This window comes from Zingiber officinale, chromosome 11B (genome assembly GCF_018446385.1).
Source record: "Zingiber officinale cultivar Zhangliang chromosome 11B, Zo_v1.1, whole genome shotgun sequence".
NCBI classification, from domain to species: Eukaryota; Viridiplantae; Streptophyta; class Magnoliopsida; order Zingiberales; family Zingiberaceae; genus Zingiber; species Zingiber officinale.
Window position 1 is genome coordinate 41,917,918 of NC_056007.1, and position 72,089 is coordinate 41,990,006.

Here is a 72,089-nt window from a genome sequence, read left to right on the forward strand (position 1 = left end):
TTGGAGGATCTTAAGAAAAAGCGAAGTGAGACTTCCACTACAGGTATATATGTTTTAGAAGTTAATCTATCTATTTCTACATCATGAGTATTAGATACTGGATGTGCTTCTCACATTTGTACTGATGTGCAGGCGCTGAGAAAGAGCAGGGCATTGACGAAGGGCGAGGTGGACCTACGAGTAGGCAATGGAGCATGGGTTGCTACTATTGCTGTAGGGACTTACTTACTATCTCTGCCCTCTGGGCTTGTAATAGAGTTAGTTGATTGTTGTTATGTGCCTGCATTAACTAAGAACATTATATCAGTTTCTTGTTTGGACAAGAAAGGTTTCTCGTTTACAATAAAGAATAAATGTTGTTCCGTCTATTTAAACGATATGTTCTATTATAGTGCACCTATGATAAACGAACTCTATATTCTAGACCTTGACAACCCTATCTATAACATAAATACCAAGAGGTTAAAGTCAAATGACACGAACCAAACCTATCTCTGGCACTGTCGCTTAGGTCATATAAATGACAAGCGCTTATCCCAGCTCTATAAGGATGGTTTGCTGGACTCATTTGATTTTGAATCTTATGAGACGTGCGAGTCATGCCTACTAGGCAAGATGACCAAGACTCCCTTTAGTGGGCACAGCGAGAGAGCGACCGATTTGCTAGGACTTATACATAGTGATGTATGTGGCCCTTTCAATGTCGCAGCTAGAGGCGGTTATAGGTACTTCATCATATTTACTGATGACTTTAGTAGATATGGTTATGTGTACTTGATGACACATAAGTCTGAATCCTTTGAAAAGTTCAAAGAATTCAAGAATGAAGTACAGAACTAGCTTGGCAAGAGTATTAAAATACTTCGATCAGATCGAGGTGGAGAATACCTTAGCCATGAGTTTTGTGACTACCAAGCTAGGTGTGGGATTCTATCCCAACTCACTCCTCCTGGAACACTACAGTGGAATGTTGTATCCAAAAGGAGGAATCGTACCCTATTAGATATGGTACAGTCTATGATGAGTCACACAGAACTTCCGACATTCCTTTGGGGCTATGCTCTAGACACGACAGCTTTTATACTCAACCGAGTTTCATCCAAGGCCGTGATAAAGACCCCATATAGGATATGGACTAGGAGAGATACCCAGGTGTCTTTCATGAGGATTAGGTGTTGTGAGGCTTACGTTCGACGTCAAGTCTCAGACAAGTTAGGACCCAAATCCGACAAGTGCTACTTTATTGGATATCCCAAGGAAACTAAGGGATATTACTTCTACATTCCCAGTCAGCACAAGATAGTTGTGGCAAAGACTGGAGTCTTTCTAGAAAGGGACTTTGTTTCTAGAAAGACTAGTGGGAGTACATTCGATCTTGAAGAAGTTCAAGATGCGGATCCTAGCACTGAAGCCTCGATGGAAGTTGAACTAGAACCACAAAGTGTTGTGGATGAGGTTGTTCCACAAGGAGTTGAGGAACAACAACCAGTTCAAGTAGACATACCTCTTCGCAGGTCTGATAGGGTACATCGTCATCTCATAGAGGATGAGCCTACCACCTACACCTATCAAGAAGCTGTGATGAGACCAGATTCCGAGAAATGGCTAGAAGCCATGAGATCCGAAATGGATTCCATGTACACCAACCAATTATGGACTTTGGTTGATCCACCTGAAGGGGTAAAACCCATAGGGTGTAAGTGGGTCTTTAAGCGAAAGACTGACATGGCTGGACTTATCTATAAGGGTCGCTTGGTAGCTAAAGGTTTCAAGCAGATTCATGGTATTGACTATGATGAAACCTTTTCTCCAGTAGCGATGTTTAAGTCCATTCGGATCATGCTTGCTATTGCAGCTTACCACGATTACGAGATCTAGCAGATGGACATCAAAACCACGTTTCTGAATGGAAACCTACTCGAGGATGTGTACATGACACAACCTGAGGATTTTGTAGATCCACATCATACTAGCAGAGTATGCAAGCTGCATAGGTCCATTTATGGACTAAAGCAAGCTTCTCGGAGCTGGAATCTTCGATTCGATGATGCAATCAAATAGTTTGGTTTCATCAAGATTGAAGATGAACCTTGTGTCTACAAGAAGGTTGTAGAGAACACAGTTGTCTTCCTCATATTGTATGTGGATGACATACTGCTCATTGGGAAAGACATCCCTTTGCTACAGTCTGTCAAGACTTGGCTAGGGACTTGTTTCTCAATGAAGGACTTAGGTGAGGCATCCCGCATTTTAGGGATACAGATCTATAGAGATAGATCTAAGAGATTGCTTGGCCTAAGTCAGAGTACATACATTGACAAGGTACTCCTTCGGTTTGCCATGCATAACTCCAAGAAGGGATTTCTGCCGATGTCACATGGCGTGAGTCTTTCGAAGACTCAGGGTCCCTCTTCTAGAGAGGAGAGAGACCGCATGGATCAGAGCCCTTATGCTTCAGCCATAGGATCGATCATGTATGCCATGCTATGTACTCGACTTGATGTGTCGTATGCTTTGAGCATGACGAGCAGATACCAGTCAGATCCAGGTGAAAGTCACTGGATAGCGGTCAAAATATTCTTAAGTACTTAAGCAGGACTAAAGAATATTTCTTGATATATGGAGGTGATGATGAGCTAGCTGTAAAGGGCTACAGTTATTCTAGCTTCCAGACCGACCAGGATGATTATCGATCGCAGTCAGGGTTCGTGTTTAGCATAAATGGTGGTGCTGTGAGCTGGAAGAGTTCGAAGCAGGATACAGTAGTTGATTCTACGACAGAGGCCGAGTATATTGCTGCATCAGAGGCAGCAAAGGAGGCAGTTTGGATTCGCAAGTTCCTAGCATTGCTGACCCTATTGAGCTCTATTGTGACAACAATGGAGCTATAGCACAGGCGAATGAACCTCGTTCACACCAACGGACCAAACACATACTACGGCGCTTCCATCTCATTCGAGAGATCATCGAGAGAGGAGATGTGAAGATTTGCAGAGTACCTATAGAGGCTAACATCGCAGATCCCTTGACCAAGGCTTTGGCACAGAGGAAGCATGATGGTCACACTAGGTCATTGGGGCTTAGAGCCTACACTGATTGACACTAGTGCTAGTGGGAGATTGTTAGCTAGAGTCCTAGAGTCAATCATTTGATGATTGTATTTTGGACTTATTGTATCATATTCTATATAAAAAAAGGCATTTGGTTTTTGGTTATTATACTTACTTGTATTGGTGCCAAATAAACTAAGTATAATAACGTCCTTGAGTAGAAGGTTCTTACCTATATCAATCGATTGGTTGAATCGATAGTGAGATGATATAGGGAACACTACTCTTAATCATTCCTAATCGAGTATTAACATTCAGGGATAATGTTAATGCAATAAGACTAGCATGTAGGTCAACTCGATGACTTGATCTCACAAGTCATGGATATAGAGATATCAAGTTGACACATGGGTATGCATTAGAGAATGTATACTGAATGACCCACCGTGAGAAAGTATCATGGATCGTTATATGAGTGTCATATACTTTCTCATGTGGCTATTAGTATGACTACTAGTCCTTAGACCTAAAGTCATCATGGTTCCCTACATAAGGAGTTATGTACTTTGGTTTCGTCAAACGTCACCCGTAACTGGGTGGACTATAAAGACGATTACTGGGTATGTAAGAAATTATGCGGAGGGATGTGAGTAATGTAGATGGGATCTATCCCTCCTATATGATGGGAGAGACATCGGTATTCTTGATAGAGTGAGACCACGAAGTGCATGGCATGCCCAAATGAGTCAATATAAGATATTGAGCTCATTTGATTTAGTGAGTCTACTTGGAGTTCAAGATTTAGATTGATTTGAGGATGACACGGTCTATGCCTCACATTGATCAATCTAGATGTCTAGGATAGAAGGACACTTATCATATATTGTGAGGAGTCACAATTAATAGTCACAAGGTGATGTTGGATCTCAACATTCTTGTAACTTGGGTAGCAATGATGTATTGCTAGATGCTGCTCATTGCTTATGTTTCTAAAGGAGTTTAGAAACATTGCCAACGTTAGAAGAACCTATTGGGTCACACACTAAGAACAAGTGGATTGAGATTAGGTTCATATGATGAACCAATTGGATTAGGTTCATATGATGCACCAAAGATTGGATTCAGATTAATTCAAATTAGACTTATTGAGTTAGGCTCAATTAGATTCAATTGTTGAATGAGTCAAATTTAAATTTGATTCATTGAGTCAATTTATATTAATGAATTAAGATTCATTAAATTAAAATTGACTTGAATCAAAGGTTGGATTTAACTCAACAAGGAAGAAAATTGGTCAATTTTGACTTAACCAAATGGAAGTTGAAACATCAAGTTTGACTTGATGTATTGCCACATCATGAAGGTTGACTCATCCCACATGGCATGACTAATCTTGCCACATCATCTCCACCTCATTATGGTGTGCCACCTCATGGAGGTTACACATCCCATTCACTTAATGTGGCCGGCCACATTAAATGAGGGGGTTACAAGATGTGGCCGGCCACACTAATGTGTGGAGAGGTTTTGTTTTGTGGTATTGATGTGTGTTTATTGTTGTATCTTCTTCCTTGGGTTCTTCCTCCTCCTTTGCTACTATTTCCATGGGTTTCAAGCAAGGAAGAAGAAAGGTGAGTGAATCTAATATTAGAAGAAAGGTTAGTGAAAGTCACATAGAATTTTTAGAGGAGTGTGTTCTCTTCTTTTCCTTTCTTCATCTTCCAATCCTATCCGAGAGCATCAAGAAGTGCTAGCACACTTGTGGTGTTCTCTTCTCCATCCTTGAGTGTTAGAGAACACTTCTTGTTCGTGTGGATACTACTAGAGGTGTGTACGTTTGAACACACTCGAGATCCGGTGCACCTTGGACGAGCGGGATTCGCAAAAGGCACGCACAAGGGTAACCTTCTAAACATGTAGATCTAAGTGTAGATCTAGTTAGTAAATTCGTACATGTAAATTTTTGTTCTATACTCTTCGCACGGATCCGTTGGCTAGGGAGTTTCGGGGTTTCCATGACGCGAAAAAGCGGTTTTCGCGGCCCGAAAAACCCAACAGAAAGTCCTAAGGTATCTTAGGCAAAAGTACTAGCTGTGGTTAGGTAGGCAGGAAAACCTTAGGGGGTGGTAACCCTAGGTCCTAGGGGGTGGTAACCTTAGGCTGAAAGCCTTGGCGGGTCGAGGTCTTCGGGAAAAAGTCCTAGAGTCGAATACTCTAGGTGGAAAGTCCTGGTGTCACGAACCAAGTGGAAAGTCTGGACGGGTCATGGAGAGGGCGTCCAACGGAATGACCTGAAGACTCGGACACTAAGAAAATGTCCAGTCGGTCTGGAGGACCGGACTGACAACAGGTATACTCTCCTGAGTGGAGTACATGAGGACAAGTTCCTTGCTGAGGGAACAGTAGACTTCGGTTCGACCTAGGGTTTTCGGTCGAAAATCCGAAGTCAGAACCTGACAGTTCGGTGACTATCAAATATCTTTGTTTATCTGATTATTATGTGCTAACTTTGTATTACAGGGTATTTTGGGACTAACATATCTTGCAGGAAGCAAAAGAGGCACTTAAATCCCGGATGAACAGTGTCCGGAGTGCCTCCATGGAACTTGGAGGTGCCGCAAATGCTTTGGCAGAAGTTGCGCAGGAAGCCAAGCGGGAGGCTCCCTCAAGGAGTGCTGAGGCGCCTTGGATGGCATTAGATGCCACCTCAAGGGAGATCGAGGGGCCTTCAAGAGGATAGGTTGTGACCTGTTCGGCCCTTATCTTCGCTGCGGAATCGGCGGAGTTGAGGGCACCCTCAAGGAGATTGAAGGTGCCCTCAATGGGCTTTATAAGAAGGTCTCGAGCAGCAGCATGGATCAACACATTCTGAGCCATCTTTCAGCTGTGCACTACCAACGAGAAGATCCGGCTGAGCTACAACAAGACCCTAATGACCAAAGTTGCGAAATTTTATTTCTTTGTCGTTGGTATAGTTTTCCCATTACTATTATTGTAATAACTTTTGTAATACTTGCGCGATTATAGTGAATGCCCAAAGTAAATGCTCAACGAGCATAGGCCTTGGAGTAGGAGTCACCCTAGGCTCCGAACCATGTAAAAAAACTTGTCTCCTTCTGTGTTGTGTTTTAATTTCTGCCGCATTTACTCGATAGTTTTTTTAATACAAAAAGTGAAAGCCACGAGCGCTATTCACCCCCCCCCCCCCTCTAGAGCGTCTCGATTCAGCAGTATACACTACAAGTCTTTCTTATAAATACCTTATGCGCATCTATGATAGATGCTTACAAGGTTTCCAAGGATCTTTCAATTATTAGATTAGATGAAGTATTTTTCAATTTTGAGTTACACGAATTGACTAATGCATGCCCGGTTGAGAAAGATACTGCCTTGCTTACAAGAATATTCAAGATTCAGAAGTTAAAAACCAAATTTAGACCTGAAATTGAATTCAAAGTGGACTTAGAAGATGACAAAGAGATCACCTATGAACTAGTTAGCTGAGTTCAAAAATTGATAAAGAAGCAAAGAAAAAGGAAAGCCCTGAAAGCAACGTGGTCTGAGGTAGTAGAAGACTCTGATGAAAAACGTGAGCAACAGAGCTTCCTTGCTCCACTAGTACAAGCTCACATTGTCAAAACTAAGTCCGAGTTTAATACTGGAGCTGAATTTGAAGTTGAGTCTAAGAGAAGCCAAGGATCTATATTCATTTCCGAAGATTCTAACTCCACTGTAAGTCCGTCAATAGTTAGATTAGAAAATTTAATTTCTTATTTATCTAGGAAATTAGCCAAATTCAATATCCGAGTCAAGTCACTTTAAAATGAGGTCAATGTTAGTTAGAGCCCTAGAGCCAATAATTTGATGATTGTTGTATGGACTTGTTGTATCATATTCTTGTATATAAATAAAGGTATTTGTTTATGGCTATTATACTTACTTGTATTGGTGCCAAATAACTAAGTATAATAGCGTCCTTGAGTAGAAGGTTCTTACCTATATCAATCGATTGGTTGAATCGATAGTGAGATGATATAGGGAACACTACTCTTAATCATTCCTAGTCAAGTATTAACATTCAGGGACAATGTTAATGCGACGAGACTAGCATGTAGGTCAACTCGATGACTTGATCTCACAAGTCATGGATATGGAGATATCAAGTTGACACATGGGTATGCATTGGAGAATGTATACTGAATGACCCACCATGAGAAAGTATCATGGATCGTTATATAAGTGTCATATACTTTCTCATGTGACTATTAGTATGACTACTAGTCCTTGGACCTGAAGTCACCATGGTTCCCTACATAAGGAGTTATGTACTTTGGCTTCGTTAAACGTCACCCGTAACTGGGTGGACTATAAAGGTGATTACTGGGTATGTAACAAATTATGCGGAGGGATGTAAGTGATGTAGATGGGATCTATCCCTCCTATATGACAGAAGTGACATCGATATTCTTGATAGAGTGAGACCACTAAGTGCATGACCATGCCCAAATGAGTCAATATGAGATATTGAGCTCATTTGATTGTGTGAGTCTATTTGGGATTCAAGATTTAGATTGATTAGAGGATGACACGGTCTATGCCTCATATTGATCAATCTAGATGTCAAGAATAGAAGGACACTTGTCATATATTGTGAAGAGTCACAATTAGTAGTCACAAGGTGATGTTGGATCTCAACATTCTTATAACTTGGGTAGTAATGATGTGTTGCTAGATACCGCTCATTACTTATGCTTCTAAATGGATTTAGGAGCATTGCCAACGTTATAAGAACCTATAGGGTCACACACAAAGGACAATTAGATGGAGATTAGGTTCATTTGATGAACCTAAAGGATTAGGTCCATGTGATGAACCAAATTATATTAAGAGTAATACAAATTAGGCTAATTGAGTTGGACTCAATTTGGTTCATGTGTAAGATGAGTCTAATTTGTACTTAGACTCATTGAATCAATTTAATTCAATGAATAGAGATTCATTAAATTAAATTTAACTTGAACCAATGGTTAGATTAGATCAACCATGGGAGAGAAGTGGTCAAGTTTGACTTGACTTGAGAGGAAGATGAAGAGTCAAGTTTGACTTGACCATTTGCCACCTCATTTGTGAGTTGGCATTAAGTGGGTCAATTATGATGTGCCACATCATCAAGGCCAGCACATGTGTGTGCCACCTCATGAGGGAGATCAAGAGTTGTGACTCTTGATATCCCATGAAGGTTTAAAAGCCTTCTTGAAAAGTGGCCGGCCACTTATGTCATTGTGTGTGAGTTTCATTTTTGGTGTAACTCCCATCTTCTTCCTCCTCTAATCTTCTTCTCCCTCTCTTCCTCCGTGCCGTACCCATCAAAGTGCATTTGATGATTGTATTTTGGACTTGTTGTATCATATTCTATATAAATAAAGGTATTTGGTTTTTGGTTATTATATTTACTTGTATTGGTGCCAAATAAACTAAGTATAATAACGTCCTTGAGTAGACGGTTCTCACCTATATCAATCAGTTAGTTGAACCGATAGTGAGATGATATAGGGAACACTACTCTTAATCATTCCTAGTCGAGTATTAACATTCAGGGACAATGTTAATGCAATAAGACTAGCATGTAGGTCAACTCGATGACTTGATCTCACAAGTCATGGATATAGAGATATCAAGTTGACACATGGGTATGCGTTGGAGGATGTATACTGAATGAACCGCTATGAGAAAGTATCATGGATCGTTATATGAGTGTCATATACTTTCTCATGTGGCTATTAGTATGACTACTAGTCCTTAGACCTGAAGTCACCATGGATCTCTACATAAGGAGCTATGTACTTTGGTTTCGTCAAATGTCACCCGTAACTGGGTGGACTATAAAGGCGATTACTGGGTATGTAACGAATTATGCAGAGGGATGTGAGTGATGTAGATGGGATCTATCCCTCCTATATGACGGGAGCGACATCGATATTCTTGATAGAGTGAGACCACGAAGTGCATGGCCATGCCCAAATGAGTCAATATAGGATATTGAGCTCATTTGATTGAGTGAGTCTACTTGGAGTTCAAGATTTAGATTAATTAGAGGATGACACGGTCTATGCCTCACATTGATCAATCTAGATGTCTAGGATAGAAGGACACTTGTCATATTTTGTGAGGAGTCACAATTAGTAGTCACAAGGTGATGTTGGATCTCAACATTCTTGTAACTTGGGTAGTAATGATGTGTTGCTAGATACCGCTCATTACTTATGCTCCTAAACGGGTTTAGGGACATTGCCAACGTTACAAGAACCTATAGGGTCACACACTAAGGGCAATTAGATGGAGATTAGGTTCATTAGATGAACCTAAATGATTACGTTCATATGATGAGCCAAATCGGATTAAGAGTAATCCAAAGTAGGCTAATTGAGTTGGACTCAATTTGGTTCATGTGTTAAGTGAGTCTAATTTGGACTTAGACTCATTTAATTAATTTAATTCAATGAATAGAGATTCATTAAATTAAAATTGACTTGAACCAATGGTTAGGTTAGATCAACCAAGGGAGAGAAGTGGTCAAGTTTGACTTGACTTAAGTAGGAAGATGAAGAGTCAAGTTTTGACTTGACTTTGACTTGACAAATGCCACATCATCAAGGCTTCTTCATTTGGTCAAGTTTGACTTGACCAAATGCCATCTCATGGAGGAGATCAAGAGACTTGACTCTTGATATTCCATGGGGGTTACATGCCTTGAAGTGGCCGGCCACTTTTAGGGGGAATGAAAAAATTGATTTTTCATTCAAGTGGTTGTAACTCCATCTTCTTCTTCCTCTTGAGTTTTCTTCTTGCTCTCCCTCTCCTCCCTACTGATCTCTAAGGTTGCTATCACATCCTTAGAGATTTTTTCTCCATCTCTTGCTTGTGTGGATACACATAGAGAAGTTTCTACTTTGACACTTTCGAGATCCGGCGAACCGAGGACAAGCGGGATTGCGAAGGGCTTCGCATCAAAGGTATAAATCTTTCTTCATGTAGGTCTAGGAGTAGATCTAAGTTGTAAACTCGTACTCATATTTAAATTTTGAAATCTATCCTTCGCACGAGATCCAGTGGCATGGGTGATTCAGGGTTTCTGCGACGCGAAAACGCGGTTTTCGCGGTCCGATAACTCAACAGTGGTATCAGAGCCACGTGCGAAGCGAGTACGAGTTTAGATTCTTATTTTTATGAAAAATATAGATCTGTAAACTTTCTGTAAATTCATGTTTTTATAGTTTTAATGGGTATTTTTCTCGTAGAAGCGAAGCACAAGTGTTTAGACACTTGTAGGCTTCGACTACCGAGAAGAATTTTTCGAAACGACAATGTTTCGCCCCAAAATTTTTTTGGGACAGCGGTCTTAGGTGCTGTTAGATCGCAAAGGAACCCTCGCGATGGTTAGATCGCGGGTACGGGCGCTGACCCTGGCCCCGCAAGGGGATTCGTTCCGCGATTGCGCCCGAAAACGCTAAACGGGACCGCCGGGAAAAATTTACTCATAAAATTGTAAAAAATATGAAAATTACATAAAATTATGAAAAATAAATATATAATTTAGAATTATATATTAATTTTGTGATAGTCATGGCCCAAAAAGACCCAATAAGATTGGAATTGTGTTGTAATTCATATTACGGCCTGCACGCCGTTATTTGTGATGCATGTGCTGTATTTATTTTTATTTTTATTTTCACGACCTGCGCGTCGTGCCTTTCTCTTATATTTTGGTTGTAAATTAGATTTAGACTCGAATGTAACTCAAGTTTCAAAAATTGTAATGTAAATTTTGAAGCGGTGGAAGGTCCACACGAGACGGAGTTACGAGGAGGGCACGAGCAACACGAGGTGGTCAACGGAAGGAGCTTGAGAAGCTGTTGACATTTGGTTGACCATCCGATCTTCTCATTGACTTGAGAAGATCGTAGTAGGGCCATGACTAAATCACAAATTAATTTAATTAATTGCTTTTGTGTGTATGTGATGCATGCTAGTTAATTAAGTAATTAATTAGTGTCTAACGATTAGATTAGATCTAAGTCGTGCACATGATGCACCCTTCGATTAGATTAGATCTATCGAGTATATGATACGCATATACCTACCACTACCTCAATCGCATGTAGTTGTTGAGTCTGCCAAAGTAGAGCAACACATACTATCTTGGTAGGGTACGGAGGGACAATCTTGGTCCCGCCTATCAATGCATGGGTGAGTACAACTCAATTAGATTGAGTATTCCTAGTTATATCGGTTGGATCGAGTATAACTATAGACATTCTTCCAACGGTTGGAAAGTTAGGTCAAAATCACATATATATTAACTCTCGGGCGTATTAGCCAAAGCTAACTCGAGTTTTAATATAAATGCGGATTTTGATTCTATAAACAAGAGTTGCATAGAGATGTAATTGGTAACTACCGATCATATTAAGTCTTGGGCGTATTAGCCAAAGCTAACTCAAGGGTTAGTATGATGTGGATCTTGTCCCACATGAATTATAGAATTCAGTGGGAGCATCATTTAGTTAAAGGCCTAATTAAATGATTAAGAATATGATATTTATTTCTGCTTTTATTTCTGTTGTAGATTACCTTGACGTCGAATACGAACACCTTCTCTCTGCGATCTGTCCTCGAGAAGGACAAGCTCAACGGAGTAAACTTCCTGGACTGGTACAGGAACCTGAGAATAGTTCTCACCCAAGAACGTAAATTGTACGTTCTGGAGCAGCCCATTCCGGAGGCTCCTCCTGCCAATGCCTAGATGACGCATTAGATGTGTCTTGTCTAATGCTCGCGACCATGAACTCTGAGCTTCAGAAGCAACACGAGTTAATGGGCGCTTATGATATGGTTGAACATCTTCGTCAACTGTATCAAGGTCAAGCGAGGCATGAGAGATTTGAGATCTCAAGGGCACTGTTTCAGTGCAAGATGTCAGACGGGGCTCCAGTAGGCCCATATGTACTCAAAATGATTGGGTACATAGAGAACCTACAAAGGTTGGGGTTCCCGCTTGGCCAAGAGCAAGCTCTTGACCTAATCTTGTAATCCTTGCCGGATAGCTATTGACAAGCCACTGCCTGAGCTGCTTAGCATGTTAAGAACCGCTGAGCTAAACCTTAAGAAGGCTAAGCCCATTCTGATGGTTCAAAACATAAGGGCAAGGGCAAGCCCAAAGGCAAAGGAAAGTCCCAAGCCAAGGGTAAAGGCAAGGCACTGAAGCCTAAAGGAGGGGTCGCTACACTGCGGTCAGACCGGGCACTGGAAGAGGAACTGCAAGGTATACTTGGAGGATCTTAAGAAGAAGCGAAGTGAGACTTCCACTTTAGGTATATATATTATAGAAGTCAATCTATCTATTTCTACATCATGGGCATTAGATACTGGATGTGCTTCTCACATTTGTACTGATGTGCAGGCGCTGAGAAATAGAAGGGCATTGACAAAGGGCGAGGTGGACCTACGAGTAGGCAATAGAGCACGGGTCGCTGCTGTTGCTATAGAGACTTACTTTCTATCTCTGCCCTCTGGTCTTGTACTAGAGTTAGTCGATTGTTGTTATGTGCCTGCATTAACTAAGAACATTATATCAGTTTCTTGTTTGGACCATAAATACGAAGAGGTTCAAGTCAAATGACATGAACCAAACCTACCTCTGGCACTGTCGCTTAGGTCATATAAATGACAAGCGCTTATCCCAGCTCCATAAGGATGGTTTGCTGGACTCATTTGATTTTGAATCATATGAGATATGCGAGTCCTGCCTACGAGGCAAGATGACCAAGACTCCCTTTAGTGGGCATAGCGAGAGAGCAACTGATTTGTTAGGACTAATACATAGTGATGTATGTGGCCCTTTCAATGTTGCTACTAGAGGCGGTTATAGATACTTCATCACATTTACTGATGACTTCAGTAGATATGGTTATGTGTACTTGATGACACATAAGTCTGAATCCTTTGAAAAGTTCAAAGAATTCAAAAATGCAGTACAGAACCAGCTTGACAAGAGTATTAAGATACTTCGATCCGATCGAGGTGGAGAATACCTTAGCCATGAGTTCCGTGACTATCTAGCCGAGTGTGGATCACTCCTCCTGGAACACCACAGTGGAATGGTGTATCCGAAAGGAGGAATCGTACCCTATTAGATATGGTGCGATCTATGATGAGTCACACAGATTTTCCGACATACCTTTGGGGTTATGCTCTAGACACGACAGCTTTTATACTCAACCGAGTTCCATCCAAGGCCATGATAAAGACACCATATAAGATATGGACTGGGAGAGATGCCCAGGCGTCTTTCATAAGGATTTGGGGTTGTGAGGCTTACGTTCGATGTCAAGTCTCAGACAAATTAGGATCCAAATCCGACAAGTGCTTTTTCATTGGATATCCCAAGGAAACTAAGGGATATTACTTCTACATTCCCAGTCAGCACAAGGTAGTTATGGCAAAGACTGGGGTCTTTCTAGAAAGGGACTTTGTTTCTAGAAAAACTAGTGGGAGCGCGTTCGATCTTGAAGAAGTTCAAGATGGGAACAATAGCACTGATGCCTCAATGGAAATTGAACTAGAACCACAAAGTGTTGTGGATGATGTTGTTCCACAAGGAGTTGAGGAACAACAACCAGTTCAAGTAGACATACCTCGTCGCAGGTCTGATAGGGTACGTCGTCAGCCTGAGAGATACTCATTTCTCTTGTCTGACCATGATGATGTTATGCTCATAAAGGATGAGCCTACCACCTATCAGGAAGCTGTGATGAGACCAGATTCCGAGAAATGGCTAGAAGCCATGAGATCCGAAATAGAATCCATGTACACCAACCAAGTATGGACTTTGGTTGATCCACTTGAAGGGGTAAGACCCATTGGGTGTAAGTGGGTGTTTAAGAGAAAGACTGACATGGATGGACTTATCTATAAGGGTCGCTTGGTAGCTAAAGGTTTCAAGCAGATTCATGGTATTGACTATGATGAAACCTTTTCTCCAGTAGTGATGTTTAAGTTCATTCGGATCATGCTTGCTATTGCAGCCTACCATGACTATGAGATATGGAAGATGGATGTCAAAACTACATTTCTGAATGGAAACCTGCTCGAGGATGTGTACATGATACAACCTGAGGGTTTTGTAGATCCATAGCATACTAGCAGAGTATGCAAGCTGCATAGGTCCATTTATGGACTAAAGCAAGCTTCTCGGAGCTAGAATCTTCGATTCGATGATGCAATCAAACAGTTTGGTTTCATCAAGAATGAAAATGAGCCTTGTGTCTACAAGAAGGTTGTAGGGGATATAGTTGTCTTCCTCATATTGTATGTGGATGACATACTACTCATTGGGAAGGACATCCCTATGCTTCAGTCTGTCAAGACCTGGCTAGGGAGTTGCTTCTCAATGAAGGACTTAGGTGAGACATCTCGCATTCTAGGGATACAGATCTATAGAGATAGATCTAAGAGATTGCTTGGCCTAAGTCAGAGTACATACATTTACAATGTACTCCTACGGTTTGCCATGCAGAACTCCAAAAAGGGATTTCTGCCGATGTCACATGGCGTGAGTCTTTCGAAAACTCAAGGTCCCTCTTCTAGAGAGGAGAGAGACCGCATGGATCTAATCCCTTATGCCTCAGCCATAGGATCGATCATGTACGCCATGCTATGTACTCGACCTGATGTCTCGTATGCTTTGAGCATGACGAGCAGATACTAGTCAGATCCAGGTGAAAGTCACTGGATAGCGGTCAAGAATATTCTTAAGTACTTAAGAAGGACTAAGGAATATTTCTTGATATATGGAGGTGATAATGAGCTAGTTGTAAAGGGTTATAGTGATGCTAGCTTCCAGACCGACCAGGATAACTATACATCGCAGTCGGGGTTCGTATTTTGCATTAATGGTGGTTCTGTCAGCTGGAAGAGTTCGAAGCAGGATACAGTAGCTGATTCTACAACAGAAGCCGAGTACATTGCTGCATAGCAGTTTGGATTCGCAAGTTCATCACTGAACTTGGGGTGGTTCCTAGCATTGCTGACCCCATTGAGCTCTATTGTGACAACAATGGAGCTATAGCGCAGGCGAAGGAACCTCGCTCACACTAGCGGACCAAACACATACTACGGCGCTTCCATCTCATTCGAGAGATCATCGAGAGAGGAGATGTGAAGATTTGCAGAGTACCTACAGAGGCTAACATCGCAGATCCCTTGACCAAGGCTTTGGCACAGAGGAAACATGATGGTCACACTAGGTCATTGGGGATTCGAGTCTACACTGATTGGCACTAGTGCTAGTGGGAGATTGTTAGCTAGAGCCCTAGAGCCAATCATTTGATGATTATATTTTGGACTTGTTGTATCATATTCTATATAAATAAAGGCATTTGGTTTTTGGTTATTATACTTACTTGTATTTGTGCCAAATAAACTAAGTATAATAATGCCCTTGAGTAGACGGTTCTCACCTATATCAATCGGTTAGTTGAACCGATAGTGAGATGATATAGGGAACACTACTCTTAATCATTCCTAGTCGAGTATTAACATTCAGGGACAATGTTAATGCAATAAGACTAGCATGTAGGTCAACTCGATGACTTGATCTCACAAGTCATGGTTTAGAGATATCAAGTTGACACATGGGTATGCATTGGAGAATGTTTACTGAATGACCCGCCATGAGAAAGTATCATGGATCGTTATATGAGTGTCATATACTTTCTCATGTGGCTATTAGTATGACTACTAGTCCTTAGACCTGAAGTCACCATGGATCCCTACATAAGTAGTTATGTACTTTGGTTTCGTCAAACGTCACCCGTAACTGGGTGGACTATAAAGGCAATTACTGGGTATATATAACGAATTATGCAGAGGGATGCGAGTGATGTAGATGGGATCTATCCCTCCTATATGACGGGAGAGACATCGATATTCTTGATAAAGTGAGACCACGAAGTGCATGACCATGCCCAAATGAGTCAATATAGGATATTGAGCTCATTTGATTGAGTGAGTCTACTTGGAGTTCAAGATTTAGATTGATTAGAGGATGACACGGTCTATGCCTCACATTGATCAATCTAGATATCTAGGATAGAAGGACACTTGTTATATTTTGTGAGGAGTCACAATTAGTAGTCACAAGGTGATGTTGGATCTCAACATTCTTGTAACTTGGGTAGTAATGATGTGTTACTAGATACCGCTCATTACTTATGCTCCTAAATGGGTTTAGGGGCATTGCCAACGTTACAAGAACCTATAGGGTCACACACTAAGGGCAATTAGATGGAGATTAGGTTCATTAGATGAACCCAAATGATTACGTTCATATGATGAACCAAATCGGATTAAGAGTAATCCAAAGTAGGCTAATTGAGTTGGACTCAATTTGGTTCATGTGTTAAGTGAGTCTAATTTGGACTTAGACTCATTTAATTAATTTAATTCAATGAATAGAGATTCATTAAATTAAAATTGACTTGAACCAATGGTTAGATTAGATCAACCAAGGGAGAGAAGTGGTCAAGTTTGACTTGACTTAAGTAGGAAGATGAAGAGTCAAGTTTTGACTTGACTTTGTCTTGACCAATGCCACATCATCAAGGCTTCTTCATTTGGTCAAGTTTGACTTGACCAAATTCCACCTCATGGAGGAGATCAAGAGACTTGACTCTTGATATTCCATGGGGGTTACATGCCTTGAAGTGGCCGGCCACTTTTAGGGGGAATGAAAAAATTGATTTTTCATTCAAGTGGTTGTAACTCCATCTTCTTCTTCCTCTTGAGTTTTCTTCTTTCTCTCCCTCTCCTCTCTACTGATCTCTAAGGTTGCTAGCACATCCTTAGAGATTTTTTCTCCATCTCTTGCTTGTGTGGATACATATAGAGAAGTGTCTACTTTGACACTTTCGAGATCCGGCGAACCGAGGACAAGCGGGATTGCTAAGGGCTTCACATCGAAGGTATAAATCTTTCTTCATGTAGGTCTAGGAGTAGATCTAAGTTGTAAACTCGTACTCGTATTCAAATTTTGAAATCTATCCTTCGCACGAGATCCAGTGGCATGGGTGATTCAGGGTTTCCGCGACGCGAAAACGCAGTTTTCGCGGCCCGATAACCCAACACAAAGGTGCTAGCACACCTTTTGTGTGATTTTCTCCATCTCTTTCTTGTGTGGATACACATAGAGGAGTATCTACTTTGATACTCTCGAGATCCGGCGAACCTTGGACGAGCGGGATTACGTGAAGGGCTTCGCAGCAAAAGTAACCTCTTTATCTTGTAGATCTAAAGTAGATCTAGGCTTAGAAAATATGTATATGAAATTTTATTTCTTCGCACGGATCCATGGCATGGGAATTTCGGGGAAAGTGATTTTTGCGGATCGGAAAACCCAACAGTGTTATCAGAGCCACGTGCAAAGCGTATACATGTTTTAATTTGTACTTTTATGAAAATTACAGATCTGTGAATTTTTGTAAGTTTGTCATTTTTATAGATTTTATGGGTAATTTTCTCGTAGAAGAGAAACACAAGTGTTTAGACACTTGTAGGCTTTGACTACCGAGAAAATATTTCCGAAACGGCAAGGTTTCGCCCCAAATCGTTTTGGGACAGCAGGCTAAGGTGCTGTAGGATCGCTTAGGAACACTCGTGATGGCTATATTGCAGGTAGATGTGCTGCCCCTGACCTCGCAAGGGGCTTCGTTCCGCGATTGCGCATGAAAATCGCTAAACGGGACCGCCGGGAATTTTTACTCATAAAAATTATAAAAATTGTAAGAAAAATTATAGAAATTTATAGAAATTACTTAATTTAGAATTATGTATTATTTTGTGATGGTCATATCCCAAAAGACCCAATTAGATTAAAAATTTGTGTTGTAATTCATATTATGGCCTACGTGCCATTTTCATGTGATTGTGCATGTTGTATATTTGATACGCGACCTGCGCGTCGTGTCTTTTTATTTATTTATTCCTGTTGTAAATAGTTTAGACTCGAATGTAACTGGAGTTTCACTTTTGTAATGTACAAAATGGAGCGGTGGAAGGTCCACTCGAGACGGAGTTACGAGGAGGGCGCGAGCAACACGAGGTGGTCAAAGGAAGGAGCTTGAGAAGCTGTTGACTTTAGGTTGACCATCTGGTCTTTTCATTGGCTTGAGAAGATCGTAGTAGGGCAATGACTAATCACAAAAATATTTAATTAATTGCTTGTGTGTGTATATGTGATGCATGCTAGAATAGTAATTAATTAGCGCCTTAACGATTAGATTAGATCTAAATCGCGTATATGATACACCTCGATGATTAGATTAGATCTAAATCACGTACATGATGTGCCCTAACGATTATATTAGATCTAAATCGCGTATATGATACACCTCATCGATTAGATTAGATATCAATCGCGTCAACTCGTAATGCCTACCATGCTGTGATACCTATCACTACCTCAATCACATGTTGTTGTTGAATCTGCCAAAGCAGAGCAACACATATTATCATGGTAGGGTATAGAGGGACAATTTTGGTCCCGCCTATCAACGCATGGGTGAGTACAACTCAATTAGATTGAGTAACTACTTAACTTAATTAGATCGAGTTTAACTATAGGCATTTTTCAATGGTTGGTAGATAGGTCAAAATCACGTTTATATTAACTCTTGGGCGTATTAGCCAAAGTTAACTCAAGTTTTAATATAAATGTGGATCTTAATCCTATAAACAAGAGTTGCATAGAGATGTAATTGGTAATTAGTTACCTACCAATTATACTAAGTCTTGGGTGATTTAGCCAAAGCTAACTCAGGGCATAGTATGATGTGGATCTTGTCCCACAAGAATTATAGAATTTAGTAGGAGCATCATTTAATTTAAGGCCTAATTAGATGATTAATAGAATATGATATTTATTTATTTTTCTACATTTTTCTGTTGTAGATAACCATGACATCAAATACGAACTCTTTCTCCCTCCGTTCCGTCCTTGAGAAGGACAAGCTCAACGGAGCAAATTTCCTGGATTGGTACAGGAATCTGAGAATCGTTCTCACACAAGAACGTAAACTCTATGTTCTGGAGCAGCCCATTCCGGAGGCACCTCCTGCCACTGCCACGCGAGCTGATCGTGATGCTTACAAGAAGTATCAAGATGACGCATTAGATGTGTCATGTCTAATGCTCACGACCATGAACTCTGAGCTTTAAAAGAAACACGAGTTTATGGGTGCTTATGATATGGTTGAACATCTTCGTCAACTATATCAAGGATAAGCGAGGCACGAGAGATTCGAGATCTCTAAGGCACTGTTTCAGTGCAAGATGCAAGATAGGACTCCCGTAGGCCCTTATGTACTCAAAATGATTGGGTACATAGAAAACCTACAGAGGTTGGGATTCCCACTTGGCCAAGAGCTGGCCACTGATCTGATCTTGCAATCCTTGCCATATAGCTATAGTCAATTCATTCTAAATTATAACATGAATGAAATTGACAAACCACTGCCTGAACTGCTTAGCTTGTTAAGAACTGTTGAGCTCAACCTTAAGAAGGTTAAGCCCAACTCCATTTTGATGGTGCAAAAGGGCAAAGGAAAGGGCAAGCCTAAAGGTAAGGGAAAGTCCCAAGCCAAGGGCAAAGGTAAGGCACTGAAACCCAAAGGAGGAGTCGCCAAGGATGCTACCTGCTTCCACTGCGGTCAGACCGGGCACTGGAAGAGGAACTGCAAAGTGTACCTGGAAGATCTTAAGAAGAATAGAAGTGAGACTTCCACTTCAGGTATTTATGTTATAGAAGTCAATCTATTTATTTCTTCATCATGGGTATTAGATACCGGATGTTCTTCTTGTTGGTTGCTACTCAGAAAACCTAGAGGTTCCACTGTACAAAAATTTTGTACAAAGGTCTGAACCTTTTCCTAGCTACCATGTGTTCTTTTAAATTAAATTTTGGATCGCCTACGGAATTTAACACGTTTGATCCAAAACTTAATCTATTTGTTCTTTTAGGTTTTGATTTGGATCTCCTGTGGAACTTAACACGTTCAATCCAAATCACCTAAGTTATTAATTCCATTAAATATTAATTTCCATAATTGGTTCCCAGTACTGACGTGGCGAGGCACATGACCTTCTTGGATATGGGAGCAACCACCACCGACTAGACAAAACCTTTTATGGAAAGCTAATATTTAATTTCCTAAAATAACTTTAGGTTAACCGAAAGGAATAATCAAATCACAAGGAAAAGAAATAAACATAAGAACACTACATCGAAAATAAATTCGAAATACTAGAATCGTAAGCCTCTTGTATTTGGTATTATTTCCAAAAATAACTAGTATTATGCGGAAAGGAAAAATTACTAATTATACCTTTTAGAAAGACCTCTTGATCTTCTACCGTATTCCTCTTCTAACCTCGGACGTTGTGTGGGCAACGATCTTCTGAGATGAGAAACCACCAAAGCACCTTCTTCTCCTCCTAGCTAGGTTTGGCCAAAACAAGAGCTTTACCAAGGATGAAGAAAATCACCAACCAAGCTCCAAGGGATGCAAGCTTTCTCTCCTTCTTCTTCTTCTTCTCCAAGTAGTATCCGGCCACCACAAGAGCTCCAAGCCAAGAGAGAGGTTTCGGACACCACAAAGAGGAAGAGAGGAAGAGGATGGCCAGCCACACCAAGGAATAAGAGAGGGAGAAAAATAATAAAGGTTGTACCTCATGAAGGCACCCCAACCCCCTCTTTTATATTCCTTAGCCTTGGTAAATTAGGAAATTTAATTACAATAAAAATTTCCTTAATTTTCCTTGACATGAATTAATTGAGAAAAATAAAATAAAATTTCCCAATTAAACTTATAATGGCCGGCCACATCATAGAGAGACAAATTAGACAAGTTTCAATCAACAAATTAAAACTTCCTAATTTATTTTCGGAAATTTTAAAAATAAAATTTCTCTTCAAAAATCCCTTCATGGTTGATAAAAAGAAATTTCTATAATTTTAATTTTTCAACATGTGAATAATTTTCAAAGAGAAAATAAAATATCTTTCCAATCTACAAATAAGGAAAGAGATCTAATATCTTTCTTTAATCTTTTGTAGATCTTTTTAAGAGAGATATTTTAATTTTAATTCTCTTTAATAAATTATATCTTCCACATAATAAAAATTAAAATTAAAATCCTTTTTAATTTCATTAAGGCCGGCCCCTTCTAGCTTGGGTTCAAGCTAGGGCCGGCCACCCATAAACCATGCTTAGGCCGGCCCTAGCTTGATTCCCAAGCTAGCTTGGCCGACCCCCTTTAGGTGGGTATAGAAGGTGGGTATAGGTGGGTATAGTACTCTATAATTAAGAGGCTATGATAGGGACCGAGAGGAGGAATTGGTTTTGGTCTCCCGATAAAATTAAGCATCCCGTGTTCGCTCCGAACACACAACTTAATTTTATCAATAATAATTCATTCCACTAGAGAACTATTATAGAACTACCGCACCAATCCCAAATTACATTTTTGGGCTCCTTCTTATTATGAGTGTGTTAGTCTCCCTGTATTTAAGATGTCGAATGTCCATTAATTAAGTGAGTTACTGACAACTCATTTAATTAATATCTTAATCTAAGAATAGTACCACTCAACCTTATCGTCATGTCAGACTAAGTCCACCTGCAGGGTTTAACATGACAATCTTTATGAGCTCATCTTGGGGACATTATCAACCTAGATTACTAGGACACAGTTTCCTTCTATAATCAACAACACACACTATAAGTAATATCATTTCCCAACTTATCGAGCTTATTGATTTATCGAACTAAATCTCACCCATTGATAAATTAAAGAAATAAATATCAAATATATGTGCTTGTTATTATATTAGGATTAAGAGTACACACTTCCATAATAACTGAGGTCTTTCTTCCTTTATAAAGTCAGTATAAAAGAAACGACCTCTAATGGTCCTACTCAATACACTCTAAGTGTACTAGTGTAATTATATAGTTAAGATAAACTAATACCTAATTACACTACGACCTTCCAATGGCTTGTTCCTTTCCATTTTGGTCGTGAGCTACTGTTTATAATTTATAAGGTACTGATAACATCATCTTCTGTATGTGACACCACATACTATGTTATCTGCAATATAAATTAATTGAACAAATGTAGATGATTTGACCAAATGTGATTCTTTATTCAAAATAAATGTTTACAAAAGCTTAGGCTTTCAGTATACACTCTAATACTTCTCACATTTGTACTAATGTGTAGGCGCTGAGAAATACAGGGCATTGACGAAGGGCGAGGTGGACCTACGCGTAGGCAATGGAGCACGGGTTGCTGCTGTTGCTATAGGAACTTATCATCTATCTCTGTCTTCTAGGCTTGTATTAGAATTAGATGAATGTTGTTATGTGCCTGCTTTAACTAAGAACATAATTTCAGTTTCTTGTTTGGACAAGAAAGGTTTTTCATTTATAATAAAGAAAAAATATTGTTCAGTTTATTTAAATGATATGTTCTATTGTAGTGCACCTATGATGAACGGACTCTATATTCTAGACCTTGACAACCCTATCTACAACATAAGTACCAAGAGGTTCAAGTTAAATGACATGAACCAAACCTATCTCTGGCATTGTCGCTTAGGTCATATAAATGACAAACGCTTATCCCAGCTCCATAAAGATGGTTTGCTTGACTCATTTGATTTTGAATCATATGAGACATGCGAGTCATGCCTTCTATGCAAGATGACCAAGACTCCCTTTAGTGGACACAGTGAGAGAGCGACTAACTTGTTAGGTCTTATACATAGTGATGTATGTGGCCCTTTTAATGTCACTGCTAGAGGTGGTTATAGGTACTTCATTACATTTACTGATGACCTCAGTAGATATGGTTATGTGTACCTGATGACACATAAGTCAGAATCCTTTGAAAAGATCAAAGAATTCAAGAATGAAGTACAAAACTAGCTTGGCAAAAGTATTAAGATACATCGATCAGATCGAGGTGGTGAATACCTTAGCTATGAGTTTCGTGACTATCTAGCTGAGTGTGGGATTCTATCTCAACTCACTCCTCCTGGAACACCATAGTGGAATGGTATATCTGAAAGGAGGAATCGTACCTTATTAGATATGGTACGATCTATGATGAGTCATACAGATCTTCCTATGTATCTTTGGGGGTATGCTCTAGACACAGCAGCCTTCATTCTCAATCGAGTTCCATCTAAGGCTGTAATAAAGACACCATATAGGATATGGACTGGGAGAGATGCCCACGTGTCTTTTATGAGGATTTGGGGTTGTGAGGCTTACGTTCGACGTCAAGTCTCGGACAAACTAGGACCCAAATCTGACAAGTGCTATTTCATTGGATATCCCAAGGAAACGAAGGGATATTACTTCTACATTCCCAGTCAACACAAGGTAGTTGTCGCTAAGCCTGGGGTATTTCTAGAAAGGGACTTTGTTTCTAGAAAAACTAGTGAGAGTACGTTCGATCTTGAAGAAGTTCAAGATGTGGATCATAGCACTGATGTCTCGATGGAAGTTGAACTGGAACCACAAAGTGTTGTGGATGATGTTGTTCCACAAGGAGTTGAGGAATCACAACCAGTTCAAGTAGACCTACCTCTTCGCTGATCTGATAAGGTACGTTGTCAGCCTGAGAGATACACATTTCTCTTATCTAACCATGATAATGTTGTGTTCATTGAGGATGAGCCTACCTCCTATCAGGAAGCTGTGATGAGACCTGATTCCAAGAAATGGCTAGAGGCCATGAGATCCGAGATGGAATCCATGTACACCAACCAAGTATGGACTTTGGTTGATCCACCTGAAGGGGTCAAACCCATTGGGTGTAAGTGGGTCTTGAAGAGAAAGACTGACATGGATGGACTTATTTATAAGGGTCGCTTGGTAGCTAAAGGTTTCAAGTAAATTCATGGTATTGACTATGATGAAACCTTTTCTCCAGTAGCGATGTTTAAATCCATTCGGATCATGCTTGCTATTACAGCGTACCACAATTATGAGATCTGGCAGATGGATGTCAAAACCGCGTTTCTGAATGGAAACCTGCTCGAGGATGTGTACATGACACAACCTGAGGGTTTTGTAGATCCACATCATACTAGCAGAGTATGCAAGCTGCATAGGTCCATTTATGGACTAAAGCAAGATTCTTAGAGCTGGAATCTTCGATTCGATGATGCAATCAAACAGTTTGGTTTCATCAAGAATGAAGATGAACCTTGTGTCTACAAGAAGGTTGTAGGGAACACAGTTGTCTTCCTTATATTGTATGTGAATGACATACTAATCATTGGGAAAGACATCCCTTTACTGCAGTCTGTCAAGACTTGGCTAGGGACTTGTTTCTCAATGAAGGACTTAGGTGAAGCATCCCGCATTCTTGGCATATAGATCTATAGAGATAGATCTAAGAGGTTGCTTGGCCTAAGTCAGAGTACATATATTGACAAGGTACTCCTACGGTTTGCCATGCAGAACTTCAAGAAAGGATTTCTACCGATGTCTCATGGCGTGAGTCTTTCGAAGACTCAAGGCCCCTCTTCTAAAAGGAGAGAGACCGCATGGATCAGATCCCTTATGCCTCAACCATAGGATCTATCATGTACGACATGTTATGTACTCATCTTGATGTCTCGTATGCTTTGAACATGACGAGCAGATACCAGTCAGATCCAGGTGAAAGTCACTAGATAGCAGTCAAGAATATTCTTAATTACTTGAGAAGGACTAAAGAATATTTCTTGATATATGGAGGCGATGATGAGCTAGCTGTAAAGGGTTACAGTGATGTCAACTTCCAAACTGACCAGGATGATTATCGATCGTAGTCAGGGTTCGTGTTTTGCATAAATGGTGGCGCTGTGAGCTGGAAGAGTTCGAAGCAGGACACAGTCGCTGATTCTACAACAGAGGCCGAGTATATTGCTGCATCAGAAGCAGCAAAGGAGGCTGTTTGGATCCGCAAGTTTATCACTGAACTTGGGGTGGTTCCTAGCATCCCTGACCCTATTGAGCTCTATTGTGACAACAATGGAGCAATAGCACAGGCTAAGGAACCTCGCTCACACCAGCGGACCAAACACATACTACGACGCTTCCATCTCATTCGAGAAATTATCGAGAGAGGGGATGTGAAGATTTGCAGAGTACCCACAAAGGCTAACATTGCAGATCCCTTGACCAAGGCTTTGGCACAGAGAAAGCATGATGGTCACACTAGGTCATTAGTCCTTAGAGCCTACACAGATGAGCACTAGTGCTAGTGGGAGATTGTTAGTTAGAGCCCTAGAGCCAATTATTTGATGATTGTTGTATGAACTCGTTGTATCATATTCTTGTATGTAAATAAAGGTATTTGTTTATGGTTATTATACTTACTTGTATTGGTGCCAAATAACTAAGTATAATACCGTCCTTGAGTAGAAGATTCTTATCCATATCAATCGATTTGTTGAATCGATAGTGAGATGATATATGGAACACTAATCTTAATCATTCCTAGTCAAGTATTAACATTAAGGGACAATGTTAATGCGACGAGACTAGCATGTAGGTTAACTCGATGACTTGATCTCACAAGTCATGGATATGGAGATCTCAAGTTGACACATGGGTATACATTGGAGAATGTATACTGAATGACCGACCATGAGAAAGTATCATGGATCGTTATATGAGTGTCATATACTTTCTCATGTGGCTATTAGTATCCTTGGACCTGAAGTCAACATGGTTCCCTACATAAGGAGTTATGTACTTTGGCTTCGTCAAACGTCACCCGTAACTAGGTGGACTATAAAGGCGATTACTGTATATGTAACAAATTATGCGGAGGGATGTGAGAGATGTAGATGAGATCTATCCCTCCTATATGACAGAAGTGACATCGATATTCTTGATAGAGTGAGACCACTAAGTGCATTGCCATGCCCAAATGAGTCAATATGAGATATAGAGCTCATTTGATTGAGTGAGTCTACTTGGGATTCAAGATTTAGATTGATTAGAGGATGACACGGTCTATGACTCATATTGATCAATCTAGATGTCAAGGATAGAAGGACACTTGTCATATATTGTGAAGAGTCACAATTAGTAGTCACAAGGTGATGTTGGATCTCAACATTCTTATAACTTGGGTAGTAATGATGTGTTGCTAGATACCGCTCATTACTTATGCTTCTATATGGGTTTAGGAGCATTGCCAATATTATAAAAACCTATAGGGTCACACACAAAGGGCAATTAGATGGAGATTAGGTTCATTTGATGAACTTAAAGGATTAGGTCCATGTAATGAACCAAATTGGATTAAGAGTAATCCAAATTAGGCTAATTGAGTTGGACTCAATTTGATTCATGTGTAAGATGAGTCTAATTTGGACTTAGACTCATTAAATTAATTTAATTCAATGAATAGAGATTCATTAAATTAAAATTGACTTGAACCAATGGTTAGATTAGATCAACCATGGGAGAAAAGTGGTCAAGTTTGACTTGACTTGAGAGGAAGATGAAGGGTCAAGTTTGACTTGACCATTTGCCACCTCATTTGTGAGTTGGCATTAAGTGGCCCAATTATGATGTGCCATATCATCAAGGCTAGCACATGTGTGTGCCACCTCATAAGGGAGATCAAGAGTTGTGACTCTTGATATCCCATAGAGGTTTAAAAGCCTTCTTGAAAAGTGGCCGACCACTTATGTCATTGTGTGTGAGTTTCATTTTTGTTGTAACTCCCATCTTCTTCCTCCTCTCATCTTCTTCTCCCTCTCTTCCTCCTTGCCGTGACCATCAAAGGTGCTAGCACACCTTTTGTGTGGTTTTCTCCATCTCTTGCTTGTGTGGATACACATAGAGGAGTATCTACTTTGATACTCTCGAGATCCGGCGAACCTTGGACGAGCGGGATTACGTGAAGGGCTTCGCATCAAAGGTAACCTCTTTATCTTGTAGATTTAAAGTAGATCTAGGCTTAGAAAACATGTATATGAAATTTTATTTCTTGACACGGATCCGTCGCATGGGAATTTCGGGGTTTCCGCAACGTAAAAAGTGGTTTTTGCGGCCCGAAAAACCCAACAGTCAAAGCCCTTAAGAAAGTGACTAACCTGAGTTCCTTGACTGACCAAGTCCAAGATGAAACCTCAACTCAAGTCCAACAACTTGAGGAGAGAATTTCATATTGAAAAATTAAGTCAAGGAACTCAAGGATATAATGGAATGATTTACTTTGGGTTCTAACAACCTTGATCTAATTCTTGGAAAATAAAGGGTCGTATACAACCGATCCGAACTCGGATATAAGACTAAATATTGATTTAGATCTTACTTGTCTTTAGTGAATCAAACCAATAGAAAACTTGTCCAAGCATGGGTCCCTAAGTGTAACTTGACTTATCAAGTTGGACTTAATGTTAAGCTTCTGCAAGTGCACGGATACGTCGTCAGTAATAAAAGATTATCGATCCCATGAGGACTTATTATAAGCACTAGCGATTGTACACGTAGAATTAGCTAAACCACCGATGGTTGTAGGTGAACTATTTCTTAAGAAGAAAAGAACTTGGGAAGTAGATGTGAGAACTAGTGAGAGAGAGAGAGAGAGAGAGTTCTACTCGGCTTGGGAAGAGCTCTAGGAGTTCGATTTCGTTGTGGTGGTAGTTGATGTATCATGTTCTATCCTTTCCTCATTGTCAATCAACACGTACTCGTCGGAAGTTCAAGTTACTACCCTTAAGCACTAAACAGAGAAGATTCTTGTGAAATCCGGTTACGGTTAACCCCTATCACTAGGGCACCTCGGTAGATCACAAGAATGTGAATCTGATCGGTATCATTAAGGATAGAGATAGGAGTTAGGTTTGGTTTCCTACTTCCTTGTGTCGAATTGCCTCTCATTTCAAGGGAGTATCTTAGATGTCTGTGAACGGGTTACCCCTGTCACTAGAGCCCCTCGAGTATACAATCTAAGATCCTATCTTTACAAAATTAGCAATTCCTACACAATCAATTAATATGACATGGTAATCTGAAACAAGTTTCATGTATATAAAATAGAAACAAAACAAGTGAAATCATTCAATGAGAAAAAGACATAAACATGAGTCTTACATCAATACCTATCCACAACTACTCCATGATCCTAGAACAAAGAATCTGCTCCATAGACGCGGGAGAAAATCCCGAAGACATAGTATAATTAGACATATAATCCCAAACAAGAAGAGAGAGGGAAAAGAGATGCCTATTCAATGTTGTCCAGTGATCTCTGGATCCAATCCTTTGCTTCTGGAGTTGATGCGGTGATGGAGGTGATCTCGGATCGTCGAACGGAGGTCCGGGATAATGTAGAATGACACCAAGGTATATCTCTCTCTAATGGCTTGCCTCCCTAGGAGAAGGGTTAAATGACCCTTTTTATAAGCTAGGGCACGGGCGCCACATGACCCTTGCCACGGTCGTGCGAGATCCGCACGACCAGCTCCTCCCTCTCTTTGGGTGGAGTGGCACAACCATTGAAGATCCGCATGGCCAACTTCCTCTTCCCTTCGGGTTGAGTGGCATGACTGTGCGAAATCCGCACGACCGTGTCTTCCTTTAGCTCGAGTCTGCATTGCATGATCATGTGAGGTTCACACGGTCGTGTGCGTCTTGGCTACTGATCGTGAGGCATGACCATGCGAGGTTGCACGACCGTGTGCTGCTCTCTCTCGGGAATGGCCACACGGTTGTGCAATGTTGCATGGTCGGTGTAAAGCTCTAATGCGTCGACAAACATTGTTTTCGCTCCAAAAGTTATCCCTGTCAACACAAAACCAAACAAAGAGCAGATCTTCGACAAAAGAGTAATTAATGCAGAATAAATAATAGGAGAGATGATCATGTAAAGAATATATGCAAATTAAGCAAGTGAATGTGTGTTAAAACATGCATAAACGATCATAATATCTACGCACATCACACTCCCAGACTTGAACCTTTGCTTGTCCTCAAGCAAAACGCTGCAATCTATGTCCATGAGTTCCTATAGTGTATCATAATCTCTATTGCATTCGCCTAACTCTATCAATTAGTTTCATTGATAAGCATGATTGTGGAATAACCCAAGTATGGCCTAAGCATAAGTTCTTTATGCTCGGTGCAATAAGTGACTCAAACTCTTCAAGTTTCAATTTTCTGTCCTAGTCAAGTCATCATACAATTGAGTTCCTAATGTTCCCGGTGATAGACACTTACCTGCCACACACATGGTTCATTTTCCTTAAATTACACAAGGTCTCAAAGGATACTACTCGGAATCAAGAGAAACATAACATTTATTTTCTTAGTAACCTAACTCGGTCTCAAAGGGATAAATTGTTAGTTTCCACTCATGACAACTATTTTTTATCCCTTATTCAACTCTCTCTCTCTCTCTCTCTCTCTCTCTCTCTCTCTCTCTTTTAGAAACAATAGAAGTGTAGCACTACTCACAAATGCATGATGCAATTGTTGGGATTTAGATTTTTCCAAATGAGCTTCCATGATCCGAGGTCATCCAGTAACCAAAATATAACTAAGGAATCCCCATGGGAACACAAGTACTAAACAAATTGGATGAATCATAACTATTTCAAAATATTTCCACTATTCAAGCTTAAGTGAAGTGAAAGTAAGATCCTTAAGGTTAGGCCAAGACTTATACTAAATTCCGTACAATACTTAGCTTATTTCATGCTACTAAAGATAGAGAAAGGAGATACACCAAACATACTCACACTATCTCTACAACACATGAACTAAGAAAATACATGTGCTAGTCATTTTGCTATCGGAAAAGTCAGCAGAAAAAGTAGAAGGTTTGATGCTCTCAAGTATGCCTCAAAACTATTTTTTTTTCAAAATAAACACGATGAAAAACTACAAGTAAGAAAAGAACATACAATATGAGACTGAAAGATAAAATGAAATTCAAGTAGATAAAGCAAACTAGATAAATATGCAGAAAGAAAAAGGAAAGGACTCGACTCAACTCAGGTTGTGCAAACACAACACCCCCCAGACTTAGACTTTTCATCGGCCCAATGAAAATCAAAATAGTGGCATGGGAGGGGGATATGGGGGGTCCCGCCGTGTGTCAAAGGAAAATCTAGGCATACTAAGGAGGTGGCCAATGTGCTCATGATATTGGTAAAGAGCGTCTACTTGTTGTCTAGTAATATCTATATCATCCTTGAAATTCTTCATTCTTTCCTAGTCAACCTCATAATCCTGAACAAATCCTGTCACCTGGCTATGAAAGTCGCTAGTAAATTGGAAATGGCCCTACACCTCTCTAAACTGGTCGTCAGATAACATGAAGTGACCCTCCAACAATTGTTGTTGGGTAGTGTGCTTCTCATGAAGCGAGTCTAAGGAGGCACGGAAATCAGAAAAATCAAATCTGGAAGGTCTCGTACCATAGGCAAAAGAGTACCTAGCGGGTTCCGGATATCCAGAGGGTTGCAGGAGTCCTGATGACGAGGGCTCTTGGTGGTGCTCAGTATTTTCTACAAGGGAGGGAACAAACTTGGGTACTGAATCAACTATCACCCAGTTCGCAGGGTTGTGAACTGAAGTGCGCTCAGGACAAGGAAGGGCTAATGGGAAACCATCGTTTCTAGGAAAAGCAAACTCATTCTTATCCCGACAGATCATCTTCATTGCAAGGCAAGAATCGATGTCGATCTTATCATTACCATGAATGACCTCCAGCCTGTCAAGGTCACAACCAAGATTTATTGCTATTTGGGTGATTAAACCACCAAACACTATCATCCCCGAAGATGCTTTACCTGCTCTCAATAAATTTTGTAAGAAGTGAAACCCAGAATCAAAGTCGACTTTATTTAGCATCACCCAAAGAGAATAAAGCTCCACTTTCCTAACAACCCCATCACTCTCACCTCGACCAAAGATTGTTGTGCTCATCACACGGTGAAGGTATCTAAAAGTGGGGTTTTGCATGTGGGATGCCTTTGCTCTAAAGGGTTCATAAGGGTTCTTTGATCCAGTGATTGTAGTACAAAATTCATTCCAGTTAATATTGCTATCAAATCCACAGGCACCACCTGTAGGTAAACCAAAATAGGTATTAAAATCACTAAACACCCACCGAATTTCCTTGTTCATCAACCTAAAAGTTATGACCCCTATGTAGTCATCCTCAGAAAAAAATTAACATCAATTGAACTTAAAAACTCAAGGACTAGGCGGGGGTAAGTCGGTAAATGTGTGTACATAATGTCATTCCAATCTAAAGAGCTAATCATCCAATCTATGTCATCTCTAATTCCTAACCTATCCATGGTAGTTGGATCCATATAACTAGTGCACACGATTTTTCTAACAACAAGAATATCATATCTAGCTTTATGTTATTGATATCTAAAAATAGTATTAAATTCGTTGTTGTTACCTTTATTGTGTGCCACCCTTTTGCCTTTGCCCTTGGAAGAAGAAGCCTTTCCTTTGCCTTTATCTCCTCCCGGTGCATCTCCTTCGCTAGATCTGTCGCTTCCTCATCGAAGTCTCTTCAAGATTTGACACATGATATGCAAGGTGAATTGGGTGGAGGTGGATCTTGGGGATAGAAGGGGTGGATCTTGAAGATGGAGGAGGAGAAAGAAGAAGAATAGGGGAATTGTTCCTCGCTTTTTGGATTTGGGATTCGAAGAAAACTTAGATCTAGATCTAGATCTTGGTAAAGATGAGTCTTAGATGTAGGTAATGAAGGTTGATGAGGCGTAGTGGGGAAAGAAAGGATTTTGGGAGAGAAAGAGATGGAAATTTGGGCTTTTTAAGGTGGTTGGCGGCGCACATGAGTAAGGTACGACTGTGTGCTAAAGACAAGGTTTGGTGACTAGGTCACCACACGGCCGTGCAAGTTGGCACGACCCCTCCTTTCTTCCTCTCGGCTAAGATCACATGGCCATGTCAATCGACACGGCCTGTGCATTCTTGTTCTCGGGTGGCTTCACACGGCCGTGCCAGTTGGCACGGCTGTGTGTTGTTCCTTCTCTACATAGGTCACATGGTCGTGTGGGATCACACGGCCTGTGGCATTTCATCCTCTGCTAGCTTCACATGGCCATGTGGAATCACACGCCCGATTCCCTTACGCATGTAGTGCCTCGCCTTTCTCCTTTTTGACCCCTCCGACACCCCCACACCCATGAAATGATCTCGGCTAGCTTGTGGAGGCTAATGCACACCCTGAAAATAAAGACCTAACAATAAAAATACTTGATTGAACTAACTAAAAAATATATAGAAGGCATGTGGACTAAAACCATGGAGGCATGACTCTCCTCCAAGGGTTAATGCTCTAGTTTGCTCTTTCAGTTTTGCTCGTGCAGGACAAATATACTTCTCATTGCTTGTTGGAGGAAACCTCTCAAGCTTTGCCGAATCACGCATCATGTCTGGCGGCCTCCCATGGAAACTACATTCCTCAGCTTTGTGTATATTCGATTTGTTGGAATTTCCCTGAGAAGAAGAGATGTAGTCAAGCGAAACAGATAAATCAAATTCTAACCTTTCTTTACCGATCACCAGGGATAATTTGTGACTTTTCACATCAATGAGGGCTCCAGTGGTGGCAAGGAATGGTCTTCCAAGGATGATTGGGATCTTGGGATCCTCCTCCATATCTAGGACAACAAAATCTGCGGGAATGATGCATCCGCCTATCTCTACTGGCACGTTTTCCACTATACCAATTGGGTATCTACATGAATGGCTAGCCAATTGTAGTGTCATAGTAGTAAGTCTGATATTCTGGAGTCCTAGTTTTTTGCATAACGAGTATGGAAGTAGACTGACACTCGCTCCCAAGTCCCAGAAAGCTCGGTGTATGAGCTCAGAGCCTATTTTACATGGTATCGAAAAACTTCCTGGATCCTGGAGCTTCGGGGGAATGTTTGCCGTGAGCAGAGCACTGCACTTCTCCGTCAATGCAACAGCCTCGAAATTGCCCTTCTGTCTTTTGTTAGATAGGAATACCTTTTAAAAATTTGGTGATCTTCAGCTTTTGGTACAGTGTGTCTATCAGAAGTACTTCAATGCAAATTTCTTTAATCTTCTTAAGGAATCGATGGAACTCTTCATATTTTTTGGGATGTTATTAGCTTTTGGGGGAAAGGAATCGTATGGTTTTGTGGGGGAAGTGGAAGAGTCCCTTCAAATTTCTTGGTAATCTCCCCCCTATCCTTGTTTTGGACCAAATTAGGGATGAGAGGAGAGCGCTCTTCATCTAATTCAATTCCTTTATGGGTAGTCATCTGGAGATCTCCCAAAGTCTGTCCGCTCCTTAGCTCAATGCGGTTACAATGTTCCACCGGGTTTATGTCAGGCCCTGGAAATGCTCCTAGCGTTCTTGAAAAGGACTGGGCTATCTGGGGGATCTGACTATCTTGCATCTTTTGATGCTTTTCAGAATTCTCCATTCTTTGATTCAATTGCTTAATTTCGTTCTTCATTTCTTTTTGCTCCAAGAGAGCTTCTTCAAGCATCTTTTCAATTCTGGATAGTTGAGAGAATTATTGTTGTTGATGAGTCTGTTGTCCAGATTGGTAGCTTTGTTGCCCAAGTTGGTGGCTTGGCTTTGCTGATCCGTGATCTTGATTTCCCCGGTAAGAAAAATTTGGATGGTTCCTCCACCCAGGGTTGTATGTGTTGGAGTAAGGATTATTTTGCCTTTGGTTATATCCGACAATCGCATCGCATTGCTCAAGTTGGTTTATTTGTACTTATATTGGCCCTAGGGGGCAAGTATCTTGAGCATGATCCTAACTTCCACAAGTTTCGCATACACACACTATTGCATTGGCTGTGTTGCTCCCCATGGTCTCAAATTTCTTGGTCAGAGCATCCAGCTTTGCAGACATGAGTGTTATTGCATCTACGTCAAATTTTCCTGATGCCTTGACTAGATACCCAGGGAAGGAACCTCCAGATCTCTCAATTGCCCACTGATGATGGTTCTGGGCCACATTCTCTATTATCTCTTCAGCTTCATCAAGGCTCTTGTTTTTCAATGCTCCTCCTACTGCAGAATCAAGGGACACCTTCGTGTGATAGTTGATTCCATTAGAGAATGTGTGTAGCACCAACCACTTCTCAAGGCCATGATGGGGGCACTATCTCAGCATACTCTTGAATCTGTCTCATGCTTCGAATAACAATTCTGAGTCTATCTGTTTGAAGCTTGCAATTAAATTCCTCATGTGCGCAGTTTTACTCGGCGGGTAGAATTTGTCCAGAAATTTCTGCTCACACTGTTCCCAAGATGTAATGTTGTTTGCTAGTAAAGAATTAAGCCGCTGCTTGGATCTGTCCTTCAGGGAAAATCCAAAAAGAAGTAACCTTACTGTTTCTGGCGGGACCCCATTCACTTTCATAGTGCTACAGATCTCATAGAAAAGCTCCAAGTGACGATTTGGATAATCGTGCGGTCCTCCTCCAAATTGATTTTGCCGGACCATGCGGATTACTGCAGGTTTGATTTCAAAATTGTTGGCTTCATTTGGGGGTCAGGTGATACTAGATCATAACCCTCGTGCATAAGGTGTTGTGTAGTCCTTCAAAAGCTTATCAGCCATTTTGGAAGTTTCTTGTTCTATTTGGAGTTTTTGCAAGTTTCTACTCCTCAGGTAAGTTCTATCAATTTCTGGATCGAACGGTAGAAGTTTTCCTGAAAGATTAGCTCTTCACATGCAAGAACAAGATATTCAATAATCCAAGTATAGAGTAAAAGAAAGAGTTAATTTTTTTTATGTTTTAATAGAAATGTAGAAAGTAAAGAAAAAATAAAGAAAAACAAAGTCTAATCTAATCTAATATGATTATCACTAATGTTATAGACGCAGTCCCTGGCAACGGTGCCAAAAACTTGTTACGCTTCAGCAAGTGCACGGATACGTCATAAGTAATAAAAGATTATCGATTCCATGAGGATTGGTTATAAGCACTAACGATTGTACACGTAGAATTAGCTAAACTACCGATGGTTGTAGGTGAACTATTTCTTTAGAAGAAAAGAACTTGGGAAGTAGATGTGAGAACTAGTGAGAGAGAGAGAGTTTTACTCGGCTTGGGAAGAGCTCTAGGAGTTTGATTTCGTTTTGCTGGTAGTTGATGTATCATGTTCTATCCTTTCCTCATTGTCAATCAACACGTACTCGTCAGAAGTTCAAGTTACTACCCTTAAGCAATAAACAGAGAAAATTCTTGTGAAATCCTATTATGGCTAACCCCTGTCACTAGGGCGCCTCGGTAGATCACAAGAATGCGAATCTGATCGGTATCATTAAGGATAAAGATAGGGGTTAGGTTTGGTTTCCTACTTCCTTGTGTGAAATTACCTTTCCTTTCAAGGGAGTATCCTAGATATCCGTGAACAGGTTACCCCTGTCACTAGGGCCCCTCAGGTATACGATCTAAGATCCTATCTTTATGAAATTATCAATTCCTACACAATCAATTAATATGACATGGTAATCTGAAACAAGTTTCATGCATATCAAATAGAAATAAGACAAGTGAAATCATTCAATGAGAAAAAGGCATAAACATGAGTCTTACATCAATACATATCAACAACTACTATCTGATCCTAGAACAAAGAATCTACTCCATAGACATGAGAGAGAAACCCGAAGACATAGTATAATTAGACATATAATCCCAAACAAGAATAGAGAGGGAAAAGAGATGCTTATGCAATGTCGTCCAATGATCTCCGGATCCAATCCTTTGCTTCTGGAGTTGATGCGATGATGGAGGTTATCTCGGTTCGTCGAACGGAGGTCCGGGACAGCGTGGAACGGCACCAAGGTATATCTCTCTCTGACGGCTCGCCTCCCCCGGAGAAGGGTAAAAGGCCCCTTTTTATAGGCTAGGGCACGGGCGCCACACGACCCGTGCCACGACTGTGCGAGATCTGCATGGCCAGCTCCTCCCTCTCTTCAGGTGGAGTGGCATGGTTGTACGAGATCGGCACGACCAACTTTCTCTTCCCTTCGGGTTGAGTGGCATGGCCGTGGGAGATCCACACGGCCGTGTCTTCCTTCAGCTCGAGTCTGCATTGCACGGTCGTGTGAGGTTCACACGACCGTGTGCTTCTTGGCTATTGGTCGTGAGGCACGGCCGTGTGAGGTTGCACAACCGTGTGCTGCTCTCTCTCGGGAATGGCTACACGGCTGTGTAGGGTTGCACGGCCGGTGTCAAGCTCCGATGCGTTGACAATCGCTATTTTCGCTCCAAAAGTTATTCCTACAACAACAACAACAACAACAACCAAGACTTTTCCCACTAGGTGGGGTCGGCTGTAGGAATCTTTTTACGCCATTGAGCTCTATCTCCTATTATATCATCATCTATATTTAAATAAATTTTATCTTGTTTTATTGTCACTAACCAAGTCTTTTTTGGTCTTCCTCTTCCTCGTTTTATATGCATGTTTATCATAGTTTCACATCGCCTAACTGGAGCATTTATTGGTCGTCTAAGTGCATGTCCGTACCATCTTAAACGTGTCTATCTGAGTTTTTCCTCAATAGATGCAACTCCTACTTTTTCTCTAATGCTCTCATTTCTTATTTTGTCCATCATCGTATGTTCACACATCCACCTTAACATCCTCATCTCTGCAACTCTCATCTTCTGCTCATGTGCTCGAGTCATAGCCCAACATTCAGCTCCATATAACATAGCAGGTCTAACTGCGGTTTTATAGAACTTACCTTTAAGTTTAAGAGGTACTTTACGATCACATAAAACACTCGACGCTCCCCTCCATTTCACCCATCCTGCTTGTATTCTATGTAAGACATCTCTCTCAATCCCTCCATCATTTTGTAAAAATGATCCTAAATATTTAAATCTCTCGATTCCAGGCAACTCGTCCTCTCCTATCTTAACAATTGTTTCATTACTCCTAATATTGCTAAACTTAAATTCCATATATTCCGTTTTTAATCTACTAAGCTTAAAACATTTCCCTTCTAGTGTTTCCCTCCAAGATTCTAGCTTAGCATTTACTCCTTCACGTGTCTCATCTACCAAAATAATATCATCTGCAAACAACATGCACCACGGTACTGTGTCTTGAATGTGTGCAGTGAGTTCGCCCATAATTAATGTAAAAAGATAGGGACTTAGAGCTGATCCTTTATGTAACCCTATCTTTATTGGAAATGCTTCAGTTACTTCGCCTGAAGTCTTTACTCTGGTCGTTACATCCTCATACATATCCTTAATTAGTTCAATATATGTTACGCTAACACCTATCTTTTCTAAAATTCTCCAAATAATTTCTCTTGGGACTCTATCATATGCCTTTTCTAAGTCAATGAATACCATGTGTAGATCTTGTTTTTGCTCCCGATATTTTTCAATTAATTATCTAAGAAGATGTATAGCTTCTATTGTCGACCTTCTAGGCATGAACCCAAATTAATTTTCTGTCACTATGGTCTCCTTCCTTAATCTTTTTTCTATTACTTTTTCTCAAAGTTTCATAGTATGACTCATTAGTTTAATGCCCCTATAGTTTGCACAATTTTGTACGTCTCCCTTATTCTTATATAAGGGGACTAGAGTACTTATCCTCCATTGATCAGACATTTTTTTTGTTTTCAATATCATGTTAAATAATTTTGTAAGTCATTCAATACCTTGTTTCCCTAAACTCTTCCATACCTCTATCGGAATATCATCTGGTCCAATGGCTTTTCCATTGTGCATCTCATTTAAAGCTTGTTTTACTTCTGAAGTTTGAATTCTACGATAAAAATTAAAATTTCGATGTTCATTTGACCTAATTAAATTACCTAAGTTAAGTTGGTCTCCTAAACCTTCATTAAAAAGTTGATGAAAATACCTCTTCCACCGCTCTTTTATTTCTCTATCGCTTACTAATACCCTATTACATTCATCTTTAATATATCTTATTTGGCTAAGATCTCTTGTTTTTCTTTCTCTCACTTTAGCTATTCTATAGATGTCTTTTTCCCCTTCTTTTGTATCCAATTTTTGATATAACCGTTCAAAAGTTTCATTTTTTGCTTCACTCACTAATTTCTTAGCTTCTTTCTTGGCTATTGTATATTTTTTAAAATTTTCCTCATTCTTACAAATATATAATTCCTTATAAGCTATTCGTTTTTCCTTCACTTTCTCTTGTACTTTCTCATTCCACCACCAAGATTCTTTACTTAGCGGTGCATGCCCTTTTGACTCACCGAGGACACTCTTAGCAACTATTTTCAATTTTGATACCATCTTATCCCATGTTGTATTAGAGTCATCATATATTTCACCTAATGCTTGTATTTCTACCTTCTCTTTAAATATATGTTGTTTCCCATCCTTTAACTTCCACCACTTAATTCTAGGAATTGTATATATTTTCTTTCTATTGATACTATGTTTGAGGCGTATATCCAACACTACTACCCTATGTTGGGTAGTTAAGCTTTCTCCAGGGATGACTTTGCAATTTTTACAAATCTTTCTATTCTTCTTCCTAACCATAAGAAAGTCAATTTGTGATTTATTATTCCCACTTTCCAATGTGACTAAGTGTTCTTCTCTTTTCTTAAAAAACGTATTAGCTAATATAAGGTCATATGCTATTGCAAAATCTAATATAGTTTTCCCTTCCTCATTCCTCGTTCCAAACACATAACTCCCATGTACTCTCTCATATTCCTCATTTTTCACTCCGACATGCCCATTTAGATCACCTCCTATTAAAATCCTTTCATTTGGTGGAATATTTTGTAATATTTCATCTAAGTCCTCCCAAAACCTTAATTTGGTAGCTTCATCTAATCCTACTTGTGGTGCATATACGCTAATTATGTTCATAGTTTCTTTCACCACTATTATCTTAAGGGTTATAATTCTATCCCCTTTTCTAACTAGTCCTACAACTTCATCCTTTAACAAACTATCTACAATAATACCCACTCCATTTCTTGCTTTACTCTTTCCAGTGTACCATAACTTAAAACCCGAGTTCTCTATCATCTTTGCCTTCTCACCTGTCCATTTTGTCTCTTGTACACATAAAATATTAATTTTTCTCCTAATCATCATATCTACTACCTCCATTGATTTACCAATGAGAGTTCCTATGTTCCATGTTCCAAATCTTAGATTATTAGTTTTCCTATCATATTTGTTCTTATCTAACCTATGGTGTGAGAACTCTTGCCTATTTAACACTACACCCAAGTTCTCATGGAGATGTAGCGGTCCTTGCTGAGACGTTACAGTCGGACCCTGTAACGTGAACTCTTGCATATTTATCACTACACCCGAGTTCTGGAGATGTAGCGGTCCTTGCCGAGACGTTACAGTCGGACCCTGCAACGCGTTCCTTCCGGGGAACAACCTAGCATTAACACAATAGTTTAATGGATTCATTCATGAAATATTTGCCATAGTTTGACGCTGGTTGGCAACCTAACGCAACCCTCCTCCTTTATCCGGGCTTGGGACCGGCCATGACCGGTCATCATGGGCGGAGTTTCCAAAAGTTATTCCTGTCAACACAAAATCAAACAAAGAGCATATCTCCAACAAAAGAGTAATTAATGCAGAATAAACAATAGGAGAGATGATCATGTAAAGAATATATGTAAATTAAGAAAGTGAATATGCGTTAAAACATGCATAAATGATCATATTATCTAAGCACATCACTTAATCAATATTAGATCTCCAAAGATCAAATCCATTACTTAATATATCTTATTGAGTCTATGATCTAGGAGGAGCTAATATAAAGACCATTTTTACTATTAAATAGATTTGCTTGATTGTTTGATTTACCGCTTTCTTTATTTCTATTTAGGTTAGGATAGTAGATTATGATAGATAAGGAAATAAGCTTGATCGACACTTGATAATTAGACCAAGAATTCTCAGAAAGAAAGTTAAATGTTTAATTTTCTTAAAAGATTTTGTCTAGAAGTGGTTGTTGCTCTAATACCCAAGAAGATTTCGTGTCTCACCATAGTTTGGAAGTCAATTATCGAAATGAATATTTAATCAACTAACTATTAAATCGAAGTCTAACTCAAATATAAATCAATCCTTAGATTTCAATTTAAATTGTAGATAAAATGAACCACTCACAAAATCTATACGGTTCCCTATTTGAAAATCTAGAAAAGGATGAAATAGATTTATATTAAAATTGAGAATTAGACTTAATCAAACTCAATCAACCTTAATCAAACTTAAACTAATTGAGTTAATCAAATTTAACTCAAATCTTAGTCAAATCTAAATTAATCAAACTTAACTCAAACTTTCACAAACTAATCAATCAACATAATTTTAAAACTATTAATTTTCAAAACCTTAAATTAATTTTAAAAACGTAAATTAACTTTAAACCTAAATTAATTTTCAAAATATAATTCTATTTTTTAAAACCTAAATTAATTTTTAAAATCAAATTAATTTTTAAAATCTAATTAATTTTTAAAAATTACATTAATTTTCAAAACTTAAATTAATTTTTAAAACTAAGTCTTATCTAAATAAATTTTAAACTTAATCCAAAATTTAATTTAATATAATTAACCTAAAAGGTTTAGATAAAATAACTATGTGAATTCAAATTAATTAACAAACCTAAATTTTACTCGAAACAAATCTTATCATTAGTTAAATATATTCTATATTATATGAATTATGCATCTCTCAAAACAAATAAGCCTACCATGTTTGAAAATCTAAAATAGGTGAGATGCTAGGAAAATAGATGACTATTTTAAATATATTTTTAAATTTATTTTTATTTTTCCATGCTTGGACACTAGAATTATAATCATGCCTAATTTTAAAATTAATTACCCCCTCAAACTTAAATCAATTACTTAAAAAAAGTCTAAAGGTATTAATCAAGGGAGAGAGAAAAATGAGGTTAAAATTTAAGTATTTTTAGTATTCGCAAAAGCTAAGTATTTTCAAAGGAAAGTTTCAATCAATTTTTTTAGAGGCTAAGCTTTGCAAAAGCTAAGTATTTTTTTAAAAAAACAAAAGAAGAAAAGCTAAGTTCTTTTTTTCAAAAAAAAAAAAGTTAAGTGATACTTTTCAAGAGGAGTTTAAAGTTAAAATATTTTTTGGAAAAAGTTTAAAAGTACATTTTTTCAAATTTAAGTACTATTTTTACAAATTAACATCTTTTCTCTCTAGTAGATATTTTTTTTATATATGTCAAAGGGAGAGAAAAATATGTTAAAAGTAAAGTAAAAAAGTTTTAATTGAGAAAGAGTAACAAGCTTACTTGTTATTTGTCCTACATATCTTACTTTATTATTTTGAATGTTTTTTACTTATCTTTGAACTAGATTGCCAAAAATCAAAAAGGGAGAGATTGTTGGTGTTGGAAGCACTAGCTAATCAAACTTATGTTTTAATATTTGGAAAAGTTCAAAGTTAAGCTATGTTTTGATCTAACAAGTCTAACCTAGTGTGCATAAAAGTCCTAAGTGATCTTAGGAAATGTGAAAATCCTAGTTGAGGCTAGGCAATGAAGTTTTGGTCATGGGACTAGGCAAAGTCTTAGTAGGTCGAGGACATCGAGCAAAAGTCCTAGGGTCAAGGACACTAGGTGAAAGTTCTGAAGTTTCAAATGCTAAGAAAAAATCTAAACAGTTTGGAGGACCAGTTAGGTAAAAAGTTAAAACTCTCTTGAGAGGAGTAGGTGAGGATGTATTCCCTATTGAGGGAATAGTAGGCGTCAATTCGACCTAGAGCTTCCGAGATATCTGAAAGTCAGAACTAGATAGTTTGGAGATTGTCAAATTAATAAATACTATGTTTGTATTATACTAACTCTATTTTGCAGGGTATCTTTGTGTATTTAGATTAACTTGTTTTGCAGGAGCTGAAACACACAAGTTAGCCTCTGGTGAACAATGCTCGAGGCGCCTCAGAGCTGCTTGGAGGTGCCTCAGAGCTACTTGGAGGGACCTTAGACCTAGTGGAAGGTTCTCTAGATGAGCTAGAGGTGCCCTCGCATAGATAAACCTTACGTATAAGGTTTTTGCGATGGGGAGGTGATGTGCGTAGATTATGTACACTTTTATATACCTTTGGACGCACATCTACTTGTATTTCATTAGCATAATCTATTTTTATTGCACCATATTTCATTAGAATATCATACTTTCATTATATTCTATTCGGAGATTTGTTCTTTGCTTGTTTTTTATTGACAAAACGCTATTTGGAGCAAAAATGGAGCAAAAATACACACAGGAGCTTGCGTCGTGTAGGCCATACGGTCGTGTGGCCATTATCTTGCTTTGGTGGTGCTAATTGGCATGGTCGTGCCAATGTTCCAGAGGTAAGGAGGATCACGACCGTGTGACCCACACGACCGTGTCAATAATCCAGAGGCAGAGCAAGGCAAGGTCGTGCCAAATGGCACGGCCGTGCCATTTCTCTAGAGGCCGTGTCAGCTCCCTGTCTCCAAGAAGCACACAGGCATGCCAAATGGCATGATCGTGCTAAGTTTCCAGAGACGCAGAAGGCGATGGTCGTGTGAATCCACACGGTCGTGTAACCTTGCTAGAGAAGAAGAGGGCCATGGCTGTGTGAGCCACACGGTCATGTGACTCAACCTGAGAGGAAGCTGTGAGAGGAATCTAGGGTTGTAAGTATGTTTTATTTTATGTTTTGGATTTGTTCTTCCTTTTCAATGGAGTAGATCTCCAGATCTAGGATGTTGGAAGTATTTGTGATGTGATGGAGATGTAAAACTACGTAGATTTGTCATGTTTCTATTCAATGACTTGTTAATGCCTTGTTAATGTTTGATGATGTGTGTGTGTGAATGATTATATATATCTTTTGCATATTTTATCAAATGGTTGTGGAGAATTGTTAATCTCATATGGGGGATACCCTAGATCGTATGACCGAGAGGTGTCGTGACAAGGCTGCCCCCGCTAACGGACGTCTAGGGTATCACCTTGAAAGGAGAAGAAAATCTCCACAAGGAAGTAGGGGATCAGACATAATCACTATTTCTATCTCTATGTTATTGTGTGTTAGTGTGTTTCTATATTATATGAACGAGGGGTGTCATGACAGGGCTGCCCCGCTAATAGACTTCATAGGAATCACTTCCATTTAGTAGCATAGGACATAAAGTAGGAGATCATACTGGCTTATCCACTATAGGGGAGAGTCAGTAATGAATCTAACTTCCTACAAGAGCATGGACATAGAGGATAGGAGCTAAGAAATCTATGTAACATCGCCTAGCATTACAAGGAAACTGAAATCCTAGAATCTATCATTCTCCATCCTCCTAGCTCAACCCCTCTTTTGATCCATTCTCTCTTTTCCCTCTTCTCTTTTCTTACTCTCTTTTCCCATAAATCTTACGTTTGTCTAGATAATTAGTCGTGCAAATTTAACTAGTGCTTAATCAACAGTTCCTATGGATTCAATATTATTTATATTACTGAGGATGTAACCGTACACTTACGATGGCGTAACAAGTTTTTGGTGCCATTGCCGGAGACGGTTTTCGATTAATATTAGTTGATTAGCATATGAGTTACTTTAGACATTTTTCTTTTTCCTTTTGCCTTTTCTTTCTTGTTTTCATTATGCACTTTCTTTCTTGTGAATTAAATCTGCATTTTTCTTGTCTTTAATTCTTCATTTTTATTTTTTCTCATAATTTTTTTAGATATCCATGAGCACTAACATGTCACGCGGGTCCTTAAGAGATTTTTCTGCACCCATTTTTGTAAGATTTTTATCACCCATTGTGCAACCTCATATTGAAGCAGAAAGTTTCCAACTAGACCCAGAGTTAATTTTCATGATACAAGGTTACAAATTTGGAGGAGAAGTATCAGAAAGTCCTTATTTGCACCTTGAGATATTTCTAGAGCTTTGTGATATGGTGGACTGTGAAGGAGTGTCAGCTGATGCAGTTCGATTGATGGTATTTTCTTTCAGTATCAAGGATAAAGCAAGGACTTGGTTATATTCTCTCTGTCCTCAAAGCATCACAAGTTGGGAACAATTGGAGAAGAAATTTCTGAATCATTTTTTCCCTCCAAGTAGAACACTTTATATGAGGAATTGTATTACAAATTTTGCTCAGGAATATGGAGAATCATTATTTGAAGCATGAAACAGATTCAAGAGTCTACAAAGACAGTGCTCTCATCATGGTTTGGAAAAATGGCTGACCCTACACATATTCTATAGGGGAGTTTCTTTCTCAGATAAGTGTTTGTTAGATTCATCAGTTGGAGGTTTTTTTATGAATAAAAGTGTGGATGAAGCATATACGTTAATTGATCAAGTGGCATTGAACCTCCATGAATGGTCGAACAAAAGTTGGATGGAATCTCCATCAAAAATTCAAGAAGTGCAAGCCATAAATATAAGAGAGCCTGTCAAACAAAATGCAGTTCAACCACCCAAAAATGTTGAAATTCACAAGTCACAGAATGAGGAGTTCAAACATTTGGGGACAAAGATTGAAAGCATAGTTTCAAAATGATTCAAAGAAGACCTTCCTCCTACATAGACAAGATCTAGTGTAAATGATAATGATATTAAGTTGAGAAGTGGCAAGAATCATGAAGAACTTCTGAAGAAGGATATGTTTAGAATTGAGGAGAAGAATAATAGAAGACCACAAGAACTTAGTTCCATTACTCTAGGAGGTTCCCAAAGGCCACAAGTATCTTTCCCTCAATGGTTAATCACAACATCACTAGACAAGCAATTTGAACCTCAGCCACAAGCTCAACCATGTCAAAAACTTCACTAAGGGTTCCTTTTCCATAAAGTCTAGTGAGGGCCAATGAAAACAAAGACTTTGGCAAATTCTGTGATCCAAATATGGTTGAGTATAGATTTCCTAATGTATATAAAGATGAAGACTCTTCAGATGAGGATTTTATTGATAATGCAGTGGATAATAAGTTTTTAGATCTACCTTCTGGATTTATAGGGTGTTATGATGAAATTAAATTTTCAGATGATGAATGTGATGTGGTAGATCAACATAAAACTGCAAATGAAGTTATTGATCCTCTTATAATTGATTCTCCTATTGAGGATATTGATGTTGGTTTATTTTTTGATGTATGTGTTGATGATGATGATATGGAAGGAAGTGTAGGGAGCTGTATTGTGGAAGCAGCATCTCAAGAACCACCTCCTTTGTCCACACAACCCTTAGAGATTATGAGAGTTGCAAAGATTGAACATGCTGTGGACCAATGTGTAGGGACTTATGCAGAGTTGGCAGAGTCTCAAGAATCACCACCTTTGGTAGGACCAACACCTGAGCCAGAGATAGAATCATCATTTGATTCAGAGGAAGTCACATCCACATGTTTAGAACTTTCAGGTATCTCTCAGCAAAGTAAGGTTAGTACTTCTTGTGATGTTTTAGAAAATTTTATAGAGGTACCTATATTTGACTTTGTTGGATGTGATTCAGTTTTTATTTCTTATTCTACTTATCTTAATATGGTTTTGGTTCTATCTTATTTAACATGTATGTGGGAGATTTGTATTTTTTTTTTATTATGCAGATTTTCATGAGGTCGATATTTGGAAGCTCAATCTGAACCGTCTTCGACCACCTGAAAAAACTTCAAAGAAGACGAAGATGGAGAGAGCGATACTTCACTTTTTAACTCCAATATTAAAAGCACCCTCCATAATAAGAGCCCCTGGTAGGAGGGTTCTAAAATATCTTACCCCTCCAAGAGCGAGATTTAGATGAATCTAATGAGGTGGTCGAGCTAATGACCTTAAAAAAGTGCTTCTTGGGGGGCAACCCAAGTTCATTTTCCTTGTTTTCATCTATGTCTTTAGTTCTTTCTAGTTTCATTTCTTTCTTTATAATAAACATGTATCCTCTACTTAATTTTTGTTGTCAATCTTCTTTTATAGGACTCAAAGATTAGGAGGAGTGCAACTACATGATGGAGAAGTTAATGACATGGGCATTAGGCATACATCATTTGGTAACTTCTCTTACTTTTAATCTCCTCCACATTGTTTTTAGTTTTCATTGAGACAATGAAAAGTTTAAGTATGGGGGAATGCATTAGATGCATTTGGTTTAGTTTGCTTATTTCTTTTGCATAATAAAATTTTGTTAGTTGCATCACTCATCACATCATGATTATTTGTTCCTTATTGTAAAATACTAGCACGTCTATTCTAGATTCCATGTGGTTTATTGGTGACTTATGGTGCTATTATGTTTAGTGATCTATCTTTTTCTATCTATGATAGCATGAAGTGAGCAATGTTTTACTATAAGAGTTTAAGTATTGGCCTTGTTTTAGGATCTCTATATACTTTGCCTAGTTTAGATTGTTGATAACTTTAAAAATAGTCATGATTCATAGAACTTGATTAGTACTAGTGTTTTCGTGGTGATTTCTCAAACTATATTTTGGTTACTGGATGAGGCTCGAATCATGTCAACTCATTTGAAAAAATTAAAATATCCCAACATTTACACTTATATGCATTTGTGTTCAAGTGTTGCATCTTGCAATCACTTAAAAATAATGATGAAAAAAAAATTAAAAAAAAAAGAATAAGGGATATAACAAATAGTTATCGTGAGTGGAAACTAGCAAGTTATCCCTTTGAGACCAAATTAGGTTACTGGGGAAATAACTGCTATGCTTCTCTTGATATCGAGCACGCCTTTGAGACCTTGGGTAGATTGAGAAGGATGAACCAAGCGTGTGGCATGTAAGTGTCTAATGCTAAGAGCATAAGGAATCCGGTTCTATAATGACTTAACTAGGATTTGGGATTGAAACTTGATAAACATAGGCCACTTTTGCACTGAGTACGGAGGACTACTACTTAGGTCATACTCAAACTACTTTTTATCTTGCTCACCAATAAAATCATTTGATAGGATTAGTTTGACTTGCTAGATATTATGATGCACTATCTAACCACATGAGTCTAGATTATGGGTTTTACTTGAGAACAAGCAAATATTTAAGTCTGGGGGTGTGATGTGCGTAGATTATATACACTTTTATGCATGTTTGGGCGCACATCTACTTGTATTTCATTAGCATAATCTATGTTTATTACACTCTATTTCATTATAATATCATACTTTCATTATATTCTGTTTAGAGATATGCTCTTTGCTTATTTTTATTGACAGGACATTATTTGGAGCAAAAATGGAGCAAAAATGCACACATGAACTTAAGCCGTGTAGGCCACATGGTCGTGTGTCCATTTTCTTGCTTTGGTCGTGCCAATTGGCACGCCCGTGCTAATGTTCCAGAGGCAAGGAGGATCACGATTGTGTGACCCACACGGCTGTGTCAACAATCCAGAGGCAGAGCAAGCCAAAGTCATGCTAAATGGCATGGTCGTGCCATTTCTCCAGAGGTCGTGTCAGCTCCCTGTGTCCAAGTAGCACACGGTCGTGCCAAATGGCACGGTTGTGCTAAGTTTCCAGAGAAACAGAAGGCCACGGCCGTGTGAATCCACACGGTCGTGTGCCCTCAACAGAGAAGAAGAGGGGCACGGTCGTGTGAGCCACACGACCGTGTGACTCAACCCGAGAGGAAGCTGTCTGAGGCTGTGTGGATTCCACACTACCATGTGACAAAGAACACGGGTCATACCAAGCCAAAATAGAGCTGTGCTGAATTCTAGGCAGATTGCAGACCGATCGTAAAATGGCTATAACTTTGAGTTCTGTTGGAGTTTTAGGCTGTTCTGTATACCAAAACATAGCTGAATTCAAGATCTACAACTTTGCTTCAGATACAATAGAGAGAGATCATTGTATGCCTGTGATAAATGGCATGGTCGTGTCTCCCAACCGCGGGTTCAACTGGACCTCCGCCCAGACTGGAGATTAAACTTTGAACTGCCATAAATTTTGGCTCGGTTAGAGCCAGGGCTCAATTCAAGTATCAAATTGAAGATAATTTCAAGAGCTACAACTGTGGTTTAGGGTGAATCATGAGAAAATGTGGTCTAATGGGTTAAAAACCTAGTTTACCGGACCCCTGTTATCCTAGTTTTCTTGGGCAGCTTTGAGGAGGTATAAAAGGGTCAAGATCCCTATTCTTTGACTGGTCTGGGGTTTGGAACTTCGTCCCTCTCCTTGGGGAAGGGTTCTCCGCTTAGGGGGAAATCCTAGAGCTTCATTCTCCTCCATTCCTTCACGATCCTTCCATCTCCGGAGCAAGGAGGCATCCCCAAGACATCGTAATCATCAGCAAGCATCTCTTCTTCCCCTTCTTCTCGAATCTAGGGTTGTAAGTATGCTTTATTTTATGTTTTGGGGTTGTTCTTTCTTTTCAATGGAGTAGATCTCTAGATCTAGGATGTTGGAAGTATTTGTGATGTGATGGAGATGTAAAACTATGTAAATTTTTCATGTTTCTATTCAATGACTTGTTAATGCCTTGTTCATGTTTGATGATATGTGTGTGTGAATGCTTATATATATCTTTTACATATTTTATCAAATGGTTGTGTAGAATTGTTAATCCCGTAGTGGGATACCCTAGATCGTATAACCAAGGGGCGTCGTGATAGGGCTGCCCTGCTAACGGACGTCTAGGGTATCACCTTGAAAGGAGAAGCAAATCTCCACAAGGAAGTAGGGGATCAGACATAATCACTATTTCTATCTCTATGTTATTGTATGTTAGTGTGTTTCTATGTTGTATGACTGAGGGGCATCGTGATAGGGCTGCCCCACTAACGGACTTCATAAGAATCACTTCTATTTAGTAGCATATGACATAGAGTAGGAGATCATACCAGCTTATCCACTGCAGGGGAGAGTCGGTAATGAATCTAACTTCCTACAAGAGCATAAACATAGAAGATAGGAGCTAAGCAATCTATGTAACATCACCTAGCATTACAAGAAAATTAAAATCCTAGAATCTATCATCCTCCATCCTCCTAACTCAATCCCTCTTGAGATCCATTCTCTCTTTCCCTCTTCTGTTTCTCTTACTTTCTTTTCCCATAAATCTTACGTTTGTCTAGATAATTTATCGTGTGAAGTTAACTAGTGCTTAATCAAGAGTCTCTGTGAATTCAATATTCTTTATATTACTAACGATGTAACCGTACATTTGTGGTGCTTAACAGGAGGTACCCTGGAGCTCATGGAAGGTGTCCTGAGCAGCTGGAGGTGCCTTAGAGTGCCATGAAGGTGCCTTCATAAGAATAAAATTCATAAATTACAGTGTTTATCATGATCGAGACTTAGGGGATAAAATCTATAGTTGAAGGCACCTTGGACAGTGTTGGAGGTGCCCTTAATGCCTTATAAAAGAGTTGTTCGAGCAGCCCTTTCTACAAAACTTCAATTGACGACTTCTCTCTTGCATGCTGCTCCAAAGACGACACTACGACTTTACGATGCGACTCTGATGACCAAAAGCTCGGAACTTCTAATCCTTAGTTGTCTATGTAATTTTAATTATAGCATTTAAATTATTGTACTAGTCCTTATCTGAATTATTAGTGAATTGTCTAAAGTAACACTCAACAAGAGTGGGACATAGAGTAGAAGTCATCACAATTTTGAACCAAGTAAAATCAAAAGGTGTTAGCATTGTTTCTTTATTTCCGTTGCTTTAATTACTCTAAGTCTTTTACGAAAAATGTAAAAAAGCCACGAGCGCTATTCACCCCCCCTCCCCTCTCTATTACTTTTGATCCTACAAAATCAACCCACCATCCTCTGAGTAGCATCCACCGATGATCCAATGGCCAAAAGGATGAGATCTCAGATCTGTAGTAGCCGCTTGATTAGTGGGAAATCTGAGTTCACTTCCCAAGTCCATACATCCACTCTTCTCAAGTAGGTATGATACACCCACTTGATCCTCAGGGCATCCTCCTTGGTATGTATCCGCCAAAGCACCTTAGCTAGAAGGACAAGGTTCCAAGCTTATAAGTTGCATAATCCCAATCCTCCCTCATCTTTGGGTCTGCACATATCCACCTATGACACTAGTGGATAATTAACATCCATATACAAGACCTACAAATGTTGTAAATGTGATCAATGATGCCCATAGGGATAGGATGAATTGAAAGGCAAAAACACTCAACCACCTATCGAACATACATGATTAGTTGTGCCTTGCTAGCATAAGATATAATCTTTCATGGCCAAGCATTGTTCCGTAGGCCTAGAGAGTCAAGTAGTGGGTCGTAATCAGAGAGTCGAAGATGCGCTGCAACTAATGGAATCCCTAGATATCTAAAAGGCATGATCCCCTCCTTAAAACCCATGATGGTAAGTAACTATTTTGGTGTTGAGTCCGCAACTCCAGCCAAGAAGATATTTGACTTCAGCCTATTAACCCGAAGTCCTACCACTGCATTAAAATATGCTAAACAATCCATCAGGATACCAATAGAAGAAGGTCATCTACATAGGCAACATGGGCTACTTTGAGATGACCACAATGAGGATGATAATTGAAATATGCTCTTATGGTATACCTCTGTAGATGGCTCCCAAATATCTCAATACAAACACAAAAAAGATAAGGTGATACTGGATCTCCCTACTACAGTCTTCTAGCACCTCTAAAGTGTCCAAAGGTTCCTCCCTTAATAGTAGTGAAAATGAGGTTGAGTCATTCACTCCATGACCTATAACATAAACTATAATGGAAAATTCCCCAACAAAGTATCCCACAAGAAGTCATAGTTCACATAATCAAATGTCTTCTAGAGTTTAATCTTCATGATGCATTTGGATGTTATCCTCTTCCTACTATATCTTCTAAAAAGTTCTTGGGCCAAATGGATATTGTCAATGATAAGCATGTCCTTCACAAACGTCACCTGTGACTGTTGAAGAATCTGATCCATGATGTCTGAGATCTTGCCTTCCAATATCTTAGAAATAATTGTATAGAAAATTGTATAACAAGATATAGGTTGATAATCAGATACTTTATTAGCATGTGCTGACTTAGGAACAACTGTAATCAAGATATGGTTCTATCTTTGTAACAACTTCCAAGTGCGGAAAAACTCTTGTACAACAACCAGAAAAATCGGTAAGATTGTATCCCATGTGTGCTTGAAGAACCTAGAACCATATTCATCCAAACCAGGCACCCTATGATCACTAATATCAAATAAAACCCCTTTAATTTCTTTAATGGAGGGAATACACAAAAGCTAGCCATGTTGATATGGCTTTACCATTTGCCCATGCAAAAATTTAGATTTATCTACTACTGTGCCAAGTTATGATTGTAAGTGATTCATAAAAGCTATCACAACTTCCACAAATGATGTGGTGAGCTACCCATCTAGCTTCTCTGCAACTATAATCTTATTCCTCTTATTGTTCCGCTTCACAAGAGAAAGAAAGAAAGAAGAGTTTATTGGATACAAAAGCTATGTTCGGTGTCACTCAATCTTGATGCATCATGTTGTAGGGACTTGTATGTATCTATCATGGTACCATTTTATAGGCCCTCTATCTAAGTATCCTTCATACGCTTATGTGCAGCTGCTACCATTCATGATATGTGTTTGAAATATTCCACGTTCAACCTTTTTAGATCACTCTTCAGCAGCTTTAGAATTTAGTAGAGACTAAATTAATTTGTACATGGCTTACTTGTTAGGAGTATTCGACCCACTTGGCTTCCACAAGAGGCAGAAAGTATTCATGTTTCACTCACATATTATATGATCCTACCTGAGATCTGTAGAGATGAGCGTTAGTTCTGATAAATGATGATGACCTCCGATGAAGATGAACTCCGATGATCCGAAGAAACTCCTCAACGCTCCTGCACACAGTGAGTTTGATCCTATCTGAGATCTGTGGAGATGACTGCTAGTTCTGATGAATGACGATGACCTCCAATGAAGATGAACTTTGATGATTCGAAGAAACTCCTCAACGCTCCTGCGCGCAGTGAGATGAGCCAACAAAGCGTTAGTGACCTAAGACCAGGATGAGAATCCCTGGCTAGGCTCTCTGACGCTCAAGTTAGTTCCTCTCAAAGATGGAAGCAGAAGAAGAAGAAGAGAAGAAGAACAGTAATTAAAGTGAAAACAGAGTTCAGATGCTAGAACTTGCTTACCTTGCCAACGAAGAAGATCCCCCTTTTTATAACACCTAACGTGACCTCCATAGTAGTGAGGTGGTCCTTGGTTCGTTAGAGTTTATTTAGGAGATGAAGTCATCTTCTATACTTCATGCAATAATCCTTTAAGGAATCTTTTCTGTACTCCAGATGTACCCATTTTGTCATTTATAACACGCCATCATAATTGATGAAGCTTCTAGAAGTTATTTCCCACAAAATATTCTGTTAAACATGTTTCAGCTGATCATTTGAGTCGACCATGTATCTTGTTAGGAATGCCCCCTGTTGAATATGTCTCGGTCGATCGTTCAGTCCGGCTGCATATACTGTTCAAAATACCTTTTGTGAAATATGTCTAGGCAGTCGTTCAAGCCGGTCATATATACTGTCAAGAATACTTCCTGCTGAATATATCTTGGCCGGTCGTTCAAGCCGACCATACATAATGTTAAGAGTGCTTCCTACTAAATATATCTCGATCGATCATTCAAGCTAGTCATATATACTATTAAGAATACATTCTGTTAATCCTTTCTTTATACTCAGGTGGGCTTTGCCCGACTGAGCATATATGAGTGCAACAGTGCTCACTCGGCCTGTTGTCGGCCGATAAGATGATGAGAATATTATATAGGGCTAAATGCCTTTATGCTCGGGCAAACTTTGCCCAGCCAAGCATATATGAGCACATGGTTGCTCGCTTAGCCTGTTGTTGGCTGGTTATATGCTGAGAGTTATATATATAAAGCTAAATACCTTTATGCTAGGGTGGGCTTTGCCCGGCCGAGCATATAGGGGAACGTGGGTGCTCGCTCGGCCTGCGGTCGGCTAGTTATATGTTGAGAGTTATATATAATGCTAAATGCTTTTATGCTCGGGTGGGCTTTGCCCGGCCGAGCATATATGAGAACGTGGGTGCCCTCTTTGCCTACGATCGATCGGTTATATGCTGAGAGTTATATATAAGGCTAAATGCCTTTATGCTCGAGCGGTCTTTGCCCGACTGAGCATATATGGGCACGTGGGTGCTCGCTCAGCCTGCGGTCGATTGGTTATATGCTGAGAGTTATATATAAAGGTAAATGTCTTTATGCTCAAGCGAGCTTTGTATAAGGCTAAATGCCTTTATGCTCGGGCGGGCTTTGCCCGACAGAGCATATATGAGCACGTGGGTGCTCATTCAGCCTACGGTTGGTCGGTTTGTTGATAACCATTCTAACTAGGAAGGTTCATGTAGATAGTTTGTTGATATCACAACAACAACAAGACTTAGACCAGCAGAAGGCTAAGGTCAATTTTCTGCAAGCTGAGTTGGATCGGATTCGATCAGAGATAGCTTCTCAATCACAGGTCCCAGAGGGTGAATCACACGAACAAGCTTCTCCCTTTTGTCCAGGCTGTCATTCTATTACACGTGCATACCCAGGATGGGAAGAACAATCCGGTGGCTCTAAATAAAAGTTAAATTCCATTGGATGATAGATTTTCCCTTCGGTAACCCTACCGGGCAAAATATTCCTAATCGTTAGAAAATTTGTTTTCATCTCACAGAACATGATAATGAGTTGTCTTACCCGTCCCCTGCTCAAAATGGGTAGAATGATTCATTAACTTCAGGCAGCAAAATTAGTGGGAATTTACTGTATTTGTTTATGGAAGTTTAAGAGTTATGATTATAACATTACTAATGTTCATGTAAAGTTCTGTATTTATATTTGACTATGCTTTTTACCTTGCTAAGTATTTCTTGTGGTTGGCCGTGTGAAAATTAGCCAAGTGAGGGGTCCTATGTGTATGTCCGACCGAATATGAGTTCGATTGAACTTTGGGGTTCTCTTCTATACACTCGTTTAGTCGGGATTATAATAAATCAGGACCTTTTTCTTATTTAAAAGTTTTGTTTATTCATCTATATTTTAAGATTCGCGTGATTTTTTAAAGTTGTCTCGCTGGTAATTGGTCCTTCAACGGAAAGAGAATGTTCGAAGATATGGCGGTTCAGTATATGATTAGATTTATTCTATCTATCATAAATGCCACTTCCTGGGATAGTGCCACGTATCCTTCTTTCTCCCTTTTTCCAAGTAACTCCCGATACATTTTTCGTTTGTGTCTTATCACACATTCTCCTTGGCAAATCAATGGCTCTTTTCTATTAGTCCACTTTATTTGTACGGTGATCCTTACATTATCCTAAAACCTAAATCTTTTTTAACCTTTCGTTGTTCATCTTCTTCCCATTACTTTCTGACAATTCCCTTTTTCTTCGACTTCCTTCAGTGACCCGCACTTCCTCATCTTCCCTATTTTCCTTCCATGACCTTTTCTCTCTTAGGATTCAGTAAGTCCTTTACTCTTTAAGTGTTTTAGTTCCTCGACATGGCTGAAGAATATCTACTCCCTTGGTATACTCAAATTTGTTCTTCCTTCACTACCACCGACCAAACTTCTATTTGCTCTCGATATGAAATTCCTACATTATACCATATTAGGGTTCCACCACCTGATGCTCATCCTTATCTTCCTCTCAACGATTGTGTTACCTTTTTTAAAGATCAACTGGTAGCAGGCTTACGCTTTCCTATCCCTACCTTCTTGATCGACATAAGTCAATATTTTGGTATTCCTCTTCAACAATTTACCCCAAATGCTTTTAGATATCTATGTGAATTTTACATGGTGTTCCGTCTCTTTAGCATACCTCCTACTCTTCAAAACTTTTTTATGTCTTCTTACCCCAAGAAATTGGAACCAGGAGTTTTCCTCTTCCAATCTCACCTGAAAATGGTATTCTTTGAAGAAATATCTTCTTCCATCAAGGGTTGGAAATCTCATTTTTTCTTTGTTAAATTTCTTGGTCCTGTTGGGTGGTCTACTAAATGGCAATCTTCTCTTCCTCCCCTCCCTAATGTAAGGGGCCTTCATCAAGAACCTCTCTTTTCTAAATACTCTGGGAAATTACTAGGCCATCGCTTTTATATTCATCAGTAGATACGTGATGATCTATTATATCTTTTTGGTTTAACCCTTGTTCAAAAGAGCCTACAATACTCTTTTGGTAAGTTTGAAAATTCTTACCTATCCTTCCTTTACTAACTAAAATACTTTTTTGTTTATTGTAGTGGATACTCTGTATAGAGCTTTAGTTGACAAGGCAACTTGTCTAGAAGATGAGGAAGTGTTGGCTATGGAACAAGAGCTTAGAGCATAACTTAATTGTAACACCACGCGCCCTCCTGCTAAGCCGGCGGGGATTACTTTACACATACATACCTACCTACTACAGCGGAAGTCTTACTTATAAAACTTATAGGATTTAAAAACTTTTCTTTTCTTTAAAATCAACATGACTAATCAACTGGACATATAGATCCACAAAGCATACTTAACATGATTTTTAAGTCATAATACCCAAACACAAAATTATATGTCATACAGTCGCAATGCAGTAACATAAACTAGGCTTAGTTCTTATTAAACAAAAGCAGGTTTTCTCCTTTAGCCAAGCCACTGCCACACACATCCTTCTAGCCCCTCCTGCTGCTCCCCTAGTTCATCCATTCCTTGCCTTTATCTGTGGTACAAGAAAGTAAGCTGTGAGCACTCATGGCTCAGTAAGTTCCTTTCCTACTCACAAAAACCGTATAGCATATCAAAATCACAAGACATAAAACATGGAGACAACTTCATTATAGCATGTAGCATATCATGGCATATCGTAACATAATCGTAAGGTATCATGGCATAACATAACATATCATAATCATCAAATGCACCTTGACATATCATAACATCATCATAAATATCATGACATAATCATAAGGTATATGCAAGGTGAATTTCTAAACATGTATCATGAAAACATATGCAACATGTCTTTTGAAAACTTATAATATACATACTTAAACATAATCTCAACATAAGTGGGGGGCCCCGGCTTGTACCACATACATAAATACGCGCGTCCTATGTAGGTCCAAGATAGCAAGTCTTGAACCCTAAAAGGCATACATACTAGGCCCGTTTCTTAGTCCATCGACCTAGGGGCACTTAGGAGCCCATCCCTAACGAGGCCCGTTTCTTAGTCCATCGACCCCGGGGCGCTTATGGAGTCCATCCTTGGTACAAGCCTTAAATGTAAAGTAGCATGTCGTACATATCGTAATTCTTAATTTATCATTCATGTCATATTCATATCATGAAGAGTGCTCCTAGTCCCAACGGATTGGGAAGCAACTCGTAAGCATGACATAAAGCATGTATAATTGGACACACAGCACATCATGAATTTGGGCACACAGCACATCATGATCACATGCATAATTGGGCACACATCACTTCATGAACTTGGGCACATAGCATATCATAAATTTGGGCACATAGCACATCATCATACATAGGTCATAAGCATACATAAATGAGTATAGCAACATGGCATATTCTTATCATATCATAAAGCATTACATGTGAGGCACATGGGAAATCATAATTAGGTCTCTAACCCTAATATCATGTAGTGGCCGAAACCCATCAAGCATCAAATTAGGTTATAAGCAACATACAAACATGTAAACCCTAAACTAATGTCATATCATATATCATAAGGAACAACTTGAGCATGTTTAGTTTGGGTTCTAAGTTCTCTAAGCTTTTAACCTTATCATGGCCGAACCCTAGCAAGCATGATTCTAGGTTACAAGTAGCATGAAAGTATTGAACCTTAAACCAATATTATACACATATCATGCGGAACATCATACGCACATTTAGTTTAAGTTCCAAACGTCCTAAGCCCTTTAATCCAAGGTGGCCGAAATTTATCAAGCATGGGAATTAGGTTTTTAGTGGCATAAGAGCATGAAAACCATAAATAATTTCATAGCATTTATTACAAGAACATCATGAGCATATCTAAGTTGGGTTCTAAGTTTCTTAGGCCTTTAACCTAATGGTGGCCGAAACATGTAAGGTATAGACTAGTTTTCATGTGCCATAAAAGCATGTAAACCCTACATAAATTTCATGGCATTTATTACAAGGAATAACATGACCAAACTTAGTTTAGGTTCTAAACATCCTAGGTCTTAAAACCTTGTGTGGCCGAAAGTTGTAAAGCATGTAACTAAATTTCTATGCAACAAACAAGCATAAGGACATCAAGTTAGTTTCATATCTTTTCATCAAGAAGGTCATGAGCATCTTAAACTTGTTTTAAACTTTCCCTAGGCCTCATATCTCAACATAGCTGAATCTTCATAAACATGGAATAGAGTTCAAATCAACATAAACTCATGGGCATATCATATTAGCTTCATATTTTATCATAGGGAAAATCATGGCATGCTTAGTTTTAGGTTTAAAGCTCTTCTAGGCCCTTAGTTCTACCATGGCCGAATGTTCATGAGCTTGAAGATGAAGTTCAAATCAACATACAAGTGGAAGAACATGTTAACAACACTATTATCATAGGGCACATATCATAAGGACAAGGGAGCATGCTTAGTTTGAGTCCTACGCTTACTTAGTTCTTTTGTTCATGCTTGGCCGAGAATCTAAGATCATAAATCTAAGTTCTAACTAAACATTCTAGCATAAACATTAGGTTAACCTCCTACCATAAAATACATATCATAAGAAATATACTGAGCATATCTAGTTGAATTTTAAAGTTCCTTAGATTCTTCTTTTTCTTTTTATCTTGGCCGAAATTTCCATGAAGCAACCCTAGGTTTTTAAGCAATCTATCTTCATGAAAACCATATAAACTATTGTACCACAGGTGAGGGGAAGCTTACCTCCTTTTGCTTGTGGTTTTTTTCTTAAGAAGAAAAGTATCCTAGGTGCCTAGGAAGGAGAGAGCTTCTTCTTCTTGTACCTCCTTTTGTTTCTCTTGCTTGGAAGGGATAGATCTTGAAGGTCTCCTCTCTAAACTTAGTTTTTCTTGAAGAGAAACTTAGCTTAGCTCTCGGACAAAGGAGAAGGAGAGAGTTCTTGGTTCGGTGAGGAATGAAGAAGAAAGAGGAAGAAGGAAGAAATGATTTAATCCCTTATTTTTCTTCTCCCAATCTATTTATTCCCTTGCCCATGAAACATGTCTTCATTCACTCCCTCAACTCCTCTTTTCCCCCACTCCATTAATTCCCATGAAAATAGAGAGAGGGAGGGAAGTAGTGAATCCCTCTTTTGCTTGCTCCTTTTCTTAACCAAGAGGGAAAAGAAAGTAAGAAACTTGGTTTTCTCTTGTTCTTTTTGCTTAGTTTTCTTTTCTCCTTTAACTAAATTTTTCATTCCTTTCTATCCAATTATTTCTCCTTATCCTAATGGTTATCGTTCATCAATTTATCTCCATAAATTGTGGGAGGTTCAAGGTTCAATCCTTGACCTCACCTCTTCTTATTCTATATTTTCTTTTGTTTTTATTTTCCTTTTTCTCTTATTCTTTTCATTTCTTTATGCTCTAAGGAAAATAATATTCATATACCTATTTTTATAATTTTGTGGGTGTTACAGTACCCCATACCTCATAGAAAGTTTGTCCTCGAACTTAGAATAGCGATGTCAGGTTGCACCGGACTTCCGGCTGAGTGCATTGGCCACCTTGTTCGCTTTTCCGGGATGATAAAAGATTTCGCAATCGTGATCCTTGACTAGCTCGAGTCATTTGCGTTGTCTCATATTTAGGTCTTTTTGCGTGAAGAAATATTTCAGACTCTGGTGGTCTGTATAAATCTTGAATTAGGCCCCATATAAGTAATGCCTCCATGTTTTTAGAGCGAAGACCACAGCTGCTAGCTCTAAATCATGAACGGGGTAATTCCTTTCATGCTCTTTGAGTTGTCTAGAGGCATAGGCAATGACTTTGCCGTCTTGCATAAGTACAGCTCCAAGTCCTAGTAAGGAGGCATCGCTATACATATCAAAGCCTTTGTTACTTTCCGGAAGAGTAAGGATCAGGGCACTGGTCAGCCTCTGTTTTAATTCTGTAAAACTCTTCTCGCACTCCTCCGTCCATTCATACTTTTTATTTTTCTTGGTGAGATTCGTCATGGGGGTTGCGATTTTGGAGAAATCTTCTACGAACTTCCTATAATAGCCTGCTAATCCCAGAAAACTTCTGATTTCGCTGGCATTCTTTGGTCTGCTCCAGTTACTTACGGCTTCGATCTTGCTTGGATCTACCATGACTCCATCCTTGGAGATGACATGACCCAAGAATATAACCCGATCTAGCCAGAACTCGCACTTGGAAAACTTTGCATACAGTTGTTTCTCTCGGAGAATCTGCAGTATAATATTCAGATGTTCGGCATATTCTTCTTGGGTTCTTGAATAGATGAGGATATTGTCAATGAAAACGATCACACATTTATCGAGATATGCCGAAAATACCTGATTCATCAAATCCATGAACACCGCAGGGGCATTTGTCACTCCGAAGGGCATAACCACGAACTCATAGTGCCCGTATCTTGTTCGAAAGGCTGTCTTTGGTATATCATCTTGTTTCACTTTTACTTGATGATAACCGGACCTTAGATCAATCTTTGAGAAGACAGTTGCTCCCTTCAATTGGTCGAACAGATCGTCGATCCGCGGAAGGGGGTATCTGTTCTTGATCATCGCGTTATTTAATGCTTGGTAATCTATACACATTCGCATAGATCCATCCTTCTTTTTCACAAACAGTACCGGAGATCCCCACGGAGAGTGACTAGGGCGAATAAGTCCCTTGTCGAGTAACTCTCGTATCTGTTCTTGAAGTTCCTTCAACTCAGTTGGCGCCATCCGGTAAGGTGCCTTAGAAATCGGTTTAGTACCCGGAACCACTTCAATTGTAAATTCTATTTCCCTATCGGGTGCTAATCCCGGTAGTTCATCAGGAAATACTTCCGGATAGTTGCATACTACCCTGACCTCTCCTAGCTTCTGGCTTCCGGTTTGTTTTGTATCTACTACGTGTGCTAGAAATCTAGTACATCCTTTGTCCAACATACTTTGTACCTCCATAGCTGATAAGAATCTTTCAGGATCTTTCCCCGATTCCCCAATAAATTTAAACATCGGCTCAGCTTCAGGTCGGAAGATTACTTTCCTGTTACGGCACTTGATTGAGGCACCGTACTTGCTCAGGAAATCCATGCCCAGTATAATGTCATAATCCCGCATGTCAAGTACTATCAGATTGCAGTAGAGTTCTCTGTCTGCAATTCGGATAGGTACGACCCGCAGCATATGATCTGATGGCATAACTTCCCCGGATGGTAGGGTTGTTAAGAACGTGATATTTAGTGTCTGGGGTGGTATGTCTAATCTCTTGGTAAATAATGCTGAGACGAACGAGTGTGTCGCCCCCGTATCAAACAATACTAAAGCATACTGACTGAAAATAGGCAGCTGACCTGTAACGACAGTAGAGGCGTTTGCCACATCTTCTTTAGTAAGTGAGAAAACCCTGGCGTTTGTCGTCGCTGGCGGGGCTTCCAATCTCCCTTGGCTGATCGAAGTCCCTTCTATAGCAGTTTGCATCTGGTGTAGCTGTGAAGGGGCACTCCTGTTCTGGTTATTCTGCTGGAGTGGTGCCTGAAACTGCGTAGGACAGTCTCTGGCCAAATGCCCTTCCCGTCCGCAATTATAACATTTTCTTGTACCTTTGTGACATAATCCGGAATGCAGCTTCCCACAATAGTACACTGAGGGTAATTCGGTTGCTTATTCACTGGACCACCTTTAGTATTGTCCCATTGCTTCCTTTTCCCAGTAGGGGTTCCTTTCCAGCCTGTTTTGGTACTCTGAGGTCTCTGTCCCTCTGCTCGTGCCTGATTCTTATTCTCGTTCATTGCTTTCTGATAGTGTTATGTAATTAGGGCACTGCTGACCAGTTCCTCTGTAGTCTGCGGCCTATTAACATCGCCGGCCACGTTCAGTGCTATCTCGGGTCGAAGCATCTTCAGCATCAGTCTGACCCTTTCTCTTTCTGTGCGAACCAACTCTGGGCAAAGACGTGCTAGACGGTTGAAGCGTTTTACTGCTTCGTTCACTGATAAGTCACCTTGCCGGAACTCGGTGAACTCATCGTAATGTCGGTTTGTCACTTGCATATGGAAGAACTCTTCGAAGAACTCTGTCTCAAAGTCCGTCCAATTCATCAGATTTATTTGTCTCTTAGTTTTAAATCTTTCCCACCACATTCTCGCGTCTCCGGAAAAGCAGAAAGATACGCATTTGATCTTCTCCGATTCGGGCCAGTCCAGTAGTTCCACTGTGCTTTCTACTGTCTTAAACCAGGCCTGGGCGTCCTATGGCTCGCAAGTACCCGAGAAGTTCTCCGGCTTCAGCCTCATCCACTGTATCAAGTAGGTCTCCTGTCCAACCACTGGGGCAGGGGCTACCGGTGGTACTGGTGCAACTATTGGCGCGACGGACACTGCATTCTGAATTACTGGCGGGGTAGTAGGAGTTCCTTGTTGACCCATCAAAGTCGTGATCAGCTGTTGTTGTTCCGTGATCTGACGTTGGAGGTCAGTAACTACCTGAGTCAGATCTGGTGGAGTTACTGTCTCGTATGCTCGGGTAGTACGTCTCCTAGCCATGCTTATCTTCATTAAATAACAATAAATTATCGTTATTCCTATTCGGCTGTCATAAGGTTATTACTATTCCTATCCTACCATCATGCATACCTAAACTAAATCAAGAGAATAAGTAAACATGCATAATATTAAAGCATCATAAAAAAAAACAAGAATTTGACTTAAACATACAGATTCTTACTTGGAGCGGAAGGATGGAGGCTTGACATGTGTGTAGTGAAAAGGCTAACCTGGCTCTGATACCAACCTGTAACGCCCCGCCCCTCCTGCTAAGGCGGCGGGGGTTACTTTACACATACATACCTACCTACTACAGCGGAAGTCTTACTTATAAAACTTATAGGATTTAAAAACTTTTATTTTCTTTAAAATCAACATGACTAATCAACTGGACATATAGATTCGCATAGCATACTTAACATGATTTTTAAGTCATAATACCCAAACACAAAATTATATGTCATAGAGTCGTAATGCAGTAACATAAACTAGGCTTAGTTCTTATTAAACAAAAGCAGGTTTTTCTCCTTTAGCCAATCCACTACCACACACATCCTTCTAGCCCCTCCTGCTGCTCCCCTAGTTCATCCATTCCTTGCCTTTATCTGTGGTACAAGAAAGTAAGCTGTGAGCACTCATGGCTCAGTAAGTTCCTTTCCTACTCATAAAAATCGTATAGCATATCAAAATCACAAGTCATAACACATGGAGACAACTTCATTATAGCATGTAGCATATCATGGCATATCGTAACATAATCGTAAGGTATCATGGCATAACATAACATATCATAATCATCAAATGCAACTTGACATATCATAACATCATCTTAAATATCATGGCATAATCATAAGGTATATGCAAGGTGAATTTCTAAACATGTATCATGAAAACATATGTAACATGTCTTTTGAAAACTTATAATATACATGCTTAAACATAATCTCAACATAAGTGGGGGCCCCGGCTTGTACCACATACATAAATGCGCGCATCCTATGTAGGTCCAAGGTAGCAAGTCTTGAACCCTACAAGGCATACATACTAGGCTCGTTTCTTAGTCCATCGACCTAGGGGCACTTAGGAGCCCATCCCAAACAAGGCCCATTTCTTAGTCCATCGACCCCGGGGCGCTTATGGAGCCCACCCTTGGTACAAGCCATAAAAGTAAAGTAGCATGTCGTACATATCATAATTCTTAATTTATCATTCATGTCATATTCATATCATGAAAAGTGCTCCTAGTCCCAACGGATAGGGAAGCAACTCTTAAGCATAACATAAAGCATGTATAATTGGGCACACAGCACATCATGAATTTGGGCACACATCACATCATGATCACATGCATAATGGGCACACAGCACTTCATGAACTTGGGCACATAACATATCATAAATTTGGGCACATAGCATATCATAAATTTGGGCACATAGCACATCATCATACATAGGTCATAAGCATACATAAATGAGTATAGCAACATGGCATATTCTTATCATATCATAAAGCATTACATGTGAGGCACATGGGAAATCATAATTAGGTCTCTAACCCTAATATCATGTAGTGGCCGAAACCCATCAAGCATCAAATTAGGTTATAAGCAACATACAAACATGTAAACCCTAAACTAATGTCATATCATATATCATAAGGAACAACTTGTGCATGTTTAGTTTGGGTCCTAAGTTCTCTAAGCTTTTAACCTTATCATGGCTGAACCCTAGCAAGCATGATTCTAGGTTACAAGTAGCATGAAAGTGTTGAACCTTAAACCAATATCATACACATATTATGAGGAACATCATAAGCACATTTAGTTTAAGTTCCAAACATCCTAAGCCCTTTAATCCAAGGTGGCCGAAACTTATCAAGCATGGGAATTAGGTTTTTAGTGGCATAAGAGCATGAAAACCATAAATAATTTCATAGCATTTATTACAAGAACATCATGAGCATATCTAATTTGGGTTCTAAGTTTCTTAGGCCTTTAACCTAATGGTGGTCGAAACTTGTAAGGAATAGACTAGTTTTCATGTGCCATAAAAGCATGTAAACCCTACATAAATTTCATGGCATTTATTACAAGGAATAACATGACCAAACTTAGTTTAGGTTCTAAACATCCTAGGTCTTAAAACCTTGTGTGGCCGAAAGTTGTAAAGCATGTAACTAAATTTCTTTGCAACAAACAAGCATAAGGACATCAGGTTAGTTTCATATCTTTTCATCAAGAAGGTCATGAGCATCTTAAACTTGTTTTAAACTTTCCCTAGGCCTCATATCTCAACATAGCCGAATCTTCATAAACATGGAATAGAGTTCAAATCAACATAAACTCATGGGCATATCATATTAGCTTCATATTTTATCTTAGGGAAAATCATGGCATGCTTAGTTTTAGGTTTAAAGCTCTTCTAGGCCCTTAGTTCTACCATGGCCAAATGTTCATGAGCTTGAAGATGAAGTTCAAATCAACATACAAGTGGAAGAACATGTTAACAACACTATTATCATAGGGCACATATCATAAGGACAAGGGAGCATGCTTAGTTTGAGTCCTACGCTTACTTAGTTCTTTTGTTCATGCTTGGCCGAGAATCTAAGATCATAAATCTAAGTTCTAACTAAACATTCTAGCATAAACATTAGGTTAACCTCCTACCATAAAATACATATCATAAGAAATATATCGAGCATATCTAGTTGAATTTTAAAGTTCCTTAGATTCTTCTTTTTCTTTTTATCTTGGCCGAAATTTCCATGAAGCAACCCTAGGTTTTTAAGCAATCTATCTTCATGAAAACCATATAAACTATTGTACCACAGGTGAGGGGAAGCTTACCTCCTTTCGCTTGTGATTTTTCTTAAGAAGAAAAGTATCCTAGGTGCCAAGGAAGGAGAGAGCTTCTTCTTCTTGTACCTCCTTTTGTTTCTCTTGCTTGGAAGGGATAGATCTTGAAGGTCTCCTCTCTAAACTTAGTTTGTTTTGAAGAGAAACTTAGCTTAGCTCTCGGACAAAGGAGAAGGAGAGAGTTCTTGGTTCGGTGAGGAATGAAGAAGAAAGAGGAAGAAGGAAGAAATGATTTAATCCCTTATTTTTCTTCTCCCAATCTATTTATTCCCTTGCCAATGAAACATGTCTTCATTCACTCCCTCAACTCCTCTTTTCCCCCACTCCATTAATTCCCACGAAAATAGAGAGAGGGAGGGAAGTAGTCAATCCCTCTTTTGCTTGCTCCTTTTCTTAACCAAGAGGGAAAAGAAAGTAAGCAACTTGGTTTTCTCTTGTTCTTTTTTGCTTAGTTTTCTTTTCTCCTTTAACTAAATTTTTCATTCCTTTCTATCCAATTATTTCTCCTTATCCTAATGGTTATCATTCATCAATTTATCTCCTTAAATTGTGGGAGGTTCAAGGTTCAATCCTTGACCTCACCTCTTCTTATTCTATATTCCTCTTCTTATTCTATATTTTCTTTTGTTTTTATTTTCCTTTTTCTCTTATTCTTTTCATTTCTTTATGCTCTAAGGAAAATAATATTCATATACCTATTTTTATAATTTCGTGGAGGTTACATTAATGTTGCAGCCCAAGCATCTGATGCTCCTCTACCTGAGCCCTCCAGTCAACCAACTCTTGTTCCTAGCTCTTTAGCTACTCTTGAGAAGCATCCACCAGCATACCTCTAGAAGATATCCCTCAAGTGACACAAGAACAGGAAGCTGAGGTGGCTCCTACAAGAAAACACCCCGACCCAAAAAACGGGTTATTTTTACCTCTGAGGAGATACCCACTGGGGATATTCCTTCCTCTTCCCTAGAGCATACCCTCTCCTCTCTGTATCCTACTCTTGCTTCTTCCACCTCTCCCTTACTGAAAGGTCCTCCACTTCCGTGTGTTAACTCTATCCTGCGTTTATGGTGAATCTTTTTGAGTCAATTTTCTTACCACCCTCAGTAACTGAGGGTTCTCCTATTCCCATTTTTCCCCTCCTCTACATAATTCCTTATCATCCTCCTCCACGTCTACCCCTACCTTCCCTATATTATTGGGAGGTTCTTTAACAACATCCTGGGTAGAGACTCGTAAAGGAATTGAGAAACTTACCCCTACCGAATGGGCTGATCAATCTTCTTTTGAGGAAACTAAGGTAAATTGCCTTTTATCCCTCTTCTTTTATTGAAGCATTCTAATAATAACTTTTGGACAGCGGTGGATCTTTAATATGAATATGCACTGACACATGTATGAGCTATCCCAAGAAGTGGCTAGGCTAAAGCTGCAAGCTTCTGGAACTTCCTCCTCTCAAGCCTCTGAGCAATTATCTCGCCGGCTATAAGAAACTCGCCAGCTTCTCGAGGAAGAACTCCTAAATTCAATCAAATAAAAAGCCTCTTCAGAAGATTTTGAATCCAAAGTTAAGGTAGAGACCCTCATTTGCACTGAATTAGCATCCAAAGTGGATACATATGCTACCGAGAATGCTCAGTTATTATCCCAACTACAAGCGTTGAAGGTGGAATTAGCTGCTAGGGATGCTACTCTGGAATCTAAGAATTCTGAGTTAACATCCCTAGGTTCATCCTTAGCTTCGATTAAAGAAGAGTTAGCCTCCAAGGAGCTTGAATCTCAAGCTTCCTAAAATGCTTTAGTAGCCTATCAGGCAGGGGAAGTTGAATGATTCGAAAAGAGGACAAGAGCCCTCCTTGAATCTTCTGAGTTTAATGCTCCTATTGCTACCTGCATCGCCAAAGCTTTCACTCATGGGGCTGAGGGAGGTATAAGGCAACTAAGAAGGAAAGTGCTTCTAGTTTCTGATCCTCCTGCTAACTTTCTTGACCGTCAGGAACTACTTGCTACCATACCTCCTGATTTATTCCCTAATTTTCTTTCAATCTGTGTTTTCAGTATAGAGCAATCTTGACTGTTAATTTTTTCTGTATGATGTAATAATCATGGATTTCTCTTTGTCATTGCTTATGTTTAATGAGCACCCAACAATTTTATATGGCTTTTAATGTTGGCTTTGATTGGTGGGGTTTTATTATTGAAGAGTTAAGTTGTTTGTTCAAAAATGTTTCGTCATCTTTACAATTATCGTTTATTTATTTAACAACTTTTGCCAGGTCTTTTGTAACCAGACAAAATTATTCCTATGTTGAATTTCATCTAAACTTAATATTTAATCGACTATCAATGATCAATCAAACTTACCTCTATATTTGATTTCACTTAGTGCCCTTCTAGCTTGATATTCGATCAATCGTTGACAATTGACCAAATTCATTTATATGTTTAATATTTTTTTAATTTAATACTTGGTCAGCTATTAATGACTGCTCGAGTCTTCTAAGATGTTTAATACTCCTCCACCTTAATATCCAATCGATCATTACTGACCAATCGAATTTACCCTTACTCATGCTTACTTTCAACCTTAACACTCGGTCGGTCTTTAGTGACCAATCGAGTTTATGTACAAATGTATTTTAAATTAACCCTGAATTTTGATCGACTAATATTATCCTCCAGAACAAGGAATCCCTTTCGAGTTCCCTGAACTTTTTTACACTTAACTTTAGTAATGATTTTAACATCTTGGGAATACAACTTTTCATATCATCTATCCATATTATTTTCTTTTTGGTAACACTCCTGCTTATGACATTCGGTGTGTACCCATTTTACTATATCCACCACCTTACTATTCCATCCAATGACTTTCCTTCAATCCCGCTTTTCTTATAATCTCAATCCAACGTTCCTACTTGAAATGCCTTTTTCGATGCCCTACCCCGACTTATAAATGGAAAATAGAAAAAAAAATCCCTAATCACTTCGTCTTCTTCCTCTCGTCTATGTATCTTTTGTTCTTTTCTCTCCGCTAACTATTCTCATTTCTCTTATCTCTTTCTGTTAACAATGTCGACCTCCTATGAATGGTAGATCCAGTGTGTTTCTGAGTTTTCTTCATCAGAATCCTGTGAGCTTCAATGGAATTACAACTTCCCTTCATATGTGGTCACTCCTCAACCTAGGGATCGCCCCCATCGTCCTCCTCCCGAAAGCATGGCGATTTTCTGGGAATAGGTTATCAGTGCTTTTAGGTTTCCTATTCATCCTTTCTTCGTTGAAGTTAGTATATATTTTAACCGTCCCCTAAACAACCTCATTCCCCAATCATTTTCTATAATGGTTGGTTTTGTTATTATTTCTCGTTTACTGGACTTTCCCGTGTCTGCTCAACTTTTCTACCATTTTTTCATTCCTCACCAAGTGGAAGATGGTGTTTTAAAATTTCAATTTCGCCCTAAAACTCCCCTATTTTATAGAATTCCTCCCCAAGGTGAATGGCGGGATAAGTTTTTCTTTATGTGTCTTCCTTCTCCACCTCCATACCTCATAACTTTGTGTCGAGAGCTTCCCCTATTCCGACATTAGGCAATGTTTTGGAAAACCCTACTCTCTGTTCTTCACTGGGGAAATTAAAAGGTGCAAAGTTTAATTTACTTACCTTAATTGCCGAATGCTTATTATTTGCTTTTGGTCATAGCATAGAAGAAGCGACCTTGGATGTTCCCTTTGGTAAGATTATTCTCCTTGCTTATGTTTTGAACTATTTTTTGTGTTATTGTTAACGCAAATTTCCTTTTTTCCCCGCTGATGTTATTCTTCCTGCCCTCATGAACAAGATTACTCGCCTAATGAAAGCAGCCTTTGCTAGACTGGGTGAGGAACTATTGAGAGATTGTTCTCTTAATCATCCACCTTATTCTCTTGGCCTACTACCTCCCTCCGAACATCCGCAGGAGTCTTCCAACTCATCAGAGTTAGAGGGTGTTAGTTAGAGCTCTAGAGCCAATTATATGATGATTGTTGTATGGACTCATTGTATCATATTCCTATGTATATAAAGGCATTTATTTTGGTTATTATACTTACTTGTATTGGTGCCAAATAATTAAGTATAATAGTGTCCTTAAGTAGAAGGTTCTTATCTATATCAATCGATTGGTTGAATCGATAGTGAGATGATATAGAGAACACTACTCTTAATCATTCCTAGTCAAGTATTAACATTCAGGGACAATGTTAATGCGACGAGACTAGCATGTAGGTCAACTCGATAACTTGATCTCACAAGTCATGGATATAGAGATATCAAGTTGACACATGGGTATGCATTGGAGAATGTATACTGAATGACCCGCCATGAGAAAGTATCATGGATTGTTATATGAGTGTCATATACTTTCTCATATGGCTATTAGTATAACTATTAGTCCTTGGACCTGAAGTCACCATGGTTCCCTACATAAGGAGTTGCATACTTTGGCTTCGTCAAATATCACCCATAACTGGGTGGACTATAAAGGCAATTACAGGGTATGTAACAAATTATGCGGAAGGATGTGAGTGATGTAGAGGATCTATCCCTCCTATATAACGGGAGTGACATTGTTATTTTTTATAGAGTGAGACCACTAAGTGCATGGTCATGCCCAAATGAGTCAATATGAGATATTGAGCTCATTTGATTATAGTGAGTCTACTTGGAGTTCAAGATTTAGATTGATCAGAGGATGACACCGTCTATGCCTCAAATTGATCAATCTAGATGTCAAGGATAGAAGGACATTGTCATATATTGTGAAGGGTCACAATTAGTAGTCACAAGGTGATGTTGGATCTCAACATTCTTGTAACTTGGGTTGTAATGATGTGTTGCTAGATACCACTCATTACTTATGCTTCTAAATGGGTTTAGGAGCATTACCAACGTTACAAGAACCTATAGGATCACACACAAAGGGAAATTAGATGGAGATTAGGTTCATTTGATGAACCAAGAGGATTAGGTTCATGTGATGAACCAAGTTGGATTAAGAGTAATCCAAATTAGACTAATTGAGTTGGACTCAATTTGATTCATGTGTCCAATGAGTCTAATTAGATTATGATTCATTGAGTCAATTTAAATTCAATGAATGCAGATTCATTAAATTAAATTGGTTTGAATCAAATGGTTAGATTTGATGAACCATGGGAGATAAGTGGTTAAATTTGACTTGACTTGAGAAGGGAAGATGAAAGGTCATGTTTGACTTGACCAATGCCACCTCATTTTTGAGTTGGCATAGAGTGGGCCAATGATGATGTTCCATATCATCAAGGATAGTACATGTGTGTGCCACCTCATGAGGGAGATCAAGAGTTGTGACTCTTGGTCTTCCATGGAGGTTTAAAAACCTCTAAAGTGGCCGGCCACCTTGAATGGGTGTGAGTTACAATTTTTGTGCTCATTGATTTCATCTTGTTCCTCCTTGCTTCTTCTTCTCTCTCTCTCCTCCACCTTGGCCGAAACCTTCAAGAGTGCAAGCACACTCTAAGGTTTCTTCTCCACCTTTTTGTTCGTGTGGATACACATAGAGGGGTGTTCACTTGACACCCTTGAGATCCGGCAAACCTTGGACGAGCGGGATAAGTGAAGGGTTTCACATCAAAGGTATAAACTCCTTAACATGTAGATCTAGTGTAGATCAAGGTTAGAAAACAAGTACATGAAATTTTAATCTTCGCACGGATCCGGTGGCATGGGACTTCGGGGTTTTCGCAACGCAAAAAGCGGTTTTTGCGGCTCGAAAGTCCCAACAGTGGTATCAGAGCCATGTACGAAGCGTGTACGTGTTTTATTTTGGTTTTTATGAAAAAATACAGATCTGTAAGTTTCTGTATATTTACTATTTTTATGTATTTTATGGGTATTTTTCTCGTAGAAGCGAAGCAACAAGTGTTTGGACAATTGTAGGCTTCGACTACCGAGAAACACCTTCCGAAACGGGAAGGTCTCGCCCAAAAGGTTTTGAGACAATGGCTTAGGGCATTGAAAGATCATCGTGGGACACTCGTGAGACTCATTTCACGAGAAGGGGTGCTGCCCCTAACCCCGCAACGGGCATTGTCCCGCGATCGCACCCGAAAATCGCTAAACGGGACCGTTGGGTAGTTGTAATTCATAAAATTGTAAAAATAGTAGAAAAATTATAGAAATTTATGGAAATTACATAATTTAGAATTACGTATAATTTTTTTGATGGTCATGGCCCAAATACCCAATAAGATTGGACAAAATGTGTTGTAATTCATATTATGGCCTGCGCGCCATTTTGTGTGATGTGCGTGTTGTATATTTGATACATGACCTGCGCGTCATGCCTTTCTATTTTATTTCCTATTGTAAAATAGTTTAGACTCAAATGTAACACGAGTTCCATCTTTGTAATATACAAAATGGAGTTGTGGAATGCCCACTCGAGGAGGAGTTACGAGGAGGGTGCGAGCAACATGTGGCGGTCAAAGGGAGGAGCTTGGAGAAGCTGTTGACCTTAGGTTGACCGTCCGATCTTCTCATTGGCTTGAGAAGATCGTAGTAGGGCCATGACTAATCACAATTTAATTAATTGCTTGTGTGTGTATGTGATGCATGCTAGAGTAGAGTAATTAATTAGTGCCACCACGATTAGATTAGAACTAAATCGCATATATGATGCACCACGATTAGATTAGATCTAAATTGCGTATATGATACACATCAACGATTAGATTAGATCTTAATCGCGTCAACTCAAAATGCCTACCATGTCGTGATACCCATCACTACCTCGATCACATGTTGTTGTTGAATCTGCCAAAGCAGAGCAACGTATATTATCTTGGTAGGGTGCGGAGGGACAATCTTGGTCCCACCTATCAACGCCTGGGTGAGTACAAACTCAATCAGATTAAGTAAAACTAGTTAAATTCAATTGGATCGGGTTTAACTATAGGCATTTTCCAATGGTTGGTAGATAGGCCAAAATCACATTTATATTAACTCTTGGGCGATTTAGCCAAAGCTAACTCAAATTTTAATATAAATGCGGATCTTGATCCTATAAACAAGAGTTGCATAGAGATGTAATTGGTAATTAGTTACCTACCGATCATACTAAGTCTTGGGTGATTTAGTCAAAGCTAACTCAAGGCGTAGTATGATGTAGATCGTGTCCCGCAAGAATTATAGCTAGTTGGTTAGAATCTAGTAGGTGTGGTTTGACCACATCCATGACTTGATTCTACAAAAGTTCTATAATTCAGTGGGAGCA

The 72,089-nt window shown here is 39.3% G+C and overlaps 1 non-coding gene and 1 pseudogene across 1 annotated transcript; one reads left to right on the forward strand and one right to left on the reverse strand.

Annotated features, from left to right (window-relative positions):
• The first annotated feature begins 34,309 nt into the window (after nt 1–34,309).
• Nucleotides 34,310–34,381, forward strand: LOC122035558 (annotated as a pseudogene).
• Nucleotides 34,382–44,304: 9,923 nt separating this feature from the next.
• On the reverse strand, nt 44,305–44,410 carry LOC122035515. Its single transcript, XR_006127064.1, has one exon. It is a non-coding gene; the product is annotated as a small nucleolar RNA R71 (small nucleolar RNA).
• Between the last annotated feature and the right edge of the window lie 27,679 nt (nt 44,411–72,089).